Source organism: Meriones unguiculatus, chromosome 12 (assembly GCF_030254825.1).
Source record: "Meriones unguiculatus strain TT.TT164.6M chromosome 12, Bangor_MerUng_6.1, whole genome shotgun sequence".
Taxonomy (NCBI): Eukaryota; Metazoa; Chordata; class Mammalia; order Rodentia; family Muridae; genus Meriones; species Meriones unguiculatus.
In genome coordinates, this window is record NC_083360.1 from 60,245,090 (window position 1) to 60,317,178 (window position 72,089).

A 72,089-nucleotide genomic window follows, 5' to 3' on the forward strand; every position below is an offset into this window, starting at 1 on the left:
TCAGCAAAATAAACACTTTAAATTATTTTATCTTACTTTAGCAAGAAGCAATTCCAGCGAAAATAAATCAAATTATTGATAGCTGGTCCCGTGCCAGCATTTGAAATTTGCTGTTCAAATTTGAAGGCTTGCCTAAGAAACTAACAGCATAGCTTATTAGAAATCTCATTATAAAACCTCCTCAAAACATTCTCCCGTAAATCAGACTTGTGTTGAACTGGGTCCCTGCCAGACACAAAACAACACAAGCATCGCTTTCTTTGCCTTGCATTCACTGGTTCTAAGCTTCTCCTTGAGGTAAAAACACATGACTGGCCTAAACCACCCCTTCCAGTTGCCTTAACGCCACAGGGTTGCAGCCAATAAGCAAAGCTTAGTTCAGCTAGGAAGAAAACTCACTAATATATCGTGCCATCTAATTAGATATGTGTTTGCTACACTTGCAACAAATAACCACAAAACATTAATATTCATTTAAAAATTCTCAGAAATAATCGATTCGATTCTAACAGGATCTGTGCCATTCGCGCTGTCTCCCTCACCCTTCCCAGCGCTGTTAGCCCGCCATCACAGCTGACACATCCTTGAGGGGAGGCAACGAGAGGCAAGAATTGCTGTGGGTGTCGGAGCCTCAGGGAGCAGGTGAGCATGAGAATAGGGCTTCACTGAGCAGCTCATTTGAGTGGGGGGAACAAAGGCTATTTAAACCTTTGGATAGAGGCTTTGGGGGTGAGTGTACATCATTGGCCACAGTTAAACTGCTGGTATGCCTCATTTGCATGAAGAGGAATTCCGGGTGCTTGCTGTATATGGCATTAAAAGAAGAAGGCGAGTTTAAGCTGGCAGCAACTGTGTGACCTCCTGTGTCGTAGGCAAAGCTGGGGGACACAGAAGAGTGTGCACAGGGACATGCAGGCCTGGAACAGGAGAGGGAGTGGACCCACAATACTCTCAAGACGGGATTTCTGGGGTTAGACAGGACTTGACCCCACTCTTGTTCCAGACAGGCTCCTCCCAGTTCCATGGTATCTGGACCCACAGTTCTGAATCAAGTTAAGTCAAATTTCCGTTCTTTATTATTTAGATTATAGGGGAATTTTTAGTTTTTTAACAATTTATTCATTATACATCTCAACTGAAGCTCCTCCCTCAACTCTTCCCAGTCCTACCCTCCCCCCCACCCTCTTCCTCTAGTCCATTGAAATGGGGAGTTCTCCTCCTTTGCCATCTGCCCATAGTTTATCAAGTGTCATCAAGACTGCCTGGATCCTCTTCCTCTGTGGCCTGGCAAGACCGCATCGCCAGGGTCAAGAGATCAAAGAGCAGGCAATGGAGTTCATAACAGAGGCAGCTCCTGCTCTTCTTACTCAGGCACCCACCTGGAGACTGAGCTGCCAATTGGCTACATCTGAGCAGGGAGTCTAGGTCCTCTCTGTGCATGGTCCTTGGTTGGTGCATCAGTCTCTAAAGGATCCCCTGGGCTCAGATATTTTACCTTTGTTGGTCTCCTTGTGGAGACCTGTCCTATAGGGGAATTTTAATCCCGCAACCGCTGGCTACTCTGGACTATAGATGCACTTAGTACACACCTTTAATCCCAAACAATGAAGGTAAAGTTAGTTGGTAGAGGGGAGCAGCCCATGTTTTGAAAATGATATCTAATTGAGAGGCAGACAACATGATGAATCAGAGAAAAATTTGACAGAATAGAATATGCCCAACTCTCACAAAAAAAAGAGAGGAAGGAGAGGTTACTTAAAAGAGAGCATCAAAGGGGGAGAAGGAAAGCAGTTTTATGAGGACAGTTTTATAGTGTTGAAGAAAAAACAGGCTAGACACAGGTGAAGAAAAAAGCAAGCTAGAGAATGAGGAGACCAAAGATTAAAACATATTGCTAGAGTTTGTTTAAGGCCAAGCAGAGCAATTCAGAAACTGAGAGACATCAGACTGAATCAGTCATCTCAGAGAGGAGTTTGAAACAGAACAGCTGAATTGATCCAACAAGGCAGAGAGCAGAAAGAACAAGAAAGGGTGAACTTATTCAGCAGTAAGTCTCAGATGCTGAGAACATTCTAGGCCTAGATTAGATTACACAGTGGTTAAAAGCTTCCAGGACTAGGCTAGGTTAGCAGACAGAGGCAGTAAGCCTCCAAGATGACAATTATATCATGCAAATAAATGATACTTTTACATTAGAAATTTGGTTCACAAACAACAATCATTAGACTTCAAAAATTGAAAAAGTTACTCAGTGTAGTTTCTCTTAACTCCAATCGGGGAGCATAACTACAGCTACATGACTCACACGCCAATGTGAGCAGCTGTGAGGCTTCCAATGTGTCCATTTCTGAGCAGTGTGGGTGTATATTCTACTAAGTGCTCTTTTCTTAGCTTATTTCCTGTTAATTCTATTATTTTTTAGCAGGAGTGCATTAATATTTTTCTTTCAGCATTTCTACTGCTAACTATTAAGAGATTGTTCATCATGGTGAATGTGTTACCTAGTGGCTTGTTGCAATAGGCTTATCCAAATGTTCTAGCTTAAAACTAAATAACAAAACTTAATGTTTACAGAAGAACTCCTATAATGGATTCCTGCAGTGAGCCAGAGGCTAACAGACATAGATTTTACTGTTCATATCTGACACATTATATTATCTGAAGACATTTTGACCTCTCCACATTTAGGTGAAGAGGGACAATGTGCATATTTTTCCTTCATTTTCTTTGCACCAAGTATCTGTAGTAGATTACACCTGTAAGCTGGTGAACACCATGCCCATTTGCAGGATTTCATTCTTTGCAAAGCAGGATCTTGCAATTTTTTTACTTTTCTGTCAGTGATAAGCAAAGCATCCTATTAATGCATTTCAGTCTAAGACAGTCATAGATTTGGCATTAGTTTCAGTATCTTCCACTCATTTTTAAGACACCTATCTTTGATTTATCTCAGTGCTGTTCCCTATTTACCCTAATGCCTACTTTTATTTAAGCTTTATTGATTCTAACAATATATATATATTGCACTCATTTTACAAATGAGGAAATGAGACTCAGCAAAGCAAAAGCTCTTGTTTGCTAAAGGCAGTGTGATGGATTTGATGATTATTACAGCCCTCTTTGCATTCTCAGCCTTGTTTTAGAATTTTGAATGCAAAATCTAGTGGTTGTATAGAGAAAAATATGGAAATTAGACAAAATTGTACAAAAGACACAGTGGCAGTCTTTTTTGTCTTTCAACATAGCAAGATGTATTTATTTTTATCTGTACAGATGACTATATGGGAGAAGAATATGTAGATTTTTAAATATCTGGTTTTTAGAGAAATAATTTTTCTAGGTTTGATTTTAGAACTAGAAAAAAAGTTGCAAAAATAATACAAACTGTCAGCCTATGTGCTTCATGGAATTTCCCCTAATGCTAACACATATTACTTCATAAATATTCTATAAATTCAACTAGAGTTTTCAAAAAAGAAACATATTCAGACATTCTGCACAATTGAGATGCTGAAAGGCAGAAGCAAAGCAATCTCACTGTAGTGAGTTCATTCCACTAATTTTATTTAACAGATAGAAATGTGCATACACTAGAATCTGACAAAAAAATCAATTTTAAAAAGTCAAACCTATCAATAAAAACTGTCTACCTATTATTTTATATCCATCATTTTTCACAATTAATTTTGCTCTGAATGTATAAGAAGTCCGAGCTATTGATGGATGAATATGAGAGCCCACTATCTTTTTAAGTTAAACACTCAAAATTTAAAGACAAATGCTCAGTGTTTCAGAAGCATATAAACCTGCAATATTCAATCTAGAGCCTTACAAAATGAGACAGAATCAATGTTTACAGTAGATGTTCACTAAAGAGCATTGGTTATGACAAAGACAGATCACATGTGATTTGTAGCTAACTAAAATGTTGAATCTATACCCTAAGAAGTGGTGTAAGTGACTTTTACAAGAGAAGTGGCTTTCATAATAGAGTCATAGTTTCAAGCCTCATACTCATTTTCCCCTACTCAATTTGGAATTTATTACTTGGAAAACAATAGTCATTATTTGGAAGAAGTAAAGACATGGATAACCTATTCAGTTATCCATAGTTAACATCTCAAGGTAAATTTCAAAGACTCTGCCTTTACTTTTTTTCACATCCTATCTTTCAGTCATACAGAAACGTAAGGAAATGATCTGAGATGTTTCAGTAATGCAAGAAATCCTAAGTTCACTCCCCAGAACCTACGTGAAAGAACCAGAATGGGGGAGTTCCAAGATAGCAACACCAGTGTGTACTTTATCTAAGGGACAGAGACTGTGAAACCGGTGAGTAAACAAGCTGGTGGAGCCAAAACACTGACTTTGGTGCTTCCTGGAAGAGAGGAGACATCTGAGGAATTGGGGATGATCAGATCTAGACACACACACATACACAGTGACCATCTTCCAGGTCCCAGAGTCACAGACTGTGAGACCCTGCCCTTTCTGCATACTCAAGAGAATGCAGGTCCCTAGGTCCAGGAATCCTCTGCTCCAGGAACCAGACAGTGGATCCCTTCTGCTTCCCTGACAGCAGCAACTGGATTTCTAGGGCATTATTCCAAGCTCAAACCACAGTTTTCCTAGTCTTCCTTTGGAGACTAGGTGGACAATAAAATCATACAGACCCCCAATCCAATAAATCTGAGTGCCAGGAGCACAGTGTCTGGTAGGGCTGTAAGCCACAACTTATCTGCCTTCTGATTCCCAGAAATTGATACCTGAGGGGGTTATCCCCTCACCTCACCACCCACAGCTTCCACCTGAGGTGCCTGTGCCCCCTCAGATGCCACCTGAGAAACCTGTGCCCCACCCTGCAAGGCACCCAAGCCCCTGCCCTGCCCTTCAAGGGACCCTTATCTGTGCCCCTGCCATTCAAGGTACCTGTGCAGTATCAGACTGAAGGGGAGGAGGACCTCCCCTATCACTGGACTGAGGGAGGGGCATAGGAGATGAAGAGGGAAGGATAGTGAGATTGGGAGGGGAGGAGGGAGAGGGGTACAGCTTGGATACAAAGTGAATTAACTGTAATTAATAAAAATAAAAAAATTAAAGATTTAAAAAACAAAAGATTCCAGCTCCAAGGTCCAGAAAATATTTTCAAGTAAATCATAGAAAAAAAATTTTACCCAACCTAAAGAAAGAGATGCTTTTAAACATACAAGAGGCCTAGAGAACACCAACTGGACCAGACCAAAAGAGAAATTCCTCCCACCACATAATAATCAAAACATTAAATCTACAGAATAAAGAAAAATATTAAGAGCAGCAAGGGAAAAAGGCCAAATACCATCTAAAGATAGACCTATCAGAATCACACCTGACTTTTCAAAAAAGACTATGAAAGCCAGAAGGGCCTGAACAGATGTCATACAGGCACTAAGAGACCACAGATGGGAACCCAGACTTTTATACCCGGTAAATTTTCAATCACCATAGATGGAAAAAACAAGATATGATATAACTAAATTTAAACAATATTTATACACCAAACCAGCCCAACAGAAGATACTAGAAGGAAAACTCCAACCCAACAAGCTCAATTACACCAAAGAAAACACAGGATATAGATAACTTTGTAACCACAAAACCAAAAGAAAACAAGCACACAAACACACTATCACTGCCAACTCCATAATAAAAGGAACTAACAATCATTGGTCACTAATATCTATCAACATCAGTGGACTCAACTCCCCAATAAAAAGACACAGAATCATCAGGGAAACAGGATCCAACATTCTGCTGTTTTCAAGAACACACCTCTGCTCAAAGATAGACACTACTTCAGCATAAAGGGCTAGACAAAGGTTTTCCAAACAAATGGACCCAAGAAACAAGCTGGAGTAGCCATCCTAATATCTAATAAAATGTACTTTCAACCAAAATTAATCTAAAGAGATGGGTGGGGAAAAACAATCATTCTCATCAAAGGAAAAAAACCACCAAGAGGACATCACAATCTTAAACATCTATGTCCCAAGTACAAGAGTACCTGCATTCATAAAAGAAACATTATTAAAGCTCAAATCACACATGAATCCCATCACATTAATAGTGGGAGACCCCACTCTCACCAGTGGACAGATCATGGAGACAGAAGCTGAGAGAAATAATGAAACTAACAGAGGTAATGAATCAAATGGGCCTAGTATATTTCTATAAAACTTTTCAACCAAACCAAAAGAATATGCTTTTTCCTCACCACCAAATGAAACCCTCTCCAAAGTTGACCATATAGTCAGTCACAAAGCAAACCTCAACCGATACATGAAAATTGAACTAACCCATTGTTCTGTATCAGATCACCATGGATTAAAGATACCTCAACAACAACAGAAACAACAAAAAACCTACACACGTAAGGAAACTGAACAACTCCCTGCTCAGTGACCACTGGGTGAGGGAAGAAATAAAGAAACAAATTAAAGACTTCCAGAGTTCAGTGAAAATGAGGGCACAACTTTCTCAAATTTATGGGACACAATGAAAGCAATGCTAAGAGGAAAGAACATAGCACTAAGTACCTTCATCGAGAGATCCCATGTTAGCATCTTAACAGATAACCTGAAAGCTTTAGGAAAGAAGAAGAAGGAAAAAAAGAAAAAGAAGAAAAAAAAAAGAAAACACTCCCAAAAAGAATAGACAGCCAGAAATAATCAAACTCGGGGCTGAAATCAACAAATTAGAAACAAAACAATAGAAAGAATCAAAGAAACCAAGAGTTGGTTCTTTGAGAAAATAAGAAAGATAGGCAAACCCCTAGCCAAACTAACTAAAAGATAGAAAACAGTACCCAAATTAACAAAATCAGAAATTAAGAGGGGACATAACACACACTGAGGAAATCCAAATAATCCACTAGGTCTTCAAAAGCTTGTATTCCACAAAATTGGAAAATCTAAAGGAAATGGACAGTTTTCTTGATAGATTTCACCTACCAAAATTAAATCAAGAGCAGGTAAACAGTTTAAACTGCCCTATAACCTCTAAAGAAAAAGAAACAACCATCAGAATCTTCCAGCCAAAGAAAAAAATAAAAATAAATTACATGGCCAGATGGTTTTAGCGTGCAATTCTACCATACTTTCAAAGAAGAGCTAATATCAATATGTCTCAAACTACTCCACAAAATAGAAACAGAAGGAACATTACCAAACTCATTCTATGAAGCCACAGTCACCCTGATACCTAAACCACACAAAGACCCAACAAAGAAAGAAAATTTCAGAAAAATGTCCCTTTTTGAACTTTGATGCAAAAATACTCAATAAGATACTTGCAAACCAAATTCAAGAACACACCAAACACATTATCCACCATAATCAAGTATGCTTTATCCCAGAGATGCAAGGATGGTTCATCATATAAAACTGCATCAATGTAATACACCATATAAACAGACTAAAAAAAAAAATCACATGATCATCTCATTAGAGGCAGAAAACACCTCTGACAAAATCTTATGCCCCTTCATGATAAAAGTCTTGGAGAGATTAGGAATACAAGGCCTGTACCTAAACATAATAAAGGCTATATACAACAAGCCGATAGCCAACATCAAAGTAAATGGAGAAAAATTCAAAGCACTAATATCATGGAGAAAACAAGGTTGACCACTCTCTCCATATCTTTTCAATATAATACTAAAAGTTCTAGCTAGAGCAATAAGACAACTGAAGGCGATCAAAGGGATACAAATCAAAAAGGAAGAAGTTAGTGTTACTATTTGTAGATGATATGATAGAATACATAAGTGACCCCAAAAATTCCACCAGAGAACTCCTTCAGCTGGTAAACTCCTTCAGCAAAGTGAATGGATATAAAGTTAATTCCAAAAAAATTAGTAGCATTCTGTATAGAAATGACAAATGGGCTAAGAAAAAATTAGGAAAACGACACTCTTCACAATAGCCACAAAGAATATAAAGCATCTAGGGGTAACTCTATTCAAGGAAGTCAAAGACCTGTATCACAAGAACTTCAAGTCTCTAAAGAGAGAAACTGAAGAAGATACCAGAATATGGAAAGATCTCCCATGCTCATGTATCGGTAAGATTAACATAATAGCAAAAATGGCCATCTTACCAAAGGCAATCTACAGATTCAATGCAAATACCAACACAATTTTTCACAGACCTTGAAAAAACAATTCTAAACTTCATATGGAAAAACAAAAAAACTAGAAAAGCTAAACCAATCCTATATAATAATATAACTTCTGGAGGCCTCTCCATAACTGACCTCAAATCAAACTATACTACAGAGAAATAGTAATAAAACTGCATGGTACTAGCATAGAAACAGAATGGTGGATCAATGGAAGCAAATAGAAGACCCAGAAATAAACCCACAAAACCTATGCACACCTGATTTTTGACAAAGGAGTCAAATCCATACAATAGACAAAAGATAACATCTTCAACAAATGGTTGAAAATGGTCTAACTGGATGTCTACATGCAGAAAAATGCAAATAGATCTATAATTACTATCCTGCACTGCACTAAAGTCCAATTGGATCAAAGGCCTCAACATAAAACCAGACACACTAAATCTGCTAGAAGAAAAATTGGTTAAGAACACTAACTCACAGGAGACAACTTCCTGAACAGAACACCAATAGCTCAGGCTCTAAGATCTACAGTTAATAAATGGGTCCTCTTAAAACTGAAAAGCTTTTGTAAAACAAATAACACTATCAATAGAACAAAATAGTCTACTGATTGGAAGAAAAAAAAAACTTCACTAATCTTACATTTGACACAGGGCTGATACCCAGAATATATAAACAACTTAAGGAATGTAATACCCACAAACCAAATATCCAATTTAAAAAATGGAATACATAGTTAAACAGGAAATTCTCTTTTTTCTGACTTTTTTTTAGTTACAGTTTATTCACTTTGTATCCCAGATGTAGCCCCCTTCCTCATCCTCTCCTGATTCCACCCTCCCTCCGTCTTCTCCAATGGCCCTCCCCAGTCCAATGACAGGGGAGGTCCTCCTCCCCTTCCACCTGACCATAGTCTATCAGTTCTCATCAGGACTGGCTTCTTTGTCTTACTCTGTGGATTGGTAAGTTTGCTCCCCTCTCAGGAGAAGGTTTCAAAGAGCCAGCCGCTGAGTTCATGTCACAGATGATCCCTGGTCCTACTATTATAGAACCCTCTTGGATACTGAGCTGCCTTGGGCTATTTCTGTGCAGGAGTTCTAGGTTATATCCATGCATGGTCCTTGTTTGGAGTATCAGTCTCAGAAAAGACCCCTGTGCCCAGATTTTTTGGTTCTCTTGCTCCTCTTGTGGAATTTCTGTTCCCTCCAGGTCTATCTCCCCTTTCTTTCATAAGATTTCCTGCATTCTGCCCAAAGTTTGGCTATGAATCTCAGCATATGCTTTGATACCCTGCTGGGTGGAGTCTTTCAGAGGCCCTCTGTGATAGGCTCCTGTCCCATTCCCTGTTTTCTCCCTCTTCTAATGTCTGTCTCTTTTGCCTTTCTGAATGAAGATTGAGCATCTTACCCAGGGTCCTCCTTCCTGATTAGCTTCCTTAGGTATACAGATTTTAGTATGATTATCCTATATGTCTAATATCCACTTATAAGTGAGTATATACCATGTGTGTCTCTCTGCTTCTGGGATACCTCACTCAGGATGATCTTTTCTGGATCCCACCATTTGCCTGCAAATTTCGTGATTTCCTTGTTTTTAATTGCTGAGTAGTATTCCATTGTATAAATGTACCACAAATTCTGTATCCATTCCTCTGTTGAGGGACATCTTGGTTGTTTCCAGCTTCTGGCTATTACAAATATATCTGCTACGAGTATGGTTGAGCAAACATTCTTGTTGTATACTTGAGCATGTTTTGGATATATGCCTAGGAGTGGTATAGCTGGATGTTGAGGAAACACTATTCTTATTTGTCTGAGAAAGTGCCAGATTGACTTCCAAAGTGGTTTTACAAGTTTACATTCCCACCAGCAATGGAATAGGGTTCCTCTTTCTCCACATCCTCTCTAGCATACGTTGTCACTTGAGTTTTTGATCTTAGCCATTCTGAATTCTCTACAGAGGAATCTCCAATTGTGGAGAAACACTTAAAGAAATGTTCAACGTCCTTAGTCATCAGGGAAATGAAAATCAAACCAACTCTGAGATTCCATCTTACACCTGTCAAAATGGCTAACGTAAACTTGTTCAACCACTTTAGAAATCATTCTGGTGCTTTCTCAGAAAACTGGGAATAGCCAGCCTTCAAGACCCAGCTTTACCAATCCTGAGCATAGGCCTGAAAGATGCTCTACCATACAACAAGGATATTTGCTCAACCATGTTCATTGAGGTTTATTCATAATAGCCAGAATCTGGAACAACCTAAATGTCCCTCAACCAAAGAATGGATAAAGAAACTGTAGTACATTTACACAATGGAATACTACGCAGCAATTAAAAACAAGGAGTTAACACACACCCAGAAAGACACACATGGTATACACTCACTTATAAGCAGATTTTTGTCATATAGCACAGGATAGACAACTACAATGCAGAGATCCCAAGAGGATAAGCCCAGTGGGCATCTTAGGCTTCATGTGGATCCACTAGTTAGGGGAGTGGGGGATATCTCTGACATGGACTATGTTGTCTGCTTTTTAATCACTTCCCCCTGATAGGACTTCCTTCCAAGGCCATAAGGGAGGAGGATGAACTCAGTCCTTATGTGAATAGATGGGCTGGAGTGTCTGGGTAAGGGAGCTCCCCTATTCCTGTAGGGGAGAAGGGATGCAGGAGAGAGGGTGGGACGAGAGTAGAGGAGAAAGAGAGAGGCCTATGATTGTGATATAAATTGAAAAAGTTAATAATATTATTTTTTCAAAAAAGAACCAGAATAGTAGTTGGCACTTGTGGTCCAGGTGCTGGGAAAGTGAGAATGAGACAGATGAGTCCCAGGGGCTCACTGACCAGTCAGCCCAGCCTACTCAGTAACTTTCAGACCATTGAGAGACCCTTTCATTAGAAACAAAGTGATCAGCACCCAAGGAATAGCATCTGAGGTTGATCTCTGACTTCCATACGCACACTTGAACCCACAAGAAAAAGCACACACATAGCGAGAAACAGAAACAGACAGAAATATACAGAGACAGAGAGAAATAGAGAAAGGATTACAGAGAGGGAGTGGGGACTAAAGAATCAATCTGAGATTCAGGTTCACCAAAAGACTTCAGTGATGCCCTCAAAAGCAGGCCTCATGCCCAACACAAAATGAACTCAAATTTTATATTTGGAGGACTATTTTGCCTCATATTGCTTTGTTTGGACAGTTTTTTTTTTTTTTTACTTGACTTTTGCTTGTATATTAGTTCTCATTTTGTGATATTTCACCTGCTCTTTCTTTGTTTCTCTTTTTTCTTTCTTTGTTCATTTTGGGTTTTTTTTTGTCTTTTTTTATTTACTTGTTTGTTTTCTTAGAGAAAGAAAAAAAGGGATGGAGTTTGATTGTGTGGAGAAGGGAAGGAAATGAAAGATGAGGCAGGAGAAAACATATTAAGAATATGTTGTATTAAAAAACTCTTCATTTTCAATACAAACAAAATACACACACACAAGCACACATGTACAATAACAATTAGTGAAAAAAAAAGAAGGCATAAACTTGAAGGTGAGCAAAAGGGGCATATGGAAAGATTTGCTGGGAGGGAAGGCGAGAGAGAAAAAGGAGAAATGTAACTAAATTATTATCTCTAAAATAAGATACAGATGATAATGAGGATATTTGATGTTTTGGCCCTTGAGAGATGGCTTATCAATTAAGAGAACTAATTGCTTTTCCAGATGATTCAAATTTGATTCCCCAAACCAAAAGGCCGCTCACAACCATCTGTACCTGCCAGTGTGATGCCCTCTTCTGGCTTCTGCAAGCATTGCATATACACAAACGTACATGCAGACAAACACAGACATATAAAAATATTTTTTAAAAAATCTTTTTCTTTAATGTTTTATGTTTTATGTAGTTCAGAAAATTCCAGAAAGTTCACTAGTCTTTGACCATGTGAGGGTATGTTCCTCCCAAGGGATGTGTGAAATCACACCCTGTAAGGATACTTGTTTCTACTCTGTTATGTTTGTCCTAGTCATTCTTGCTCTATACCTTAGAAACCTCAACATGCTTTTTGTTCTTTTTTTTCCTTCCTTACTAAATCAAAACTTTTCACATTTTCTGTTAAAAGAAACACTTCTATACTCTCTTCAGGGCCCAGGCCTCCAGTATCACTGCTCTTACACAGTGAGACCACTGATAAATACTTACAACTTGTTTGAACCCCAGCATCTCAATATCTCCATCAACAGATGGATAGCCTCTGATATTGCCTCAGCTAGTCAAATATCAGCAGGCTGGGATGTCACTGCGGACGAGCCTCCTTCAAAATCAGCAGCTTATAAAACCAGGAGCTGAAACACTGAACATAGATGAATCGGGTCCAGATGGTTGGTATGAGTTTTCATCATTCCACACAGATGGCACACAGTTTAAACCTTGTGAACTGCTTATATCTAAGATTTTCTGTTTAATATTTTCAGACCAATTGACTAAAAATAATTAAAACCACAGAGAGTAAAGCTGAGGGTAAGGACAAATGATTGGATGTAGAACTGACAAAAGTATTAATGATAAATGTTAACACCTTGAACAATGCTGATGAAAATAGAAAATAATATAAGTACTGTAGAAAGTAATTAATATTCCCAGGCCTCAAGACTAACAATTCCATCGACAGATATTTGCCAAGAAAAAAATTATATACATACATATATACATACATCCATGCATGTGTGTGTGTTCAGCAGAAAACATTTAAAGACTATTTATAGTGGTATTTTTCAGAAGACAAAAAAAAAAAAAAAAAGAAATACAACCCAAAAATCTAACAACTGGAGAATAGGTAAATATTACCTATTATTAAAAGAATATGTCAAACTGTCATAAAAACTATAAAATTTTGCTGTCATATTTCAAGTACTTTTAAGACACCATTAGTGAGGAAAAGTATCTTGTCACTGAAGCCTACTTATACAGAAATGGTCATTCATGAGATTTAAATAGCCTAGAGATACAGAAGAAAAAAGAAATTTGTTCCCTATGTACAGAATAAATCGTCAACAGAAATGTTCTGATTTCCATTTACACATCTACAGGAATTTCCTCGTGTGTGTACACATTAATAGGTTGTATGCATAACTGACTAAAACCTGAGAATAACAAAAGAATGACTTCAGACTTACAGGCACTTGTATCAAACATGGTTTAATACAACCCCAGTTCTAACAGAGAGTGTGACAGGCATACATAAGGGCCTACAAACAGAAGTACATACTCTTATTCTTTTCTACCTTAATTATAGGAATATATATCCTTAGTTGTCTTTTGATTGCTAAACATTTATTTGGTTATTTTATATAGTCTTTGTACACTTCTAGCTTAGCATCAAAAGGCCAGCCAATATTGATCTTGAATTCTGGCAAGCTCTGTATAGTAAAAATGTATCCCAAACTCAGGCTCACATTTGAATCTTGGCTACATATGTATAAGTTTTCAATTTGGAAAGAAAGTATCTCTTTAAGGAAGAATAACCAAAAGCTACAGAGGATATATTTGTGTGATACCTGGCCTTTGTGTGACTGAGAAAAAAGTTCATCTTGTTTCATCCTTTGTGGTATAAATATAAAGAAAAATAAAATCATTACAATGAAAACAAAGGCTCTTCAGTATCTCCTCCAAATCAGTGTGTCTGACCTTTTCTTAAGACTTTAACCATCACAAGGAAACCAGTAGGGAAGGAGTCATGTGCTAAGTAGTAAAGGGCAGAGCTCAGTGATGTGAGAAGGGATTAGTGAGAGCTGGAAGAGAGGACCAGCCCCTCCCAGTGTGGGTGATCCAGTCTGGGATTTACTGTCTGGCAGAAACACACTTGCAATTAACAGCTGGCACCAGAGGAAAGCAGACATCCAAAACTGGCTCTGAAGGAGGTCGGCAGAGAAACCTTCCCAGAGTTGAAGGTACTGGTGGGCAGCTCAGTTGGGGGCGGGGGAGGGGGGATACTATGTGCAAAGCTTTATGAGAATGAAGGAAATTTGCTTGCTATAAACCTGCTCCCGATTCCCCTTTCACATCCATGGTTAAATGTTACTATGGTAGTCACCTGCTAGTGAATGATTTTGGTTTGAGAATAGACTTATTTTCTTTTTAAATTATGTGTGTGCATATGGATATGTGCACATGAGAGCAGGTGCTCATAAAGGGCAGAGGTGAATCCCCGGAGCTGCAGTTACAAGAAGTTGTGAGCTGCCTCATGTGGGTGCAATGCGCTGAACTCAGTTCCTGTGCAAGAGCAGTATACGCTCTTAACCACTGAGCCATCTCCCCAGCCCTAGAATAGTATTCTTATGAGTAGAAGTTTCAAATAAGAAACTCAAATACCAGGAGAGTGAACTCAGTGATCTAGGTATTACGCCTGACAGATATTTAAAAGTGAATAATCGTTTTTATTTTTGTTTAGAAATGACGTTTCACATGGATGGATTCCATTTCTGAAGTGGGTTGGAAGAGTGCTTAAAAGAACTTTTGTGACTGTCTTTTTGTCTTCATTTTTTTCCAGCTGGATTTTGGTCTGAGTACCCCTCTCTCCTCCATACAAAGAACAGCATACTAGACCTGCATCCTGAACTCTTGATTCTAGAAGAATGAGATCTTACACAGTCTTCCCACTGGCCTCTATCTTGCTCTCTCTAATGCTGTTTCATCAAGTCTGGCCTCAGTTTCCACGAGAATGTGCCACTGTTGAGGCTCTGAGAAGTGGGGTGTGTTGCCCAGACTTGTTCCCTTCCTCCGGACCTGGGACTGACCGCTGTGGCTCATCATCAGGAAGGGGCAGGTGTGAGGCTGTAACTGCAGACTCCCGACCCCACAGTCGCCATTACCCCCATGATGGCAAAGATGACCGAGAAAGCTGGCCTCTGCGGTTCTTCAATAGGACATGTCAGTGCAATGGTAATTTCTCAGGACACAACTGTGGGACCTGCCGTCCTGGGTGGAGTGGAGCGGCATGCAACCAGAAAATTCTCACAGGTGAGTGGAAAGATGGGGGCGGAAGTGTCAGTGAGTTAGACTGAACGCAGGATCCTGAATCACTTATGTCAGCAAACACCTGCAAACCTCAGAGCTCAACACTCTTTCCCCAGCTGAGCAAATGGAAGAAGTCAAAGAAATTTGTCTGATTTGAGATTGAAACCTACACTTTTATTCTTTTTGGTTTTTCGAGACAGGGTTTCTCTGTGTAGCCTTGGCGGTCCTGGAATGACTCTGCAGACCAGGCTGGCCCCTAGCTCACAGAGATCCACCTGCCTCTGTCTCCCTGGGATTATAGATGTGCGGCGCCACCAGCGGTGAAAACCACACCTTTTAACTCATAGTATTTCTGGTCTGGAGAGATGGCTCGGTGGGTTGTCAGAGCACTTGCAGCCTCAGCAGGAGAACCTGACTTCAGATCCCCAGTACACACTCAGGAAACTGGGTGGCCGCACGTGACTGTTAAGTGAATCTCTGGACTTTGAAGATCACGGGTCTAACAAAAATTGCCGAACTCCTATGAGAGACACTGTCTCAAGAAAATGAGGTAGAGTGATAAAGGACACTTGACATCCTCCTCGGGTCTTCACACACACGCATTTGTTCCCTCCACACACACAGTATTTTCTTCAAAATACCCAAGCAATATGTTAGGAACTGATTTTTATGACTAGAGGTGTATCTGCTGATCCTTATACATTAGATTCAGAAGCCCAAGCCCATGGATCTGGACCTTTGGCCAGCACAGCATCCCCTCTGAGATCTGGCTGGCTCTAACAAGACAGCCTTTCCTCTCCATGCAGCCCTCATCATGGTGAAGGAAGGCTTGCACTTTAGATGAAGGAGCAGGTGTGGAGTATTAAAGAGTAACAGCAACAGCACTGGCTTGTTTTGCACTTGTCACACACTGACCAAGGGTGTCACAGGTTATCCTTTGAGATTTTGTTATCATCCAAGCCCTAGCATAACCAGTGTACGAGAGTGTGTGTGTGTTTGTGTGTATGTGTGATTGTGTATGTGTAGGTGTGCATGTGTGTGTTTGTATGAGTATGTGTATTCATATGTGTGCGCAAGTTTGTATGTGTGGGCGTGCATGTGTGCATGTTTGTGTATATGTATATGATTATGTGTGTGTTTGTATCTGCATACCTCTGTGTCCTCTTTAATCTTTATGTCTTTGTAAAGTGGGAGTTCTTTTTATCCAAATATCATATACATAAAAGTTGAGAAAATGTGAGAAAAGTTGAGAAAAATTTAAGAAAATGTGCCAGAGCCAGTCCTGATGAGACCTGATAGGCTAGGGTCAGATAGTAGGGGAGGAGGACCTCTGCTATCAGTGGACTAGGGGAGGGGCATGGGAGGAGAAGAAAGACAAAGGGCAGTATTGGAAGAGGATGGGGAAAAGGGCTACAGCTGGGGTACAAAGTGAATAAACTGTAGTTTAAAAAAATTAATTTTAAAAGAAGAAAATGTGCCAGAAAACAAACAAACAAACAAAAATTCTGCTGCTGGTGGCTCACTTTAATCCCAGCACTCAGGAGACAGAGGGAGGAGGATTTCTGAGCAGGCCAGCCTGGTCTACAGAGTGAGTTCCGGGACAGCCAGGCTACACAGAGAAACCCTGTCTTGAAAACTGAAACACAAACAAACAAAGAAGTGGAAAATATTTTAATACGAATAATTAGCAGAAATATGAAAATACGTCACAGAACCATGAATCTGCATGTAATATTAAAGAAAGCTTTTAGAAACACAAGAGTAAATTGCTGAGATAAAGAGGAAAAGGGAAAAAGATCAGTCTAAAAACAGATTTAATTAAGGGTATTCTTAATAACATACAGATTGGGAATCCATAATACAAAAACTCCCATGTTCTCCAAACTCTGAAAATTTGAACCCTAACATAGTATCACAAATGGAAATGTCCATACTGTTAATTTTTGTTTTAAGAACAAAATAGTGAAACTGTGTTTAAAAACTGTCTTCAGGCTATGTGTGTAATGAGGTGTATATGAAACAAATCAATTTTACATTTAGCTTTGGACCCAATCCCTAAAATATATAAGAAAATATTTCAAAATATGTGAACTCTAAAACATGTCTGGTCCCAAGCATCTTGGAAATGATATTTAACCAGCTAAAGCACTCATGAAAGACTTGAACAGGTGAACATGTGGACGTTAATGTGTACAGGAAGCACAGCTTGTTGTAATATGGCTGTGATAACTTTCATGTCTTAATTTTTTCATGCTTAAAGTCAGGAGAAATCTTCTTGACCTAAGTACAGAAGAAAAGAGCCACTTTGTCAGGGCCTTGGATATGGCGAAGCGCACAACTCACCCTCAATTTGTCATTGCCACAAGGAGGTCAGAAGACATACTGGGACCAGATGGCAACACACCACAATTCGAGAACATTTCCATTTACAACTACTTTGTCTGGACACACTATTACTCAGTCAAAAAAACCTTCCTTGGGGCAGGACAGGAAAGCTTTGGTGATGTGGATTTCTCTCATGAAGGACCAGCTTTCCTCACATGGCACAGGTACCATCTTCTGCAGCTGGAGAGAGACATGCAGGTATGCTCAGTCTTTCTTTTCAGGGCCCTACCCATGGTCACTGTAACTCACTTAAGGACAAGGATGAGCCACCATGAAGTGATCACATCATCAGAGTACTTTTGACTTCCAGGGGAGCTCCCTCCCACACAGATGTTTGCTAACTCACCATTGGTCATTTGTGCAGTGAAATGAAAGTAATGTTAGGTGAGGGCAGGAAGTGGAGAGCTGCTTAGGCAAGAGTTAAAAGTTTGGTCATTTTCTAAAGTTTGATAAACAGAACAAAATGACTTAGGAAACAAAAGACATTTCACTTTCCAGGTTTTCTTCTTCTGTGGAAGGTAAGCAGTTGCCTTCTCCTGGAGAATGGTATACCTGCATGGCTCACTCTTCCGTCCATACGAATCCCTCCTCAAAACAGCTGATCGTTCTAGAACTTAAACCTTTCCACTTTTCACTGAACTATATATTTTTTCTTTACCCACAATTTTAGGACTTATAGAAGATCCCCACACAAAAGCATCACATAACAGTAAAAAAAAAAAGAGAGAGATGTTTGATTTCTTGGTGGTAGCAATCATTTCACTGTATGTGTGTATACAAACAAGTGTGTATATATGCTGTGTGTGTATAGTCACACATATATGTTCATATATATCAAAACACCATTTTATGTACCTCCCATATATATATTTTATAAAAGGACCTCAAAATGACATATCTGTAGAAACTAATTTTCATTTAAAGTGAGATATTTTGAAAGGAAACATAAAACAGACCTCAACTCAAGCACAGTAATGTTTGTTTTGTTTTGTTTTGTTTTTAAGCAGATTCACTCAAAATACACTAGTGTATATGGTGGCATAAGCCTTTTCACTAATTGAACTGATTTTTGAGAAAAATAGTCATTCAACAAGTGAGTAGTTTCGATTTTGTGAGTTTAGCTCAATGATAAAGTATTTGTCTAGTAAGCACAAGGCCCTAGGTCCAATACCCAGCTCAATTTTTGTTTGTTTGTTGGCTGGTTGGTTCTCTGTTTTATTTTGTTTTTGTTTTTCAAGACAGGTTTCTTTGTGTAGCTCATAGAACTTACTTTGTAGACCAAGGCTGGCCTTGAACTCAGCGATCTGCCTACTCTCTCCCAAGTGCTGGGATTAAAGGTGTGCACCACTACTGTCCATCAAAAGTTACCTATTATTGGGTTCAATTATAAATTCTATAAACTAAGCTTGTTTCCTATATGAAACAAGAATCATTAGTCTTTATCACAAAGTTAAAGTCTTACAATTAACTAAAATCACCTACAAACAAACAAAACCTGTTCAGACTCATTCATTGTTGAGACCTTTCTGTTCATTTACTGGGTGCTGTGCTAGCATTGCAAGGGAAAATAGTGGTTAGAAGAGACAGAATTGATGCACTACAACACAAAGACAGTTGACAGGACTCTGTCCACATACAGGTTGATGCTGATTAACTGAGTCCATCTAGTCCCCTCAGCATCATATTTTAAAACTCTGGTTACAAGAAAGACATGTAATAGATTATGAGTAGATAAATCTGTCATCTATAACTGACTCTAGATCTTCATTCCCTCAAGGCGTCTTCCCAATGACACACCAAAATTAAAGAGCAGGTGGGAAGTGTCTAAAAGCCTCAGTTCTGCCAGGGTAACCTCCCCCTTGACAACGTACATTTTTCTAGCCCAGAGCACAAGGCATTATCATGTTCCAGGCTTCACGTGATATGCAACACCGTATGAATGTGCCTTAGTGCCAGCTGCCCAGACACAGCTGGTCTTGACTCATAATGAGCCCTTGGAAGTTGTCACTAACTTTCATGAAGAACAAGGACAGTTTTTGTATGCATAATACAAACCCTTGGAGATCAATAACTAGAGGTGCTTTGAAAAGCTTTTGACTCTCGAAAACACCCAAGGATAAGGAGATGCCTGACAGAAGGGAGCTACAGTAAAAGAGCAGAAATTCACCAGGTGTTTGAAAGACACAGAAGGCAAAAGCAGCTCCACACTAAATCTCCCGCTCTGCAAGTAACTCTCCCAGGGCCAAAAAAGGCAAATGAGAAAAGCAGTGTTTTAAGGAATCTAATAAAACAAAGATGTGTCCTTGGCCTCAAGCATTTTCAGAAAGTGTGATTTGGTTTTAAAATGGAAACTAGGTCATTGGTCTTAATAATAATAGGCACAGAATTCATTCTGTTGCTGTTTAGCATTTTGGCTGTGAGCTTCAAGAAGATACCTGTCTTCCTAGTATCCTAGGGTAGTTACTAAACAAAACTCCTTTAGTGCTTTGCAAATAGAATCTGTGTGAGACAAAACATGGGTTCTACCAGCAAACCAGAATCTACCTAACTAAAGTCATTCAGGCCACAATAAAAAACAAAAGCCAAAAAGTTACTTTCCTCAAATCATTTCACAACTGAGATCACATGCTGCTAAGAGTTCATGGTGCTTCAGTTAAAAATAGGAAAGTGGAATAGATAGAAACATCAAGAATTTTGATATAACTAATAGAAATGCAATTATCTGCCAATACTGAAAACAATGTTTCCCCTAAACTATTTGTAAAAATTTCTGCATGAAGTGAGTTTCATTGCTTCAACTAAATTCCAAACTTTGTTCAATAAGGTTCTTGACTTTTCTGGGATCCCAGACAAAAATGATCCACTCACTGGCTCCTTATGTAGAAATAGCTAAAGGAAAAGGACAACAGAGCCAAGCAAGCAAAGAGACAGGATATAAGTAGAAGCAGGGACCACTAATGGATTTCTATCTTCTAGGAAATGCTGCAGGAGCCTTCTTTCTCCCTTCCTTACTGGAATTTTGCAACGGGGAGAAATGTATGTGATGTTTGCAGCGATGACTTGATGGGATCCAGAAGCAACTTCGATTCCACTCTTATAAGCGCCAACTCTGTCTTCTCTCAATGGAGAGTGGTCTGTGAGTCCTTAGAAGAATACGACACCCTGGGAACACTTTGCAACAGTAAGATACAAATGACAGCCACTATTCTGATTATTTATTATATAGAGACATGGTGCCGCCTGCAAGGCCCTTCTTCAGGATGAATTCAGCAATTCGTCTTCAGATAATCAGTGCAGATGCACATTGAGCACCCAGGAGACTCAAAGCAGTCTACAAGGTGCTACCCAGTACCTTTTGTATTTCATTGCTTTTTCTCAGCAATTTTGTTGGTACATTTCTAACTTTATTTTCAAAAAGCCTAGAGTTGATTAATCCTCTTAATACACTCAGAACTGCTTAGGAGTCATGTGTCTTGGGTTGGAATTTTGCTGAAAATGTCTTCCAAGAAAATCTGAAATGTGCAAAAAAAAAAAATGTTGGGAATGCTTTGGACGCAGGACAAGAGGGAGGGAAACAGAGAAGGAAAATTCCATGTTTGTTCAGTCAGAGAACTAAAACCCAAAAAGGATATCCTTCATCGGGATGGGCTTCAGAACAGGAAGATGTACTAACAGCAGTGCCTGCAGACTCCCTGCTCTCGGGGCTCCTAAAGAGAATGGACATGTCTGGCCATTTTACCTCTGCCACAAGGCACTCTGCTTTACACTGGTCTGTTCATGAGCTTTCTGTTTTCTTCCCTGTGCTATCAACACAGTTTTAATTGTTGATATTCTCTGCTTTTTCTTGTTTTTTCTTCTTCAGGCATTTTCAGATTTTTTTAAATATTTAATTTTCCATATAAAATTAGAGTTGTAGCCAGGATCACTGGCGCACACCTGTAGTCCCAGCACCTAGGGAGGCAGAGGCAGGCAGATGTCTGTGAATACGAGGCCAGCCTGGTCTACAAAGTGAGTCCAGGACAGCCAGGGCTACACATAGAAATCATATCTCAACAAAACAAGAAAGAAAGAAAGAAAGAAGGAAGGAAGGAAGGAAGGAAGGAAAAAACGTAGAGCTGTAATGTACTATTATGTGTGTGATCTATTACTCTGCTAGTATTTTAAACATCAACTTTTGCATTGCTTTGGAAGCTTGAAGAGAGAATATGGTCAAAGGAACTAAGTACATTTTCTCGCCATTAGAAAAGCATTTATCTTTGTATTAATACAAGAAACGTGATACTACATGACAGTTTCCTTTAGAAGTCTAACACCTGAGCAGTTGGTTCCACCTTGTGACAGAGGAATGAAATTGAAGGTCAGAGTATCTTCATATGCTAATACATTCATCTTTCTCACCAAGCTGTTATATTTAGGGCTGAGGGATTTTGGACATTTTCTAGCCATACTGATGATTAGATATAACCGTGTGTGTGTGTGTCTGTGTCTGTGTGTGTTCATGATCATAGGTGAATGTGCAGATACACATGTGTAAGCCAGAGGACACCTTCAGTTGTCATTCCTTTGGCTTTGTCTACCAGTTTTCTTTTATTTTTAATGTGGTGCCTCACTGTATAGTTCTGACTGGCCAGCAACTCACTAGGTAGCCAGAGCTGGCTTCTAACTCAGAGCGATCCAACTGCCAGACTACAGCTTCTCTCAAGTGCTGAGAATTAACACTAGGCTCCAGGCTCTAACATTTTGTGGAGGGGGTGGCCAGTCAATATTTCTTACTGCCCCAGAGACTATCAATGGCTCACAATCAAGCCTTCTACCTGCCCCCACTTTCCCAATGCCATTATTGCAAGTGTGCTCCAAAGTACTTCATTTTCTTTTCTGTAGGTTCTTGAGTCAAGCTCAGGTCTCAAGCACTTGACTTTCTATAAGCTCTCTTTCCAGCTTAGAAAGAATGATTTTAAAAGAGTAAATGAAAATATGGCATAAGAGGAAAAAGTAAAAGTGGATTTCATTTTGTCATAGCTTTAACAAGCCTCACAAATTCATGAGAAGTTGAAGAGTACTTATTCTGGGTTAAACACATTTTAAGATTGCCCACTTTGACAATTCAAACTGAAAGAATCAAGCGTCAAATTTATTGAATGTGGTAAAGATAGCTGGCAAGATGGATCAGCAAGTAAAAACTCATGCTGCTAAGACTAATGACCTGAATTCAATTTCTGCGACCCACATGGTGGTCATCTGACCCCAACATATTCATGTGCATGTGTGTGTACACACACACACACACACACACACACACACACACTTTTTTTTGGTTTTTTAAGACAAAGCTTCTCTGTGTAATCTTAGCTGTCCTGGAACACACTCTGTAAACCAGGCTGGCCTTGAATTCACAGAGATACACCTGCCTCAGCCTCCCAAGTGCTGGAATTTAAAGGTGTGTGCCACCACTGCCCAGTACACACACTTGATGTTTAAAATCAAACATAGTAAAACATAAAGAAAAACGGCTGTGTCGATCACATCGTGTGTCTCATAAAGTATAAAAGTCTTACTTTGTCTTGTTCAATTCTCACGGAAAATATTTCTTTCATCTACTTGTCTGAGAAGATTTTATCCATTTCCTCAATTTCATTGACATCTTCAGGAGACTGATCAGTGCATGTCCTTAGATCAAACTTCCCTTGGAGATTCCATACTTAAAACATTGCTATCTTCTTGTTTCACTCCATTCTTTCAACTGTCATAAAAGGGCTGCCACTCATCATCCAAGAAGCACTGGTTCTTTCTCCACAAGATTTCTCAAACCTATTTTTCCCTCGTACATTCTGAACTTCCCATTCATTCTGATGTGGAAATTTTATAGGACTATAAATCATAAGACATTAGTGGCTGAATTGATAGAGATTGTCCGTGTGCAAGCTAATTTTCAAAATCACTGAGCTAAAACTAAAACAACTCAGCTGGTTTTTTGACTAACCGAAATTTTGACAGCTTTTATGACCCAAACTCTTAACCATGAAAATAAACTAGGGTGCAGTTGCTTGCAGCCAAAGTAGACAGAATTTTCCTTCATGGAACTTATTGATAATTCTTCAGACAGTAATCTTCAAAATACTAGTTTAAAGTCAGACAAGATGTAGGCAGGAGTGGTGGCTCACGCCTAGAATCCCAGCACCCAGGGATGCAGAAGCAGGTGAATCTCCATGAGTTCAAGGCCAGCCTGGTCTACAAAGCAATAATACAGGATAGCCAAGGCTACATAGAGAAACCCTGTCTCAGAAAAAAAAAAAAAGTCAGATGAGATCTAGTAATGCCCAAAGGTTTTTGATGATCATCTACAACCCCAAAATGTACATGGGCACTGTAATCCTAATACAGCTCTATATTTTATTGCTATGATATTTAATGGTTGTTAAGTTACTATAGCAGGTAGGCAAAGCTGTGCTAAGAATTCAGTACAGGACATTGGTAAATGAAAAAGAAAGCAAGCTGAAGTTTCAGTGTTGTCCCTTGCAGGCCAATGGATCATTTGCCTTGTCTCTATGGGGCACTTAGAAGTGTATTGATCACTATGGAATACTCAGGAAAAGTGATCATAACCATTCTTACCTGCCCTCTTTACCTAGGACTCCAATTTTCCTCTGCTTCTAATAAAATAGATATAACCTTCTCAGCCTGGCACTAGATTTCTTCACAATATAGCCCTGGTCTAGTTTCCCCTCATCCTGACAGTCTGCTCCTCTCCTTGCAAGCTCTTCCCTAAAGAAATCACGTTTTACAGCAACAGGAAAGTACACAGCAACTCCTTTTCACCAAGAAAACACCAGAAACTGTGCCAGGAATGGTGAGAGAGTTCATGTTCTCCTGAGGCAGACAGAAGGAAACTTAGGATTTTGTGCCATTGCCCCTCTATAGACAATTCATCTTGAAAAATCTCTCTGATTTTAGCTATGGAAATTCTTCTCCAATAATACAGTCATTCAGAATTCCTTGTAAACTTACTCTTTTTTATCTCTCCTTCCCTCTCTCTCTCTCTCTCTCTCTCTCTCTCTCTCTCTCTCTCTCTCTCTTTCTCTCTCTCCCTCAACTCCTTGTTCCCTCCCTCTCTCTCTTCACCTGTTTAATGATGATCTTAATTGACTCTAAAAAATAGAAAATATGTGTTAATTGAAATATACACAATATTAAAGTAGATTTGAGGGTATTTTTTTCTTATATCTCTGAAGACTTGTAACAGATGGCATTTGAATGAATTTTTTATATTTGTGTGAAATACATATTTTGTTTTTTATTTAGTGTATAGGATTATTTTTAAAAAGAAGTAAGTTTCTCATTTTCTTACACCCTTGTGAGAAAGCTTGTTGCAACTCAGCAGCACTCAGACCCATGCCTTTCCGTGTGATAAATTTTTCTTCCAGTGTGTGTATGTATATATATATATATATATATATGTATGTATTAGGTTGTCTCAGAAGTAGGTCAAGATAATTTAGATGTTTTTCACAGTAAGCATGTCTTTTCATATTTCTTCCGGAAAGATCTAGTTTTCAGTGTTTTCACTCTATATAAGAGAACAATGCTCAGACCTGTATACATTCTTTAACTGTCTGCATACCTTCCTTCCCTAGGCACTGAGGGTGGGCCAATCAGGAGGAACCCGGCCGGAAACGTGGGGAGACCAGCAGTGCAGCGGCTTCCGGCACCACAGGATGTCACTCAGTGCTTGGAACTCAGAGTGTTTGACACACCTCCTTTTTATTCAAATTCTACAAACAGTTTTCGAAACACAGTGGAAGGCAAGTAAACAAAATTGGTGTTTGGAACTGATCTAGTTAGGAGGGTAACTGGAGTGCCCCAAATTACATGGCTTTGGGTGTGATATGGATCATGTGGGTTCATATAAGCTGGCTGTTGATTTTGATTCAATCACAATTTCCAGTTCAAAAATAAGGGGAGTATCAGACTCTCTTTGATCATCAGAGAAAAGCCGGGGGGGGGGACTATCAGTTCAAACCTCTTAAATATCTAGAGCCTCTTGAACAGGCAGTTATCAGGCCAGCATGTGTAATAACTCCAAGCTGTAGCACTGACAGGTGACTTTCCTAATTATAAAACTGCTCCATAAAAAAAAAAAAAAAAAAAAAAACCTAAGAATAACAATCCTTTTAAGTCCCAAATACTTGACAGTCTGTAAGGTCTGGTTTGGACAGTTTTATTTAGGTTCCAACACCTGGTAACAAATTTTAAAGATCTATAAGAAATTAAGTAAGTATCTACCAAGTTTTAACTTGATTTTCCTCATTCCATAACAATAAACATATTTTTGAAGTTTAGGGAAAGGACTGTTCAAATAGGGTGCAATGACTTTTCTAAAATAGACAACAATAATATTCAGATACTTAGAAGAAAATAATCATGTCTAACTTAATTTTAAATTTGTTAAAATTGAAATTGACATGGAGTTCCCGCACCGTACTTGGTAGGTGCTCCAGCCCCTTCCACAGGGGATAACCTCTCTCTTTGATCTGAGATATGTAAGACGTAAATCTAGTTGTTAGTTTTAAGACTGCTCTTTTACTACCAAAATTGTATATTCACCTTATGTTTATTTAAATAGTGTTAACTCACTGACAGAAATGATTCAATATTTAGTCCATACAGATGCTAAACTGGAATCTATAAGGCTAAAGTACTGATTTTTTAATGCAATATACTATGTTTCTTGAGTCAAAAAATGAGGGAACAAGAACATGAACTAACGAATGAATGAATGGATGAATGTGTATGCATAGCAGTTCAGCCCAATCAGACACACTTAATTCTATCCCCAATCACAAGCCTCCAACTGCTTTCTGATCTATTTTGCATTTATCTACATATCTAAATATGTAGAGGCATTACAAAAATTCTCTAAATACTTTAACAGTGATCTTTCCAGGTGTTTAAAACTATATAGAAAAAGTAGCAAATACTTTAGTATGCCCACAAAACTAATTTTCTGAAAATATGCTGGCAGTCATTGAAAAGAAGGGTTGTAGAAGTTTCTAGGACGGAGAGAGCAGTGCCCCCAGTGGTGACAGCAGTAACTGGATGATTTCCACTGTTTCCATGTAGAACAATCTGTACCTTGTCAAAACTCAGCATTCGTACATTCGGCCTGTTATCTTTTGCACATCATTATTGTTAACCTAGAAGATGCCTTTGGAAAGCCACACTAACCAGCTCAGAACTAACCTAGTTCTGAGTATATTAAGCAAATGTCATTAGCCATTGCTGCAGATGAGAATATTTAGCCTGGCGACAGAAACAACTGAAAAATTGTTTCCTAGCATAAGCATTGCTGTTGACTATCCTTTTATTTTCATCCTTACTTTTAAATGTAGGTTACAGTGATCCCACGGGAAAATATGACCCTGCTGTTCGAAGCCTTCACAACCTGGCCCACCTCTTCCTGAACGGAACTGGAGGACAAACCCATCTGTCTCCCAATGATCCTATTTTTGTCCTCCTGCATACTTTCACTGATGCCATCTTTGATGAATGGCTAAGGAGGTATAGTGCTGGTGAGACTCTTTAATGTGCTTTTTCCAGGCTTTGCAAAGGGATTATTCTGATGGTGTGGTTATCAATTTATGCTAGCCTTTGACACACATAAAATATGCTCCAAAATAAAGATGCAGTAGCTCTCCCAAGCAGCCATTGCCAAACATTCAAAACCACTTTGGAAACTGCACGAGTTTTTCCATACGTGCAGTTATTCCATCAGATAACACTGTTGGCATTTTTGTCATGAAAAGGTGACTAACATGTGCCCCAGGTTTTTCTCACATATTTTTCCACAAACCTTCTCATTGCTTTTTCATATAAAAAGCAGGTGTTTTCTTGGGTTTCACAAAACATGCCATATCCGTATTCTGCTCTTCTGAGTTATATTACCTTATGGCCTCACAGAAATGGAAATTTGCTCAACTTGAAAAGTTAAAAGTTTTTATATCACACCATAGGACATCTCTTTTAAGTTTCAGTAGATTCTTTAAAATATTGTTTTAGAGACCTCATTTACTGCACTCCTACTCAACTAAGAGAAGTGCATTGTTTGTCCAAACCATGAAATATCTTCCACTGGTTTAAACATCATAAATTTTGATACTTTGCAAATGTTCTGTGTTTTGGTTGCTGTGCCTTTAGCATGCACCTGCGCTAGTGAAGGTTAGCTCTCTACTGCTTTGTCCACCAATGAGGCCACTCACACTTCTTTGTGTGTAACAGAAGTCTCTGTTGCAATCTGCTCCATATATTTAATCTATGTTGGTCAAAATATATTATACTGTCAGAAATCATTTAAGATTTAAGAAACAGTAATTCTCCATGTGTGGTAATGTCTCTAAGTCTGGTATTCAGGAGTTTGAGGCAAGGGATCTAGAGTTTGAGTCCAGCCTGTGCTTTAAAGTGAGGTACTATCTCAAAAAAGAAAATCAGACAGGAAGTTCCCACACAAATACTTGCTTAATTGTCAGTCTTTAATGAATTGGTGTATACAACTCCTGCTTCGTAATTCATGTGTATTTACATACATAGCAACAACCGACAATGAATTACTTAGTTACAGCATTAGTTTCTGTCTTAGTCATTGTTCTATTGCTGTGAAGAGACACTATGACCCAGACAACTGTTATAAAATAAAGCATTTGATTAGGTGCTTACTTAACAGTTTGAGAGATTTAGTCCATTATCATCATGGTGGGAAGCAGGCAAGCATGATGCTGAAGCAGTAGCTGAGAACTTACATCTGATCCATGGGCAGCAGGCAGAGAAATAAAGAAAGACATTGGATTTGAAGTGGGCTTTGGAAACCTCAAAGCCTATCCCAGTGAAACACCTCTCCAATAAGGCCATGCCTCCTAACCCATCCTTCTCCTCCTTCTCAAGCAGCTCTACTCCCTAGTGACTAAGCATTCAGATATATGAGGCTATTGGAGGCCATTCTCATTCAAACCAGAGTTTCTTTAAATTAAAATAAGAAATTAATACATTTTATGATTCAGTCTGGGTACAGTTATCTAAGTTTTTCAGCTTCCCTAATTTGCAACCATGTTCTCCATGCCTTAATCCATATCTTTACTTCAGGCACTTGCTTTTACCAATCCCTCCAGGATTCAACTTAATAACCGTAAGAACAAGGTTGTTCTCTTTACACTAATATTTATAAAACCTTGGGTGTGTTTAACTGTGTTAATTTTATTATAGCACTATATAAGCTGGAATTAATAGGTTGGGAATTAACAAAATCAGCTTTTGTTAAGTATGGTCTTTGGGGAACCAGCCAAAAATATGTACATAACATCTGTGCCTCCATTACCAATGTTGTGGGATGTTAGGGCGTGGAAATAATCTCTTATTAGAAATTTCCAGAAGCTATGAAATTCCACCTTTCATACTCTGGTTTAAAAATAATTAATATGCATTCATATAAATTTGTTAAAAGACTCTTCAGGACTAATATAAGGATTGCTGATCAACCAGAAAGCTGTGCTTTTTCTTACTCTCCCTCAGCCTCTTCTGTTTAAGCTCTGTGTAGTTTAAGAATTCTTAACTACTTAGAAAGCAGTGGATGGATACAGGCCATACATAAACAGTATTCAGCCTGTGACATGAAATATGATCCTAAACTGTGGAAAAAGTCAATGCTGAAATTTTTAATGAAAATGAAAACTGACCAATCAGACACTTTCTCAAATATTCCATTTCTTTCTAAATGTCCATTGGGAAGTCATGAAATAATGAGATCAGCAAGAGTAAGAACTTAGGAAGAATTTTTTAAAAGTTCTACAAAGCAGAAGTCTTTTTGAATGAGTCCAGGAGCAGTGAAGATAGTGTTGTTTTTCTGAACTCTTGTCAAAGGTTTCCAACATATTGAAGGCTCTTCAGAAACCATAATTGTAGAACTTTAAAAACCAGAAGTCAGAATAACAACAGTAAAAAAGCTAAAGCAGGATGTTGCCTTACAGTATGATGGTGCAGAATCTTATTGTTAGATACAATACAATACAGTACAACATATACAAATGCTGAGAATAATTATGGTCACGCCTACTCATTTATTTTGTGAATTTGTTTACTTGTTTATTTGTCCTGAACAGAGTTTCACTATGTAGGCCCAGCCTACAACTACCTATATAACCCACTATGGCTCGAACTCAAAGATCTGCTTGTCCTTGCCTCTCACCACTACTATTGTAAATCTAGGCAACATACAATTCAATATCCCTCTTCTGTTACTTTAGAATTATGTGTTATTTCAAAAACAGTAGCCAAAAATTCCATGTTTTTTTTTAGAAGAAACAGTTTGTGTATTTCCCAAAATGATTACTACTTCTTGAGATAGAAAGGAAATGAAGCAATCATAAATCCATTCACAAACATTCCTTGAGGACTTAATGTTTCCTGGACAGCACACTAAGTATCAGAATTAGCAAGCAGAACTGAGAAATAGTTTCCTCCTGGAATTTTCCCACCTGTTGGTAGAAATTATAGCTGAATGTAAATAAATATAGTGTAGTAGAAAGTGGAAAGTTGCTGTAGGTAAATAAAACCAGAAAAATGGGATTGGGAATGATATGTGGACAAATGGAAGATCATCACAAAACAAAGGAACAGGAAGAAGCCTGCTATGGCTGGAACAGATGGGCATTGGGAAAAGGAGGTGGGAGCAAGTGGGGTCTGCAGGAAAATGGGAAGACACTCAAGGTCACTGCATTACAGCCTTAGAGAAATGGCACTCTTTAGAAGCATCTTGCAGAGAGAAGTTACATGAAATCCAATTGTGGCTGCTGTTTTTGCTATGATTTCTCGGCCCGTTTCAGTGAACTTTATCCTGTAGCTGAAGACAAACTGAATTTAGAGTGATCAAGTCAGGATTCAATGAACAGGTAAAATGGAGAGTTTAAAATCGTAGTTGAATTATGAGCCTCAACATGTAACTTTCACAGGTTACTACTACTACAACAGGATGTGGGGCTTTGAGGACCGGAAGTTGACTTCTTTGTTCAGTGGACCTACACCATGAAATACATTCGAATAAATATTTTATTTCCTATAATATGTGGCAAAGCTAAAGTCACAGAAATACAAATACCATCTCCATTTCTGTGCCTGACTATTTTTCAAAGTAAATGATGAATCATCCTTCCATAACTCCTCCGCAGATAACAAACCTCCCACAAAAGCAAATCCTAAGCCCGGGCTGGCCTCACATGCTCCAGGTTTCCTAAAGAAAGCAGTCAGTTCCCCTCTGTGGCACAGATCCAGCTCTGGTTTTGTGGTATTCTGTGTGGTGTTTAATAGCACTCACATAGTTACAGATTAACAAGAAAAACACAACTCACTTTTGACACAAAGAGCCTATCCTTACTTTCATCCTTGATGACAAAAACCCACTAAAAAGATTAATGCCTTCTTTTTAAATGGCTGATTTTGCAGAAGGAGGAGAGGCAACAGGAAAAAATAGTGTGTTAGAAATCACTATGTGTGTAAAATAGTGTGTAAGAATTTCTTGCTAAAGTTAAAGATGGCCATTAATTTAATACTGATTTCTCTCTGTGTAAACTGAAAAAAAAAATAGAAATATTACATAGATAAATTGAGGTCAAGGACTACCATCTGTTGAGTTTGAATTACAGACCATGATAGAAAAAGGGTAGGTCTGGCTCTTTGTTGAATGAAAAATATGCCTTGTGAATTTATTTAAATTAGCGTGTATAGTTTTAAAACTGAAGAGGTGATGAGACTCTTATATAGAAATGTAACTCAAGTTCATTGACTTTAAACATTCTATCAAGACGAGCGTTGGTGCCACATTCTCCCTGTTCTGGGGTGACACTTGCTTTGTGCCTATATTTAATGTAAACTGTGAAAACACTTTCCATATGCTTCTGCACATTAGCCAATTTCAGAACCTAACAACTACTCTGGTATCAACTTCCTATCATTTTAGATATTTCGACCTTCCCACTGGAAAACGCTCCAATTGGGCATAACAGGCAATATAACATGGTACCATTCTGGCCTCCAGTCACCAACACAGAAATGTTTGTTACTGCTCCGGACAACCTGGGATATGCATATGAAGTTCAATGGCCAGGTCAGTTTTGTCAGTGTATGCTTAGTGTGGCGTTCTTCAAAAGCAAACTTGTCATCTTAAAAGTAAGGTCCACACAGTCATGAGGTAAGTGTGTCATATTAGATACAAGGCTTTCCCATAGATTCTTGGACTAACAGGTGGAAATTTATCACTTACTAAGTACTCACTTCGAACGGTATTGAAATAATTGTGCAACACCCTATCTTATTTAATCTTCATAATCTTTGGAGACAAGTTTTTTTTATTTCTCATTTTGCAAATAAAGAAACTCAAAATTATGAATTAATTCTAACACAAGAAAGGTTATGTTTCCCGTAAAGGAGATAATAAGTTTTAAACTTAGATCCCTATAAATGATGAGGTGATAAGATATTCAAAGCTGATTTTCTGAGGTTTTAAAAGTCAAGACTTACAACTGTACATTTTCCTCAAGAAAAGTAACAGAATATCATGAAAGACCACAGAGTGTAGGACTTGAAAAGACCAGTCTCTACAGCAACTCTTCCTACAGCCTCTCAATTCTTTGAGCTATCATGTTCTTAACTTTAGAATGGCAGTTGATCTCAACATGTCTCACTCACAGAGGGAATTAAGAAATACTTTCAAACAGCAGGTGCTAGGCTCAAGCAATACGGCCAACAAAAACTAAATAGGAGGGTCTTACCTAGAGTGCCTTGAGCAGTGCCTAAATGCAAGCTGTCCGTTTGGTGTGATAATTATTTTAATATGTATTTTACTCTCATCTTCTTTTTCAAATAGGTCAGGAGTTTACTGTGCCTGAAATCATTACCATTGCTGTAGTGGCTGCACTGTTACTTGTCGCTGTCCTTTTTTTGGGTGCTTCTTGTCTGATCCGATCTAGGCGCACCAAAAATGAAGTCAGCAAGCCTCTCCTCACTGATCGCTATCAATGCTATGCTGAAGAATATGAAGAACTACCAAATCCTAATCAGTCCATGGTCTGACAGCCGCCTGCTTGTCCTCTAATGCAGTAAAATGGGAAGCAACCTGATGGAAACACACTTGCCTTTATGCTTCCTTCCTTTCTTTCTTTCTTACATAGATCTGTGATGGAATGAAAGCATTGTTTTTCAGAGCTGAGAATTCAAGAATCTTTTCAATGGGTTCTGATTATTAGTTCTATTTAAGATGGCACATTGTACCAGCTCCATGACATCCAAGAGGAATTTGTGGTGACCTTTGTGGTATTCTAAAGACTGCCTGTATGAATAAACAATGTTTTGATGTAAACATCTCTTCTTCAAATACATGAGTGCCATGTTCTTGTGAACATGCAAGTGCATTGCTATTGTTGATATTGGTCAACAGATATAAAGGCAGCCCTATAGATTAGTTAAAACAAATTACATGATATTGCAAACAAATAGGATCTTGATTAGCTTTCTGAAACCGGTCTCATTTTGGTGTCAGCATACATTATTGAGCTCAGGTGCGAGGCTACAGTGAAGTCACAATCCTTGTCACACTTAGTAAGAACGAAAGCTACTACACATGCTTGCCACCCTTTCCCATGCTTATTTCTCTGGGCAGGAAACTGCCTGTGTCACAGTTCACCTCCTAATACCGGGGTCTTTTAGGTCTGCATAGGTCAAAGGACATGGTGCTCTCTGGATAGTACCAAACACGTTCTTTTACTTCAGCATACTTCATCACTTATCAACCTTCTGTGTGTTTCAAGTAAATACAATAAAGTCTTGTTTCACTGGTTCCAGTTTTTCAAAAGTTCATTCTTTTTTTTTTTCAATATATCTTCAAGAAAAACAAACAAACAAACAAAACTGAAGTCTTAACTCTGTTCTCTCAGATGACCTGTAACTTTCTATCTAGACCAAGCTGGCCTAAAATTCACAGTTTTACCTGCCTCTTCCTCCCTCAATGCTGAGATTAAGAAGGTATACCACTGCTGTCTCTGACATGAACTGAGGGGCTGGCTTTTTGATTACCTCCCCCTGAGGGGAGAGCAGCCTTACCACAGAGGAAGACAATGCAACCAGACCTGATAAGCTAGGGTCAGATGGAAGGGGAGGAGGACCTCCCCTATCAGTTGACTGGGAGAGGGGCATGGGAGGAGATGAGGGAGGGAGGGTAGGATGAGGAGCGAATGAGGGAGGGGCTACAGCTGGGATACAAAATGAATAAACTGTATACATAAAAAATAAAAAATTAATTTTAAAAAAAGATATACCACTATGTGTTGCCTTCACCTTGAATTCTAACATGATATGCACTTTTTCCATTTTATGCTGTTAAATAGTATTTCAGAGATGAGCTAGTCATAACAAATATTCTAATTAAAATGGGTCAAAAGAAATAATAGCAATATAATTCCACAAAACATGGCTGGTTTGATATAACACCTTAACATAAAATAAAATAACACAAAATTAAAGTTTCATTCATGGGCTTTCTTTATTTAAATACTATTAAGGCTATGTAGACAAAATATGCAATGGAACATATCAAATAATATATATAAAAACCAGTACTTTTAAATTTTTCAAGTAGCATGATTCAGTTAATTCTCCTCTACACATCTTAACACGTTGAAATATTATATATTTATAACATTTTAGAGTAAATACTTTTGTTATTACAAAATTTTTAACAAAATATCAATGAAACCAAACAACCCCTTTTCATACTCTGCCTATTTAATATTTATTCAGTTGAAAACATCTATTAGTCATATACCAAGTCTCAGTAATAGTTTGAGGCACTGTAAATTTTTGAAGAAAGGATAGAGAAATTCACAAGATCAAGTTTGACTTCAGCTTGAGGAAGGCCAATGAATTTACCAAATATACAAGTACAGGGGCACTATTTTCAGAATGACAGTGCGAGCAAAAGCACGGAAGTTTGAAAGAGTACAGGCCATCCAAAAATATAAAGTAGGTCAAAGTGGCTACATCCTGGAGAGGAGTAAAAAGATCAATGGAGAATAAAACCACAGAGAGTTCCATATGCAATCCTGAACATTTTGGAACTCATCCTACAGAAAAAAAAGGAAGCTGAGAGGGAGGGTGTCATATGTGATATGCATCTACAAAAATGGCAAAGGTCCAAATATATCTGAGCACAGGGTCTTTTCTGAGACTGTTTATCCAACCAAGGACCATCCATGGATATAACCTACAACCCCTGCTCAGACATAGCCCATGGTAACTCAGTATCCAAGTGGGTTCCCTAGTAAGGGGGACAGGAATTGTTTCTGACATGAACTCATGAGCTTCCCCTCCCCACTGAGGGAGGAGCAGCTTTGCTAGGCCACAGATAAGGACATTGCAACCATCCTGAGGATACCTGATAAGCTAGGGCCAGACAGAAAGAGAGGAGGACACCCACTCTAGTGGACTCAGAAGGGGGCAGGGAGGAGATGAGGGAGGGAGGGGAGGTTTGGGAGGGAAAGAGGGAGAGGGCTACAGCTGGAATACCAGTGAATGTACAAAATTATTTAAAAATAAAAAAATATTAAGAAAAAAAAGAAAATGGCAGCAGTGCTAAAATCTGTAAATAACATTGATGAGAGGAGAGGCTGGAAGAATATATGTGGAGTAGTGAATGGGAGAGAGAAGTCCTGCCCAAAATATAGACATAGATAATAAATAATTTCACTGCAGGGGAGCTACACTCTATCTTAGAAATATAGTCAATGTTCCTGTTTCTTTTTCATGGATGCTTTTATTTATTGTGCAGCTCATGGGGAGGTTTTGTAACTTATCTTGATTAGGTGGCCCTTATTTGTTCTGTAACATGTTACATTTTCCATGACATATGATATTCATCTGCTGTCTTAGAAAACTGGCATTTTTTTTTTTTCTGATTTTTAAGACAGGGTTTCTCTGTGTTGCCCTGGCTGTCCTGGAACTCACGCTGTAGACAAGGCTGGCCTGCATTCAGAAACCTGCCTGCTTCTGCCTCCCTCTCAAGTGCTGAGATTAAAGGCACACCCACCACCACCCGGTGCTGATTGCTGAGAACTGGCACTCTTATCACTCTTTGTGTTCTCTTACAAAGCATAGGGAAGTCATTACACACTCATCAATAAGAAAATTCCACACCACTTAAAACTCACCCATTCCTGCAGCACTGGCTCATTCTCATGGCCCAACAATGGCAGCCTGGCAGGCTAGGAACCATGTGCACCCACACGGCTACATAGTGATAACCTGGTCAACGAGAGAGAGAAGGAGAGAGAGAGAGAATGAGAGAGAGAGAAGCTGTTGAGTTTGTGTGACCCTATCTTTATTCTCAGTATCATATTTCAGAAATAGTGATATATTTTTGTTCACTTTAATTTTTTTTTTCAATACAGTTAATTCAGGAACCATGAACAATCTTCTGACCCTGGGTAAAGCCAGCCCACAGCTTAAATAGCCTCTGGGTAGCCAACCCCAGCATGCCACGTGGGCAATGCAGATAGGTCCACATACACGGAAGCAAGCCAGATCCTCAGCCTTAGCCAAATATGGAGTTGTTTGTGACAGAGAGCACTCACCATCAGGAAGGTGGAAGGCGGAAACCAGCTCCATCTTTAAGGCGCGGCATTACGCAGCTCTCTACAGTTCCCCCTTTTTGTTTTAGACGCATCAGGCAAGAGTAGAGGTCTGATCTCTGATATTAGAAATAAATTGGGACTTTGTACTGATGTTCATTTAGGTGTCATCCACCCAAAGAGCATCAGACCCATCCGATACCTTTTTCTCAGAGGCGGGACCTGGGGCATCAACCCCCATGCAATCAGACATGCTCTTCTCTGGGTCGAAAGCGGCTGACCCTGAGTGCAGTGCTTAGCCTCGCATCCTGAGCGTAACATTTTAGCTCCCATGCTTGGGGAGACTGTCCTGCTTCAATGGCTGTAAAGGCCTGAATGGTCATGGCTGCATTACACTGTTGTGAGATTCTAATCTTGCATATACACCACAGGCAAACCAAGGAGACCAACACCAGAAGGCCTGCTAATGCTCCCATGCCCGCCCATTCCTTCAGGTGATTTATGGCTGCAGCAATCCATGATGATAATCCTGTGGCTAGTCCTGCGTCCACTCTGGTAGAATTTACCGTGACAATGGCCACTCTCAGCTGCTCCATCGTAGTATCGAATTCTCCAGTCCAATTACCTAAAATATAGCTAGACAATTGTTTAGACAGATTTGCAGCACGGGAAAAATTCTCATATTGTATGCTAGTGACACAAAGTCCAGCATACTTCCATTGACAGCCCAGTTGAGCGATTTGCCATAGGGTATCAATTTGCTCCTGCACGAGGTCAATCCTCTGATTGAACACCATCAAGCCTCCTTTTAGTTGACCATTAATTCCTTTTTGTACATCTAAGGCATGAGCTACATTGGCTAAAAGATTATACAGGGTCTGAGCAGTCTGCACAGTTTGACTCATGGCTAATGCCACGGTGGTAGCTCCAACAGCCGCCAATGAGATGACAGTAACAATGGCGGCTGTAATTCCAAGATCCCTTTTCTGTCCGAAGAGAGTCATAGCGTGAGGGGTATCAACGGGCACAGGCACCCAGCGAGGCATACGAGTAACCAGGGCATACCTAAATTCACTAGCATTCCAGCATTGGGCAAAAAAGCAAGTATCATTACCACAATTACTTGGCTCTATCTGGCTAACAATGAATAAAAATGAGGGATATAAACAAACAGGTGTGGGCTTATAGGAAATATTATGAGAAGCCTTAACCCCCTCCTTGGAACATCCTGCATCAGTTCTAGAACTAGCACTGGTAGTGTCCGAGGTCTGAGTAGGTTCAGGAGACAAGATTGGAAATAAGGAGAAAAATTTGAGATCATTAAAATAACCATTCCCTGGTTTGGGCTATGAGATACTTGTTCTGAGTACAGTTCATGACTATTTAGTAATGCTGTGTGTTTTCATCCTTTACTTTGTTCAGAGCAAAACTGTTTTATCAACCAAGCAATAGGATCTGTAGAGAGTATAGGACAGTAGTAGGTGGTACTGGGGGAAGGAGGAGGTGGTGGCTCACTTATAAATAGAGCCTAAGCAGGACCCAAAGCCCAAATTCCAGGTGGGCCAGTGAGTGCTGTGACCTCTTCTTTATGAAGCAAGTGTGTAAAGGTTGCCATAAAGGACAAACAAGTGAAATACTTTATCCATTACAGTGGTTGGAATAAATACTTGGGATGAGTGGGTTCCAGAAAGCAGAGTTCTCAAATACATGGACCAATTAGCAGAAACAGCAAGAACTTCAAAATCCAATCATGAACAATAGGCAGAGGACAGAATGAGGGAGATTGCTCCAGGAAAGAAGACATTTGCTCTGCAACAGAAAAAAAAAAATGTTTAAGTAAAAACAACCAAACAAACAAGCAGAAAACTCCTAGAAATGGAAATGGTGATAGTACCGGTGAGATGCCTCAGTGTCCTAGGAAGAAAGGAGCCCAGGCAGATCCTACAGTTGAAAATGAAGAAACACTCACAGACAGAGTTGAAGTTAAAGATTCCTGAAGAGTTGAAGCTATGGCTTGTGGATGACTGGGATTTGATCACCAGGCAAAAAGCAACCTCTTCTTCTTCTTCTTCTTCTTCTTCTTCTTCTTCTTCTTCTTCTTCTTCTTCTTCTTCTTCTTCTTCTTCTTCCTCTCTCTCTCTCTCTCTCCCTCTCTCTCTTTCAATCTTCCTGCCAAGAAGAATGTGGATTCCATTTTGAGGATTATGCAAATTATAAGAAATCTCGAGGAAATACAGAGTATGCTATGAATGAGGTTGTAGCAGAGATAAAGGGCTTCAATGGAATGTGGGGCACTCAGCTACCCTGCAAATTTGAGAGACCACAGTATGCTGAAATTCTTGCAGATCACCCTGCACACTTCCTGAGATTATTTGTTTAAACTGGAACTACATTGGCCTATACACCCCTAGCTGAGGAAAGCCTTGCTTTATTACTGAACTATCTAGATGATTTCCTCAAGTACCTGAGGAAGAATTCTGCAACCTTGTTCACTCCCAGTGATTACGAGGTGGCTCCTGCTGCAAACCCCAGGAAGGGTGTGTGTTCTGTCACCTGTGCCTGGATCTCTGTAAACAGTTCGGTTCTTAGTCCTTCCCTTGTACAAATGATGTGCTTTGAATGCCATCAGTGTATAACAGAGTCGATGTTGTCTTCTTCATTTAAACAGGAAAAATAAAAGGAGTCACTGCCCCTCTTTTTCTTTCTTTTTTCATTTCAAAGTTTTTACCCCTGTATTCTGTGATGGACAACAGAGAGACGTGCTGTAGAGTGTTTTATTGCGTAGTTGACAAAGTTGCTTTTGAATGCTGGTGGTTCTGTTCCTTTGACAGTGCACACTTTCATAAAATATGTTAGTGCTTTATGAAAAAATGCTCTGATTTCTGATGCCAAAGGTTCACTTCAGTGTGTATAACTGAACACTCATTCATCTATGCCATATATATATATATTTTTGATGGTGTTTAAAGAGCCCATCCTTTGCAAGTAAACAATGTTGTTCCTTAGACATTTTATCCTTTTTTAATTGTTAAAGAATGGTGGCTTGTTTTCATGGCTTTTCTATTTGTATCTAATGCACGTTTTAACATGATAGATGCAATGCATCATATCGCTACAGTTTTATAGAAAAAAGTCAGTCTTTTAGAAGTTGTTTTCAGATCTTCAATAATTTTTTCTTTATATTAAAAAAAGAGACGTAGACTCAAACTGGGCAAAGATCTAATATAAAATACGAAAATATTTAATTTTTTAAAATATTAGCAAAATCACAGTTTTATAAGAAAGAAACGTTAGTAAGAAAAATATATAAAATAGAATAAGTCAAAAACATAAATACAGAGTAGAATATAAGAGTTAACAAGATTCTTTACAGATAGTCAGATGGTTTTAGTGTACTTGGAGTTAAAAGCCATTAGTGTGACATAAAGAAAGGGCAGGGAGTAATATGTAACTCGCAAAATGAGGCACATGATAGCTGTTAGGATTCAGCCATAGAAACAGAAATTTGTTGAGCATAAGTTCCATCTAGAGTACTAATTCAACTTTAAGTATACATTTTAAGAAAAGCATTGACAATTAAAATGTACTACTTCATTTTTATTGTAAAAGATATAATTACCATCCAAAGAGAGAAATGTGAAGGCATCCTTAAATGCTCCTATCTTCTCAATTCTCACATCTAATTAGCAATTTTGTTAATATGCTTGTTAGCTATTAATTATAGTATCCTAAGCACTTAACCCAGTATTTAAGGCTGTGACTCTCTACTGAATGACAATTTTACCCCAGCAGACTTTTGGCAAGATTTAGAGATACCTGTGGCTACTTCACCTGTGACCGCCACCTAGTAGGCAGAGGCCTGTGGATGTCACTAACATTCTGCGATAGGACACAAGCAAAGAGGGGGTAGTGGTCCTCTTGAGAAATCTCAGTGTAAGACCGTAAGGATAAACAAGTTTTGTAGTGTGCTTGGCCTCATTAGTTAATGATTGGACAGATACACACACACATATGTACATCAGTCCATTATGAGCCGACATTTCCTTGCTCCTTCTTCATTCAGCTTTTCCCTCCTAGCAGATTTTTTTTACAGTATGAAGTGCAATCACTACCCTCAGGCACTATGCCGTCTGCTCTATCTCTAGAACTTATTCTTCTTGCAAGAAATTTGTGAACTTTACCACCTCCACGGTTTCTCCCCACAGCCCCTGGTGCTTTCCACTCATTGCCTTGCCTTGTGGGTTGGTTCTTCTAAAGTCTGCAAATAAGTGAGATCAGTATTTTTTTTTTCTGAATCTAAACTAGCTCACTAGGTGGTGTGTTTCAAATGCATTCATATAACAAATGGCAAGGCTTCCTTCCTTTTAAAAGCTAAATATCTCATTGTATGCATACACATTTCTATCTAATCATCTGTCATTGGGTATTTATATTGTTTCCACCCCTCTGCTTTTATGAAATATGTGACAGAAAGCATGAATGTTCAAAGAGCCTGTTGTGAGCCTCATTTCAAATCTTGGCTACATAGGCAGAAGCCAGATTGCTGGTTTTAGGTATCTCTTTTCCCTGCATTGTCACCAACACGTGTTATCTTTTAGTTTCAAAGATCAGTTGAGCAGATGTGAGTTGATGTCTCTTGAGCATTCCTCTGACATTAGTGATACTGAGGAGTTTCACAGACTGTTGGCCTTTCAGATTTTACAGAATGTAGGTTAGATTCTCTGCCCATTTTAATAGTTAGTGAGAGTTCTACCATTGAGTTCTATGCATCCTTAGATATTGTTGCATAAAACCTGTCAAATATATGATTTATAAATATTATCTCCCAATCTGTATAGGTCTCTTTATCCAGTTAATTGTTTTCTTTACTGTGCATGTTTTTGTTGTTGTTGTTGTTTCTTAACATTTCATTTATTTATTTATTTATTTATTTATTTATTTATTTATTATTTGTATGGACAGGTATGCCCATGCCACAGTGCATGAGTCAGTTATCTCCTTCCACCATGAGAGTCCCAGAAATTTAACTCAAGTGATCACACTTATGGAGCAAGCACTTTACACCCTGAACCATTTCCCCAGCCCAGGGTTATTTTGTTAACTTCCTCTTTAAACTATTACATCAGTTTAGTAACTGTGTGTGTACATATGTTTTTGCCTTTGTGTGCTTATAACCTTTGCTGATTTCTGCATGTCCAATCATATCTTCTGCGAGCATAGTAGCTGCTTTTTTCTTTTCCAGTGTAGATGGTTTCTGTTTCCCTCCCTGCACACTCTGGCTGAGATTTCCATTATGCTGACTACAGGTGATGCCTGTTGGCCTCCTTGTCTGGACTGGACCATAGTTTTACTGCTGTCAAGTCACCTGTGAGTCTTTATTTTACCTTCAGCTAAGTTTTTTTGTTTGTTTGTTTTTTGTTTTGTTGTTGTTGTTGTTGTTCTGTGTATAATTGATTGAGTTTGATCTTTGTCAGGTGTTTGTCTGAATCTACTGAAAAGGCCATGTGTTTTTCACTATACATAGTCCTGGAGCTCGCTATGTAGATCAGGCTGGCCGCCAACACAGAAATCTACCTGCTTCTGCCTCTGCCTTCCAACTGCTGGGAATAAAGTCATGTGCTGCCACAGTGAGCTCAGATCCTTTATTTAATACCTCCTATAGTAATTCTATGCATCCATAAATAATGTTGTAATAGGCTGGCCTTTGATCCCAGCACTTGGAAGGCTGAAGCAGGCAGACCTCTGTGAGTTCAGGGCCAGCATGAATATAAAGCAAGTTCCAGAACAGCCAGTGCTATACACAGAGAAACCCTGCCTCAAAAAAAAATTATATATATATATATATATATATATATATATATATATATATATATAAACTCCCTACCCTCTCTAATCTCCATCCCACTCCTTGAAGCCACCCCTCCTCACTTTCAAACATTCATATCTCCAGTTTTGCTTGTTTTTTAATTTGTTTGAGGTTCATGGAGTTTAACCAGGATCATCTGCATGACCACAGGGAGGTTCATCTGTGGGTACACAACTCAAGACAATGACTGCTTCTCCTCCTGAATCCATCAGTAACCAATATTTCAGCAGAAGGTGACAGGGCTCTATGGGCACCTCCCTATCCATGACTTACTACTGCTCAGCAATCACAGCTGATGTGAGATAATGACAGCATTGTCTCCATCATCCCTCAAGGCCCACCCCCAAAGCGACACACCTCCTCCAACAAGGCCACACCTCCAAATAGTATTACTCCTTATGTGCCAAGCATTCAAACACATTAGTCTGGAGGCAGGGAGGGGATACCTATTCAAACCACCACATAGACCCTGACTTCAACCCTTAATATTTGTGTCTAAAATGGAGCACCTGTAAAGGCAAGGGAACTAAACAAAGGCCCTTTGAGTGGAGGATGCCTTAAGGAAGGAGGACTATCAAAGCACAGATGATATGAAAACAGAGTTGGAATTTTGGGGGTGGAAGCAATGGATACGGATGTGAGGTGTGAGAGGAAGTAGATGATTGGTTAACCAAAACCAAGAATGCAGAAAAAATGCCATAAGATGATGTATAACCTCTTTACTACCCCTTAAAGTAACTTAAAAAAATATAAATTGGAGGGCTGGAGAGATGGCTCAGAGGTTAAGAGCACTACTTGTTCTTCCACAGGACCCTGGTTTAATTCCCATCACTTAGCTGGCAGTTCATAGCTGTATCTCCAGTTCCAGGGGACCTGATACCCTTACAAAGATACATGCACATGAAATAAAAATGTATATGAAATAAATGTAAACAAGTTATAAAATATATATATAAATTGAAAGCCAAGTGGAATGGCACAGAACTTTAATCTCAGTATTCATGAAGCAGAGGCAGAAAATTCTCTGAGCTTGAAGCCACTGTGGTCTACAGAAAAAAGTGTGTGTATGTGTGTGTGCCAGAAGTAGTTGATAAAACTCTATTGCTAAAGACATCACACATCTTGTTTTATTTTGTTTTGTTTTTCAAGACAAGGTTTCTCTGTATAGTCTTGGCTGTCCTAGGCTCAGTTTGTAGACCAGGCTAGCCTTAAACTCAGAGATCTGCCTGCCTCTGCCTCCCTAGAACTGGGATTACAGGCATGTGACACTGAGCCCAACACACATCTTAATTGTAATATAGAGAGAAGTCAAGCTGGAATTGAGCTGGAAACTTCCTCGCTGCTGGCTCTAATTTTAGAAAGCACTATCTGGGCCACAAGGGCAAAAGGGTATCCATGAGCTTCAATACCAGCCTTCCATGCAAGATATGCACACCTGCACAATAGTGACATCATTGTTACTGAATAATCAACTTCTCTATGACCATGTGACGTTTGTGCCTCAGTGTAGGTGTGTGCAGCACATGCAAGTAAGTTGTCAGAGGTCAGCGACTCAGAAGAAGGCTCCAGATCCCCCAGGAACTGGAATTACACATAGTTGTTAGCCAACATGTCGGGTGCCAAGAATTGAACCCAGGTTCTCCGCAAGAGCAGTAAGCACTCTAAACCCCTGAGCCATATCTCCAGGCCCTGACTATGTGGTATTTGCCCTTCATTGTTAATGTGTTTATTGCACTGGTTGACTCATGTATGGGGTCAATTAGAATTTTGCATTCCTCAGAGACATGAACCTATGGTTTCTTTCTCTATGGTGTCTTTCTTTCACTTCAGAATCGGGGTAATGCTGGCCTCATTCTATAAAATGACTCAAAAATTTTTCAGACTTCTATGATTTTTTTTAACTTAAGGCTAAATATTGGTTTTAAGTCACCTTGACCCAGAATTTTCTTTAAGTGAAGTATTCATTACTGACTCAGTGTTGCTGGTATACTTAGGGTTTCTATATTTTTTTATTTAATTTTGATAAAGCATATATTTTATCAATTGTTCTTTTGTTAATTGCAGGAGCTCATTTAAATAAAATTCATTAAACAACCATTTATTATAGTTTATCCAATTTGGGGTCAAATAATTTTTCATTAAAATTCATTTCTTTTAATTTCCAGAACATCACAGATACATACTTCTGCTATTCATCAAGGGCTGAGGCACCCACACATTCTTACAGTCTCCCCACACTCAATGAAATGTTTATTTAAATGTTTATAAGTAATTAATTTAGTTGGCATACAAAATAATGAGTTTAATTTTGACAATTTCTATGCATGTATCATTACACTTTGTTCATTTTCTCGATGCCTGTAACTCTCCCTTCACCTCATCCAGCCTCTCACTGGTCCCTTTACTCTCTGCAAATTGCTTCCATGTTATATACACATATATAACATTTAATATATTTATATTTATAAAGCACTTGACTGTAAGCATAAGAATCTATCTTCAGAACCCACATAAAGCCAAACATTCATCTGTAAATCCCCAGAGAGACAGGAAAATTCTCAAAAGCTCTCTGTTAGCTAACCCAGCAAATGCAGTTTGAAAAACAAAGAGACCCAGTTTCAAACAGCGTGGAAGGTTCTGTGACGTCGAAACATGCACTGTGACGTGTGCACGCTATTACTCACTCACATACACACACTCACATACACACAAACATACATGTGTTATATTTACACACTGTCCTAGTTTCATTTCTGTTGCTATGGTAAAATACTCTGATTAAGGACATTTATGAGGGAAAAGGCTTATTTTGGCTCAAAGGCCATAGCCCCGGGTTACAGTCCTTACATGTAAGGTAGTCAAGGCAGGAATCTGAAGCCAGTTCACAGGCAAGAGCAGAGAGATAGAAACATCATGCCTAGTACTCACCAAGCTTTCTATGCTCTTCTGTCATCCAGAACCCAAAATCTGGGAATGATAACACCCACCTTAAGGCTGGGTCTTCCCCTATCAATTCAGTCAATCAATATAATTCTTCATAAATATGGCCACAGGCCAAGCTGACCTAGACAATGTCTCATTAAGACTCACTTTTCAGGTGATTGTGCATTGTGTCAAGCTGATAGCTAAACCATCATTCACACAATATACACACTCACACAGAGTGAAATGAATAAAATAAATCTAGATTCAGTATATGATAGAAAACAAGATCTTTGTGGCTCTGAGTCTTGTTTATCACAAAACATCATGATCTCCATTCAAGTCATTTTCCTTCTAAGATTATGATGTCATTTGTTCCTACCATGTTTTATTAATTTATTTATTTATATATATATTACAGTTTATTCACTTCGTATCCCAGCTGGAGGCCCCTCTCTAAGCCCATCCCAATCTCCCTCTCCCTCCCTCATGTCCTCCCATGCCCCTCTCCAAGTCCACTGATGGGGGTCCTCCTCCCCTTCCATCTGACCCTAGCCTATCAGGTCTCATCAGCACTGGCTGCATTGTCTTCCTCTGTGGCCCGGTAAGGCTGCTCCTGCCTCAGGGGAAAGGTGATCAAAGAGCCAGCCAATGAGTTCATGTCAGAGATGGTCTCTGGTCCTATTATTGTGAAACCCTTTTGGATACTGAGCTGCCTTGGGCTACTTCTGTGCAGGGGTTCTAAGTTATCTCCATGCATGGTCCTTGTTTGGAGTATCAGTCTCAGAAAAGACCCCTGTGCCCAGATTTTTTGGTTCTGTTGCTCCCCTTGTGGAGTTCTGTTCCCTCCAGGTTTTTTTTATCTCCCCCTTCTTTCATAAGATTCCCAGCACTCTGCCCAAAGTTTGGTTATGAGTCTCAGCATATGCTTTGATACCAAGCTGGGTGGAGTCTTTCAGAGGCCCTCTGTGATAGGCTCCTGTCCCATTCCCTGTTTTCTCCCTCTTCTAATGTCTGTCTCTTTTGCCTTTCTGAATGAAGATTGAGCATCTTACTCAGGGTCCTCCTTCTTGATTAGCTTCCTTAGGTATACAGATTTTAGTATGATTATCCTATATGTCTAATATCCATTTATAAGTGAGTATATACCATGTGTGTCTCTCTGCTTCTGGGATACCTCACTCAGGATGATCTTTTCTAGATCCCACCATTTGCCTGCAAATGTCATGATTTCCTTGTTTTTAATTGTTGAGTAGTATTCCATTGTATAAATGTATCACAATTTCTGTATCCATTCTTCACTTGATGGACATCTGGATTGTTTCCAGATTCTGGCTATTACAAACGTAGCTGCTATGAACATGGTTGAGCAAATGTCCTTGTTGTATACTTGAGCATATTTTTGATATATGCCTAGGAGTGCTATAACTGGATCTTAAGGAAGCACTATTCCTAATTGTCTGAGGAAGCATCAGATTCATTTCCAAAGTGGTTGTACAAGTTTACATTCCCACCAGCAATGGAGGAGGCTTCCCCGTTCTCCACAACCTCTCCAGTATGTGTTTGTGTTTGACCTTAGCCATTCTGATGGGTGTAAGGTGAAATCTCAGAGTTGTTTTGATTTGCATTTCCCTGATGACTAAGGATGTTGAGCATTTCTTTAAGTGTTTCTCTGACATTCGATATTCCTCTATTGAGAATTATCTGTTTAGCTCTGTACCCATTTTTTAATTGGATTACTTGATTTTGTTTTCCTTTGTTGCTGTTTTACTTCTTGGGTTCTTTTTATATTCTGGATATTAGCCCTCTGTCAGATGTAGGGTTGGTGAAGATCCTTTCCCAATCTGTAGGCATTCATTTTGTTCTGATGACAGTGTCCTTTGCTTTACAAAAACTTTTCAGTTTCATGAGGTCCTATTTATTGATTGTTGATCTTAGAGCCTGTACTATTGGTGTTCTGTTCAGGAAGTTGTCTCTTGTGCCAACAAATTCAAGACTCTTCCCCACTTTTCTTTCTAAGAAGTTTAGTGTGTCTGGTTTATCACCCTACACAAAACTAAAGTCCAAGCGGATCAAACCAGACATACAGCATTTTTAAGACCAAGTTTTCAGCAACATTATTAAGATGTAATAGCAGAAACCCTGCTTCTGCCTGGCATGGCAATACATGTCTTTAATCTCAGCACTCATAGAGGTAAGCATATCTCAGTAAGTTCAAGGCCAGCCTGCTCCACATAGCAAGTTCCTGGATGGACAGGACTACATAGAACCTGTCTCAAAGAAAGAAAGGAAGAAATAAAGGATGGAAGGAAGTCATACTTCTCTTATGTTTACTTGATTTGCTGTATCCTAACATATAGCTGTGGAGAGTAGATGTGATGTGTAGTTGTCATTAAATTAGAATTCATGTGTGTTTAAATCAAATTCATATATTTTTCAACACAGTGCACTGTCTAGGTTCTTCTGTTGAAACTTCCGAATGAAGGGAAGAATCAGCTGTGTCTCACCAGGCTCCTTCGTAGTATACATGTGAACATACAAATGCCGCTTGACTGCTGAGAATGTAACAAAGACAACAAGGAAAGCTAGAGCCCAGCTCTCCCAGAGGGACTGAAGCATCATCTCAAGCACACACTTTTTGAACCATGTTATTATTCTGACACTGTTAAAACACACACACATACACACACACAATCACATCTCTGCTAGAGAGGACATATCAGATTTTGTAAAGACCATGAGACCAAGAATGTAAAGGCACTAGGCATACAAGAAAGGGTAATTATCCCATGAGTGCAAGAAACGTAACTAGGCTACCTAACCTTTTTGTAACGTAACTAGGCTACCTAACCTAACCTAAAATGTACTGAATGGTTAGCATTTACCATCAGGAAGAATGAACAGCCAGGCTATCAGAAGAATGTAAAGAACTGAAAGATATGTAAATTCTGCCACTGAGATTAAAAAGAGGGAAGGTCAGATTGATATGGTCCTACAGCAAAAGATTCTGTTAACTGAGAGCATAAAATTAACTCAGAAATGATTATCTATTGGAAAGATTTCCTGTAATCAGCCTCAAAAATTTAAGTTGGAGGAGCTAGAGATTTAAATGGCTCAATGGTTTAGAATGTTTGCTGCTCTTAAAAAGGACAAGAGTTCAGTTCCCAGCGTGCATGTTAGACAACTCTTAACTGCCTGTAATTCCAGCTGTAGGGTATCTCACACCCTCCTCTGATCCTGATTGCAGTTGTACACATGTGTACAGGTGTATGCAAAGAAACACACATATGCAAAAAAATAAAATAAAAATAAAGAGTTTAAAATTAAAATTGAAGAATTGGAGAGATGGCTCAGTGGTTAAGGGCTAATACTGTTTGCAGAGGACCTGACCATGGTTCCCAGCACCACATTGGATGACACACCACCTCCTGGAACCCCAGCTCCAACTCTTTAGACACTGGATTCACACATGTGTACACTCCCACACGCATACATACAATTAAAATAACAAAAATACATGACTTTTGAAAAATTTAAGCTGGATTGGCTAGAGAGATGGTACAGTTGTTAAAAGCAGTGGTTGTCCCTCCAAGAGACCTGAGTTCAAGCCCCAGCATCAATACGGTGGCTTAAAACCATCTATAGAAACATGGAGACAAAAAAAAAAGAAAGAAAGAAAGAAAAGAAACGTGGAGACAAACAGCCATGTATTTTGTGTTCATTTTTTGTTTGGTTGTTTGTTTTAATAAATCATGTTACAACCTGAAAGTCCCCTCCCTCCTCCCAGCCTCATCCTCACACCCCTTAGCATCCCCACCCCTACCCCCCCATCTCTGAGGTACCAACCCACTCTTGTATATCAAGTCAGAGAAAGACTAACTGCATCCTTTCCCACTGAGGCCAGACAAACCATCCATTCCAGCTAGGGGAAAAGGATCCAAACACAGGCAACAGAGTCAGAGATAGCCCTGCTTCAGTTGTTGATGACCAAGCTGCACATCTACATATGTGTAGGGGGGCTAGGGCTAGCCCATGTATGCTTTTTGGTTGGCAGTCCAGTCTCTGTGAGGCCCCATGGGCCCAGGTTAGTTTACTTTGTAGATCTTCTAGTGGTGTCCTTGACCCCTCTGGCTCCCTCTATCCTTCCTCCTGCTCTTCCACAGGACTACTGGCTATTGTTTGGCTGTGGGTCTCTGCGTCTGTTTCCATCAGCTGCTGGATGAAGCCTCTCAGAAGACAGCTAGCTATACTGGGCTCCTGTGGGCAAGTAGAGCAGAGCAACATTAATGGTGTGGGTCTGGCTCTCTACCATAGGGTGGGTCTCAAGTTGACCCAGTCACTGGCCACAACGGAAATCTCTGTTCCATCTTTATCCTTACACTTCTTGTAAGCAAGGTAAATTTTGGGTCAAAAGTTTTATGAGTGAGTTGATAACCACGTATTTAAAAGACTACCCTGAATGTTTCCTAAGAACAAAGCAAGTATTATACAATTATTTTCATTTTAATTTATACTACTTTTGGATTACAGTATTAAATATTTGTGTGTTCCTCTACATTTTCTGGTAAATAGCAATTATCTTATGAGACTAATGAAGCCAGAGCTGATACAAAATAATTATGTGGCTCGTTTTAGGAACATGAAGGAGATAACAAAAATTAAAAATTATTTATACATAACACATAAAGCATAATATTTTAAAACAAAAATGTTCTCATTTCTGAAAAATATTCTATGTAATAAAAAAAAATTCAACAATTCCTAAGGCCTGAATGAAGTACTATAATGTTTCTATTTCCAAATATCTCATGCATAAATAAGAAAATTTATTCATGCTTTTTTTTATTTCAAGGAAAGGGACAAACACTCTAGAATTTTCTGTTAAATGCCCATTTTAAATTGATAACTTTTCTCTGTCATATTCTATGGTCATTGCTAATTTACTGAACCTGTTTTATAGCCTGAATGTTTTTGTGAAATTCTAAACCTAACTTCTACAAAGAAGGAAAACTCAAGTCTAAGTAATGTCACTCAAAACGAAAAATTAAAGTATTTTTTTACTTGGAAATGGCAGAACAATAATAAATTTTATGTCACATAAAAGGCATAGAGTGACAGGAAATCATTTTAGTGAGAGTATATATTAAATCTTAAAAGGTTAGTGGAATTCCTGTAAGTTCATAAATGATGAGATAGTTATCAATTCTCAGAAAATAGTTACTGTGTCAGAAAGCATAAAACAAGAGTTCTATGCTAGCATAATTAATACAATGACTTATCAGCAAAAAGTGTAGTGCCACTAGAGAAACAGAAGCAAAGTCACGTGAATGATGCTGATGGCTGGAGCCATAAATTATCTGTTTTCTCAAGTTGCTGATTATAAAAAGGTAAGAAATACAAGTCTAGCTATTCCTGGTGGTACTCATCTTTACTACCAGTACATGGAGGTGAAGTTGGCAGATCTCTGTGAGTTCCAGGCCAGTGAGGCCTACATCATGAACTCTAAGTCTAAACATACTGTTTAGAAACAAAGAGGCAAATCAGAGAATCAACTGCACAAGATGAAAATGCTTGTTCCTGGCAGTGTAACTTACAAGGCTCCATCAGTTTTGACTTAGAGAAAATTCTTAATGAAAGGGGTATTCTGGAAGTGGAAATAAAGTATTACATATTTCAAAATGTAAAACATAACACAGAAGATTATTCTTAATTTTCCCTGTTGTACAAAAAAATAAAATTAAAAAGTTGGGCTTGCAATATAAGGAAGCAAGGGACGCCGAATAAAACACGCCACGCCTGCTGATGGAAATTCAGAACAGTTTTTGTTTCGATTAAATAAATTATGTTTGAAGATACTCTCTGGCCTTCTTTTGTTGTTTAGATTTCAAACCAGAAGCTTATGACGTGTCATCAAATGTACTTCCACGACTTCCATGATGTTGTTTCTTTCTAACCTTCAGATTTGGCCAGATTTTGTCAATAAATCTGCTGAAAATTGAATAGAAATCTCCCACAAGATGGCCCCTTTGAGTGCATTTCACAATTTGAATTATGAGCAGCAAGCGACTCCGGCTGAAATGAACAGTGCTCACAGCTGCTGCTCCTTTTCTGGCTTAAAAATGCTCCTGTGATCCTTGAAAACAGAACAAACAGCTTCTATGTTGACGGAAGAGACATTTGTAATTAATAATCTCCCCATACTGCTAAAATTCCCAGCTAAACAATAATGGCAAACATGTGTCCTTGTTTCTTGTACAATTACGCCCCTTCATCATGGTCACCAGGCTCTTCAGGACACAATGAAAGGTGGGTGGCACAGCATCGAAGCTTCCACAGACAGAGGATTCTGCCAGACGGAAGACACTGATGGTTTGTGACAAAGGAGAAAAGGCTAGGCGGCCGTGGGAAGCAGACCCACTTGGCCCCTGCTAAGCACACAGATATTGAAAGGAATAGCTAATTTGGTAGATAAATATCTGAAGCTTTCAAACAAAAGCTGGCCTATAATCCATGTTTGCCTTTGTTTAGAAAATTCCAATTTGTGGAATGTTTGCAAAAATACAATGAGCCCTCAAATATGTTTCGTTTAGATTTAACAGGTACTGAATTTTGTGTGCATGTGTGCGTGTGTGCATGTGTGTGTGTGTGTATGTGTTTGTGTGTTTCTTGATCAAGGCTAAAAGCCCTTTATTCCTTTGTGAATGTGTTTCTCTTAAGAAACACAATGAAATGGGAAGGAAATTTGACAGAGATCGAATATTCCTTCCTAATATATAGCTCACAAATTTTCCCAGTTACAGCAATGACCTTTAGAGTTTTGTTTTTTGTTTGTTTGTTTGTTTGTTTTTAATAAAGCACTTTTACGGAAAAAACTGTAGAAATGCCACCATCTTAGTTCTGACTGTCCTCGACCTCCTCACTGTGTAGAGCAAGCTGGCCTGGAACCCACAGATAGCCTTTGCCTCCTGACTGTTGAAGTTAAGGCCCCACTAAGCTTGTTTGTCCTCTTGTCACCTTGTCACTGAGCAAGTTCACAACCTGCCTAAGCCAGTGTTTTCTTCTATGTAAAATAAGGGCAGTTTTACAAAACAGAAGTTTTTGTTTGGTTGATTGGTTTCATTTTGTTTTTGTGAAACAGGGTTTCTCTGTGTAACCCTGGCTACCCTAGACTCACTTTGAGATCCTCCAGCCTCTGCCTCTGCTGGGATTACAGGCTTGTGCCACTGCGCTTGGCTCAAAACAAAATTTTTAAACACCCTAAGAAAGAATGAATGTATGGTGAGCATATCGACAGAGATGGTGTATGGGCTACAATTTAACTTAAAAACTTCAATTTTGGTTCTATGTATTCTCATGAAGACTACTTTTTCCAACAACCATCTATATTTAAAAAAAGAAAAAAAGAGAAAAAAAAAAGAAAAGAAAAAAAAAAAGGAAAAAGTTTATGTTCCAAAGTTTGATCTCTAGGTTTTCCATAGCTTGTAGCACGCTGGTTTCCAACTGAATTCTCTCATCCCAGAGCCATCGAGGGCATGTCACAGCTAATTATCTGTCATCACGCCCTGTTGCATAGGCGGTACCTTGCCTGCTGCTGCTGGGACCTCACGCTGTCTGTTGATTCATTTGCATTACCTCCTGAGAGTCTCTGCTGTGCGCGCAGCACACCAAGCGGAGCCCAAGGGCTAACTGGCAGGCGGGTCTGAACTGCGGAACGCTTCTCAGTCCCCTCCTCATTACTTAGTGAGTAATGTGGGGATGTTCGCTGCTTCACGCGCTCTGGCAACGTAAACGGTCATCTGCTGCCTCAGCTGCTTCCCAGCGTCTGGGGTGCAGAACCACGTCGCAGGAGGAACAGCATTTGCACTTATGCAAATCGGGATGGGAGCGCCTGAGCTTGGCAGCCTTCTCTGCAGAAGCCTCCTTTGCGGCTGCACCGTCTGCGTGTTTGGTACTTCAGGGCTTTGAGAGACAACTTCAAAATAGATCTTGCTGGGTTTATTTCCATGCCCCTGTACTAAGAAAAAGCTCCAGCTCTTTCCAACGACCTTAGTGCTCGCGGTTCAGCGTCTCTGACAACCACAATGTTTCAATTTCATCTCCAAAATACACATTTAAGACAGAATAGGCTTATGCATATCTAGCTTTTCAAATTAAAGGAAAGTACTTCCCTAACTGATTCTCCAGATTAAATCTGAAATACATAATTTCCTATAGAGCGTCTACACATAGCACAAGAACCAAACTGTTGAATATAGATACATATTCACAGTCATGTATATAATATATATAGTCCAGATAATAATTTTATCACTGTTCATAGTACATAGTTTTAAAGTAGTAAAACTAATTTGATTCTGGTTTTCATTCAGTATGTTTCAGCTACCCAGCAAAAAATAACGTGGCAGCACGCAGAGCTGACAGAGACACACGACTCCATCTTTTTGTAAATCTTAGTTCACTAATGAGTAGGAATTCTTGTTGTTTTTTTTTTCTTTCTGTTTTCTCTACATTATGCTATGCTTTTTATGACAAAGCATTTCTGTAAAAAAAATGAATTCATAGTCAACTTAGAGAACAAGAGAAAAAACAAAGCATGGTAATAATGATAATAATAAAATTGAAAAAAAAGAAACGGGTCAGGAAAGCATCAGTGCTTAGAGCTGATTTCCTCTAGGTGTCAGTGTAGTTCTAGAATTTACAAACCCTAGCTGTAAAGTGAAAATAAGAGCACAGTAGAATGTTTATTGCCAGTCCGTACTTTGTATGCATTTGAACGGGTTTTTTTCTTTGGAAACTGAACTAAATTTGCAACTATGAATGTTCATGTGAATATGACAGAATAGATTTTGTTCTGGGAGAACAAAACATGGCTAATGTATTTCTACAAACACAAGCTGTTTTCTGCAACTTTTTAGGCATTTTGCAACCCTATCATTCCTCTTAGGATAGTGTAACTGAAGGATATCCTATGATGAGACATTAGTATTTTAAAAGCTCAATACGTTTCATTATCTTAGGTGGTTATTGATATAATTGATGATGACTGAACTCAATTTAATCTGCCCATTGGCATAGAGTCTTGTATTACGCTTTTATCATCATCAAGAGGGTAGTAACAGCAAATACTGGAAGAAAAGCAATATGAAGATCTCAGGTGTGTGGCTGCAATTTATCAAAACATGTGCTCTGTTAAACCCCGAATTCACTGTTATCCAGCCAAGGAAACACTGCTATCATCTTCTCCGATGATAAAATTTTTCTCTCAGGGCTAGTGAATGTATTTAAAAAATTCATCACCCTTCTCTTAGTTTTTCTCCAAACTTTATTTTGAAAACTAAAAAGGCCCCAGGAAGTTAGAAAAGGGAAATAATGATTGCCCACACACGTCTCATCAGGCTCATCAGTTATCGTTCTCTGATGTTTTGTTTTTCTAAATAAATGTTTTGACCTATGATTTGTTTGTTGGTGTTTCAAGACAGGGTTTTAGACTCTGTCCTGGGACTCCCTCTGTAGCCCAGATTGGCCTTGAATTCACAGAGACCCGCCTGCCTCTGCCTCCCAAGTGCTGGGACTAAAGGTGTGTGACACCACTGCTCAGATTTTGACATATAATTTTAATAAAACACAGTTCTGAGGAAGTAATAGAAGTCATTGCTTTTCAACAACCCAGGGCATGGAAATATGCTCCCATGTTTACCATGATGTATGTCCTTCATTGAATTCTTAGTGACATGGAAAAAGCAGTGAATGCTGGTGTAGTTGGAAGCCTGGAACCTCAGTCTGGAAGAGAATCCCACAGGGCAGCAGCAAGTCCTAGTGAGAGGAGACCCAGTCCTTTGAAATCACCATGGCTATTCACTATGGAGCCAGCTCACTCACTGTCTTCTGAACACAGGATGCTCCCAGCCATGTAGCAATAACTACAATAACGACCAGAGGCAGCCACAAACTCCAAGAAAGGATGAATGGATGGTCTGTGGTTGACAGTCTCAAATGTTCTTCATGAAATCATTGGAAAATTCAAATAAGCCATAAAATGTTCTATTGTTGGCATAGACAATGTCCTCAAATTGTGGCAAAATATGAAGTTTTTCCTTATTGTTAAACCCAGAAATAGCTAAGTAGGTAGAACACTGTGGTGAGGGTAATCAAATGTGTATTTACTCATTTCTTAACTTGAAATAGTGACAAACCCTTAGCCTGTCCTGGGCCTCTGGGCTTCTCCATGTGTGTCTTCGCAACTCAGTTGGTCATGTTATCCACAGTTAAGATCAAATCCTCCAAAACATAGACTGCAGCCATGTCACAAATGAGGGTTTATTTCACACTATAAAACAAAAACAAGGGGCTGGAGAGAATGTTCTTCCAGAGGACCCTAGTTCAATTCCCAGCACCCACATGGCAGCTCACAACTGTCTATAATTCCAGTTCAAGAAGATTTGGTACCTTCACATAGACATACATACAAGCAAAACACCAATGTACCTAAAAACAAAGAAATCTATTCAAAAACAAAACAAAACAAAATGAGGTATATTAACCCTAGGCAAGCAGATTGTCTGATCTTGAGACCATCTGGGTCTAAATAGCAAGCTCCAGGCCATCCTGAGATACAGTGAGATGCTGTCCAAAAATTAAAAAAAAACATATTTTTACTTGAATACAGATCTTCAAAATAACATTTTAATAAGTGTCCACAGTGACTATTTTATATGTTTAAAATACTTAGATGGCTATTCTACCCTGTCAACTTGACTACATCTGGAATGAGCTAAAATCCAAAAGACTGCATACACCTGTGAGAAATTCTTTCTTAGTCAATCGTTTAAAATGGGAAGGCCTTTACTATTTGTGGGACCCTGCTGTTGAGGTCGAAGTCTGGCATTGCTGGATAGCCCCTGAACTCCATGCAGAAACGATGGACTCCTTTGTCAGCAGGACTCTCTCTTCTCTGTCTCTTCTGAGCAGCCAGAATCCCCATATCCTTTGCCTGAGGAATGTTATGTAGTCCTTGGGGGAAAAAAACATGTTCAACTCCCTTTCTCCAGGCAGAACTTGTTTAGCAAGTACCTACGGATTCCTGGAAATACCCTCCACTCTATGCTAGTGAAATCTTAGCTTTCAACCATTGAACTTTTTCCATAACTTTAACTGTACCTGGATTTCTTCTCCCAGCCAAAGGAAAATTAAATACTGCATTCCCCTTCTTGTGATAGGACTGTGCTACTGTGCTGCCTTGTTTAAATGAAGTATCCCTGACACCCCTAGTCCTAGTGAATCAAACACATCTACCCCCAAAACTTCTCCCCCTGCCCAAAGTTTATGATGTCCCTGATTCACAAAATAAATGTTCCCTCACTCCAGTCCTCCACCACGACCGTCTGACACCCGTCATTTATTCTGGGGAATGAGGGGCTCCCTTCCTCCCTGAAAAATTTACTGCTGGACTCTGGAGCTTGTCTGGCCACCATAGCTGCCTGCGTTACTGCAGAAGCCTGCCCGACCACCTTGAACTTGGGGCTCATCTTCAGAGGCAAACCACTGACTACCAGTGCAGCCGCCAGACCTTTCGGTCCATCTGTGAACCAACAAGGCACAGGCGTCCACCTCCTGCACCCTCTGCCATTAGCATGGCCGCTTCACGGAAGGGCTGTAACACTGCAATATCATTAACAGCTTTAGAGCACATGAGTTTCCACTGCTGTCTGGTACCTGCAATCTCATCAAGAAGAGCTGATAGTAACACTTCAGAAACTCTTTTCAACACTCCGTGAGATCTAGGAGCCTTGCGCACAGCCTCGCTCTGAGTGCTCCAGCCGTTCTGAGAGAAGCAGAACCTGAGACTCAGGTTCAGAAGCCAGCATCGCCCAGACCAGCCCTGGAGAGGAGCTCGAACTTCTGGCAGCACCATCAGGGAATTCGGAACGACACTTAATCCGGAACTTCTGAGGTGGAAAGGTCTACTTTCAATGTGGCCCACACCGTGTGGTGGCAGCCTATATAAAGGGCGTGAAAGAAAGACGCTTTTGCTCTTTACTTGCTTGCCCTCCTTCTTACTGGCAAGTCTCTGCCTCCACTAGCATTAGAGCCTGCTTCTTCAGGATTTCAGCATAGACTGAAGACCAGCTGAGATTTCAGGCCTCGTAGACTGAACAACTACAGGATTCTTGGACTTTCTGTTGGTAGACAGCCATTGCTGGCCTGGCTGGACCACAGCCTGTAAACTACTCTAAGAAATCCTGTGTATAAACATAAATCTCTCAACTTCCAAGTAGTTTTGCTGAGTTGAGCTGAGCCCAGCATTTACTCAGGACCACCCTTCCTGTCAAGGCTAGGGCAAAATCCTCCTTGCTCTTGTTGGTTTCTAGAGTGTCATTGCTTTCCTTCCTTGGCTCCTGTGCCTTCCCACAAATAAACCCAAGGCCTGCACCTCCCGATTTTAACTTGCTGCTGTCACAAGGCCTTCTTTGCTTCTATTTATTGAATCTTTGCTTGCCTCCACCATTTTTGTGAGAAGGCTGTGATTGTATTTCAGACCCTCCAAGGGAATCCAGGATAATCTCCTCACCCTGAGATCTCAATCACATCTGCAAAGTCCACTTTATCCTAAGAGGTAACACTCCCAGATTCCATGGATTAGGGCCTACAAATAGTACAAAGCGTAGTATTTTTCAGGCACTTTCAGCCCTTCACAAACAGTTCCTTTATGAGAAACTGGCTCAGCTATTACCAGAAGCCCTTTCCAGATTCTTCATCTTTCTTTGGAAAATTCTCATGAAAAGTTTATCCTTAACTCTCTTCTGGCGATGACTGAGGGCAATAAATCAAGACTATAAAGCTGACTGAAGGATTCTAAGTCACTCTCATAAATCCCAAACGGTGTTTCCTGTTCTTCAGTATTTCCCTCCTACCCACACAAGTCCACTGGAGGCATGTTTCTCCTGCTGTATACTCTTTGGGCTCATTCTTCACATAGCTTGAAATTCTTCCTCATAAATCCAGTTTGCTCTTACCTCTTCTCTTACACTCGCATAATTAAAATCTTTACAGTACCCAAACATTCAATACAAGTCCACATTTTTTTTTTCTGTAAACAACGGGCACAGGCCTTCAATCCCAGCACTCAGAAAACAGAAGCAAGAAGACCTCTGGGTTTGAGGCCAGAGTGGGCAGCACAAGCCTGATCTACATAGTGAGCCAGGACTACACTGCAAAACCTTTTTTAGAAGGGGAGGAGCTTTATTCACAGAATAGAGAAAAACAAATTTAAATTCACAGGGCAGCTCAAGAAATCCCAAATAGCCAAATAAATCTTGAACAAAGCACGCAAAGCTGGAGTTGTCATCTCCCCAATTTCAAGACATACTCTTAAAAAGAGAAATAGAGAGAAAGACACCTGTTTCTACTACAGCACAATATCCAATAGCCAAGATGTGAAATTAACCTATGTGCCTGTCAACAGGTGGGTAAAGAAAATTTGGTACACGTAGTATAATATTTTTCAGCCATGAATAGAGTGAAATTCTTTCATTTGCAACAGGACTGATGAAAGAAGAAAACATTGTCTAGTGAAATAAGCCCCATACAAAAAGAAAACGACCCCTTGCTTTCCCTCATAAGCAAAAAGCCGAGAGTTCTCAACCTGTATGTAAGGTAGTGATTACTGGAATTGGAGAGATGGCTTTTGCAGAAATACCAGGTTTAGTTTCTCGCACCCACGCCAAGGCTCTCAGCCACCTGTTAGCTCTAGATCCTGGAGGCATGACACACTCTACTTGTCTCTGAAGGGACCAGGCATGCTAGTGCTATGCATACATTTGAAGTAAATTATACAAATAAATAATTTTTAAGGAGCAATTCCTAAGGTTCAGTGACCTTAAAAATATGGCTCACCTCTCTTCTTTTTCTCAAATCTTTCAGTAGGCCATCCCAGCATTCACTTCTTTTCAGATTGTTCTGTTTCCCCCCATTGGTTTTGGAGTTTGGGGGTGGGCGATTGTTTGTTTGTTTGAGTAGCTGGGGTTTTGTGTGTGTGTGTGTGTGTGTGTGTGTGTGTGTGTGTGTGTGTGTGTTTGGTGTGTTTTTTGTTGTTGCTGCTGTTGTTGTGTGTGAGAGAGTATGTATGACAGACTCTCAGGTAGTCCAGGCTTGCCCCACTATAGAGTTTATAAAAGGCTTATGACATTTTCTTCTGTGAAGCTTTAAGGATGTTAACACATGAGGGAAAAAATGTCAGAGCAGTTGTACAAAATGCGTATTAAGTGCTTAAGTTGAAAGGTTTTTTCAATACAAATACAATTGTATTTTATTTCTTAGTAGTGGTTGGTCCTTTCTCTCTTTTTATTTCCTTCTTTGTGATTCTGTTTCTGCATGTGCCTGCTTCTGAGGATTCCACCAGCAGAAGTCACCCACTCCAGACAGCCTTCCCCAGTGCCCAGCAAGGTGTGGTCCTCGTGGGACACAGCCCTCCCTACATGAACCGGCCCTGGCTGTGGGTCTTCTCTTCACTCTAACTTACCCAGGGCATATTCTTGGCTGTTTCCACGCTTATATATCAGCAAGAGTGTGATTTTGTGGTGGAAACGTACATCCTGCAGATTACCCAGCAGAGAGTAATGTCTTCTGCACTTAAACATTTGTCGGAATCTAACTACAGTGACTTTTCAGAGCCGTTACTTCCGTAATATATCGCATCTTCCACCAGGGAGCACTACGTCATTCTCTAAAGGGATCTTGTCAAAAAAAAAAAAAAAAAAGGAACCCATGCAAGCACATGGGCACAGGGGTGCCCATGAACTGTCTAAAGCGGGCTCACCACCAGGTGTGGGGCGAGGGCGGGGGCGGGGGCAGGGTCATTAGGAATTAGGCAACTTCTGGCAGGCAAGCAGAAAGAGGGGCCTCAAATAGAGGTGGAAAACATGGGACTTTTTCCTCATACTCCTAACAAGGCTGCCAACCACTGCGTCCTACCCAAGCACTGCTGGAGAGTTCAAGCCCTGATCCAGGCATCTTTACCCCAAAGCTGTAGGCCTATCAGTCTCCCTGTGTTTGTTCAAACCCACCAACCATAAATTAGGTAAGGATCCTTAAAAAACCCCAGCTAGCACAGAGATCAGACGTAGGGGTCTGCTCTACTTTGTAGACCTTTCTGCGTCCCTTGTTGTGTATGTGTGCAATCGTATTTCCTCGCTCCTAATGAAATTCTTTCTTCCCTGGCTGACACTGGTTGCTGGATTTGAGACTGTCCCTGCAGTCATCTGCTGTGTTTCCTTTTCATTCTTTGACTAGCAGGAAAAAATGAACCCCATCCGGATTTGTGCACAGTGGGCCCCTTCTCACAGCTACCCATTTCTGAGTGCAAAATGCAAGCGGTCATGTTGGTGTATTATTTATTTATGCTTTTTATCAAAAACAAAAGAAAAATATTAACTAGTGGATAACTACTATACCCAAACTTCCTAAATAAAAAGGGCATAGCGTGTTTGTTTGTTGTTTGGTCACACTGCTATCACACACACACACATACACACACACACCAAATACACAAATTTACATTCTGGAGAAATGGAACAGGGGGACTTAGAGTCTGATTGGCAAAGCCCCTGCCCTGTACAATTTTAACCTCTGACACTGGTAGTCTCAATCTACTCCTACTTACCTTTAAGCTGTGATGTAAAGGATTAGACATCATGCTGTCCGAAGTGTGTGCAAAAGACTGAGTAAAGGGAGAAAGGAGGGGAGCTTTGGAGAAAGGGTAAAGCAAGAGGTGTTAAAGAAAGCGTGCTTAGAAAGGAGAAAGAGAGAAGAAGCAGGAAATGCAGAATTTTGTTAAAGAATAAGGATTCTTCCTATCTCTTTAGCACGGCTTGAGAAGAACTTGCCTTTCTGGGACGTTGGCTCTAGGCCAAGATGGAACCAGCCCATCTTGAATGACAGGATTCCACCCGGTCAGAGACTCTGCATCCAATCCAGCAGCTTTTTTTTATTTTATTTATTTATTTTGACTCTAACAAAAAAAAAAAAAAAAACTACCGAGCCAGAAGCTTTGGTTGTTTTGTTGTTTTGTTTTCTTGTTCTGTTTCTTCATCTAGGCCAGCCTCAAACCTACAGTAGTCCTCCGGTCTCAGCTTTTCATGTGCTGGCTGGGATTACAGTCGTGAGCCACCATACATGGCTTCCAAAACTTTTTGGTTGAAATAAGCCATTAAACCTAATTTTCCAAGCTACGGAACTGGTTTTTCCTGGCTCGCTTTTTGCTGGGAGAGTCACCTTCTACAGTCTGATAGGCAAAGTGGTGACAGCAGGACAAAGCTAAAAGTTGAAACATGGGGTAGGCATAAACTAAATGAAAAAAATGAAAGCATCCCAGGAGAATACACAGGAAAAAAAGGGGGTTGGAGGGAGGAGAAGGAAGCTAATTTAAAATCTTTAGCATTCAGGTATTTATTTGACAGATTAACCAGAAGGCTTCAGACTGCTTGCAGCTCCAAGACACCAAAGAACACGGGACTGAGCAAGGAGTGTCTACTTCAAGAAGTAGCTAATTCCTAAAATACCAGAGCTACACATTCTTTCTCCTGCCTTACAGCCTTTGACCTCGGGTAAACACGTGCTGGGCAGGTGACTCTTGAAGTCTTATCAGACATTTCATCTAAATAATACTGATGTTATCAGGACCCATCCCTTTAAGCAGAGTTTGAAAAGAGAATTGGGAAAAAGGGTCCCTAAAAGCTGGAGGGCACGGAGGAGGCTCTTCAGAGGGCAGTAGCTGTGTGGTTTGATGCACAGCCTCTCTCAGCCTTACTGAAGTTCATATTGTGATGTATTTGTTTCCATTTGTGAATACAATGAAATAGAAATAAGAAAAGCACCAGGGTAGCAGAGCTTTTATTCAGATGAGATTCTGTTCCAGCCAATTGCTCAGATAATGAAGACAAAGAAGATTAACGTTATTAATGGCCACCCCTGCTCCAGCAAAAAAAAACACTCAAGTTTGAGAACTTAGTCAAAGCAGCAACCTCAAATCTCCAGTTCTTACCTATATGTCTGATCCTTCTCTCTGGTCATTTCACACATATTAATCCATGTAGATAAATCTGCAGAACATGTTTTAAATTCATTTGCCGGCAGCCACGGTGTCGCTGAAGATGTCTTGAACAGGTGTTACTCCATCAGCTCGTCTGTCTTTGCAACCAAAGTTCTCTTCCTTGTTGTCCCAGCCATTTTCTGCCTTCAGTGAAAGACTCTCAAGTGCTGAGATGCTATAGAGAAACCTAAAAGCAGTATTAAACTGCCTTCCTTTCATTTATATTTAATTTCCAGATTAGTACAATAAATTAGATTTTGCTATAAAAATAAAATAGATTAATAAGAAAATTAAAAATGAATTATATTTCTGTTTTAGAACTAGATATAGAAGCCAATGCTGACCCCATCACTATTTCCAAATTTTACCGCCACAGCCTGATGTAACTACAAGCATTTTGCACAAAGAATGCAACTTCAGAACCCTCCTGAGGTCACAGGAACTGCAATCTTGGTCTTGTTGGACAGATGCTAAAACACAGTTCTAGCAATAAAAAGAAAAAAGCAAATACATCAAGATTCTTTGTAAACATGTATTTTTTGGAAATGCAATGACAGGCTAGCTTTCATAAATCCCCTTTAAAACCTAGAACTTCTGGTAAATTCCACAATGATAAAAGGCCTCTTTAGAAATTGTTTCATGGTTTGTCTGTAGTAAAAACCTTAGTTGTCTCTAAATGTGGCTGGCATCAACTTTTTTTTCAGACTGATCAAATTAACTATTAAAAAATTTTTTTTACAACAAAGAATATATAGGCTGTATCAAGAGACCAGTGCTTGTTTCATTCCTACCATACATAAGCAACTATAATTTCACAGGAGATGAATTCACAGAAAGCATGGGCCTGGGCTCCAGGAATCGTAACATAGAAAAGCTACATAAGCAAAGCTGTGATGTAGCAAATTCATAAGCAAATGCTGCAATTCTAGTTCTAGCAAGCCTCTGTGGGAGTCAAGTTCAAGAGTCAGGTAGTATTAGAAACAAGACTGCCCCAGGAAACACATGCCATGGTCCTTTCTGGAGTCTGCAGCACAGCCAAGCTGCTTGTAAAAACCAAGTCAGTGTAGAAAGGAAAAGGAGCTCGGCTTTTTCCCATCCCAGTGTCACTGGCAGGATCCACGACAGAAAAGAGGGAATAATAAAAGAAAACTGTAAACAACAAAGTAGAATCAAAGAACATCAGGACATCGTAAAATTGGTTAAATATTTAATCGAAGAAGAATTCCTAGGAAAGGGAAGACATGAGTAAATGGGTACAGTAGAGCTTCTGTGTTCAGACTGCTAAAGAAGAAGCAGCATAGGAAAATGTGACTGAGTAAAAGCATGACAAACTGGAGGAAACACAGCAAGGTGTTATTTCATTCCTCTTGGTGTACCCCTCCCAGAAGATAAGACGTGCCTTTCCTGTCTCCAAGAACAGAAAGGGCTTCTTTCCTAAGAGTCTGTGGCCTGCCTCAGGGAAAGTTAGAGAGACCTTCCCGTTTCTCCTGAGGCCATGCTTATTCTTCCAGAACATAGAAGCATCTGCACAGTATACGCTCGCTCACTTGGGTGCTTAGCCTGGGAATGATGGTGTGGTCCTATCCAACCAGTTTCGGCATGGCAAGCATCCTTATCTATGAATTTGCAACCCAAAGAACAAGTTAGACAGTTTGTCCCAAGAAGGGCTCAGTCCCAAAGTCTTAGCTGGGTGATCTCACCCAGAAACCCAGAAAGAGACCAGAAGCCACGTACATCTATTCACCATCACAGAAGGTAGCCTACCAGCTTTCCCTGAATGATTCAGCTTAATTAAATAAACTACGCTACTCACCTACTTTCAATTCCTGCAGAACTTAGAGGAAACCATCCCCTGAATTCTGTGCAAAGGCACATACACAGCCTTTCCAGAATAGATGGATATGCTGTTTGACATGCTAAAGTAGCTTACCCTCTGTAAGCACCCAGAATCTTCAGAGAATATTACAGTTTGGAAGATGTAGAATAAATAGATACATTTCTGAACATACATAATCTTTCAAAACCCAGCCATGAATCAATGGAAAACTTAAACCAATAAAAAGTAATAAGATTAAGACATCAATAACATAATGAGTCTCTATTAAAAAAAAAAAAAAAGCAGAATCAATGGACTTCATTGCTGAATTCTATCAAGTTGTCCAAAGCCAGATAATACCAATTATGCTCAAACTATTCTAAACAGCTGAAACTCTTTAACTTTATTTCATAATACCAGCCTTACCCTGACACCAATCAGAGAAGATACAACAAAACAAACCAAAATCACTGATAAATAGCTACAAATCCTCTCAAAAGAACACTATCTAAACCTGTTATATAAACAAGTTATATATCAGAAGTAAGTGGAAGTTATGTAAAAACACAAGGATAATTCAAGATGCACAGTTCCAAAAATATAATTCTCACATTAGCAGAATAAAGCACAAGATCTATGTTCATTTAGAGATAGAACAAAAGCATTCAATAAAAGTTAATACTATGAGGGTTGAGAACTGTCAAGAAATTAGATACAGAATGAACATATCTCAAATAACAAGAGCAATAGATGACAAACTCAGAGCTGACCTCATGGAGAGGGGGATGAAATTGTTTTCTCTAAGACATGGAATGATGAGAACCCCACTAGCACCACCATTTTCAATTATTCAATTAACTGAATATTGGAAAGAACTGAGAAAGTAATAACTGCAGAGAAACAAAAATGGAACCTGGCCTTTGTTTACAGATGGCAATGTATGACTCTGTAATGTACCACAAAGCACAGTAATCAAAACAGCCCTGTGTTTGTTGGCCTAAGCCAGCTTGTAGGTTACTTACTGCAACTGAAGATAAAACCTGGAAATAAATCCAGACTGTTAGTATAATATAAAAATGATGCCATACACAAAATAGATATTATATGAAGGAGATTTATTGGATGGAGATGGAGAGATAGAGAAGAAAGGAAAGAGAGAGACATGGTGGAGGTCCTTCACAAAATAAAACAAAGTGGATAGAGCAAGAGAGGAGAGTAAGAGAGAGACAAAGTGGCGGGATGGTGCTTTTATAGCTTGGGCATGCACAGCTGAACCATGCCTGCCACACACCTGGTGAATGACACATGATGACATCCTAGGTTACTAGGCAACCCAGAAGCAGGCTGCCTATACGCTTAACATTCCTCCCTTTTTCTATAATTAAAAAAGAACAAAATAAATAAAAAATGATGTTGGACTGCTCCTCATGTAAGGCAAGTTAAAGTATGTAAATATAGGTTCATTGGAAGCAGCCCTTGGTCACAGGGAAGGGATAAGAGAGAGAGAGGAAGAAAGTAAGAGCTCAAAAATATCCAGGGTCCATGGTGAGGAAGAGGGGAAGTCCCTGCCCTGGAAAGTTCAGGGTAGAAGTAGAGTTGCCAGCCATACCCAGCAGCAGATAAGGACTGAGCAATGCTGGGAGAGCTTGGAGCTATTGGGCCTGGGACTGAAGCACACCACATATACTTACAGACAACTGTTCTTTGTGTCAAAACCTCAATATAAGACATAAGAACATGAAACCACTAAAAGCAAACACTGAAAGAACTTAGAGACACAGGTATGAGAAATCACTGAGGCAGTGAAATAAAAAGACCTGGAAGGTACAGGAGCTCCACAAGGAGAGCAACAGTCTGGGCACAGGGGTCCTTTCTGAGACTGACATTCCAACCAAGGACCATACACGGAGATGATCTAGAACCCCTGCTCAGTTGTAGCCCATGGCAGCTCAATGTCCAAGTGGGTTCCCTAGTGATGGGAACAGGGACTGTCTCTGACACGAACTCAGTGGCTGGCTCTTTGACTGCCTCCCTCGGATGGGGGAGCAGCCTTGCCAGGCCACAGAGGAGGATAATGCAGCCACTCCTGATGAGACCCGGATAAGCTAGGGTCAGATGTAAGGGGAGGAGGACCTCCCCTATCAGTGAACTTGGAGAGGGGCATAGGAGATGAGGTAGGGAGGGGAATCAGCATTGGAAGGGAATGAGGGAGGGGACTACAGCTGGGATACAAAGTGAATAAACTGTAGTTAATATAAAATTTTTTAATCTTAAAAAAAGTAAACAACTTATATTCTCAAACCAAGAAGCTTCAGCAAAGGAATGCTCAAGAAAGTGGAGAGATCATGTAACACATGGTATTAGAATTTTTGGAGCTGTGTTTCTTCAATCAGTCTTGTATTTTAATTAATTTCATTGTGTTTTGGAATAAACAACACTTATGACATATAAACTTTGGATATGCTGAGTTTTCTTTTTTTTGTTGTTTTTTGGTTTTTTTTTTGAGACAGGGTTTCTCTGTGTAACCATCCTGGCTATCCTGGACATGCTTTGTAGACCAGCCTGGCCTCAAACTCACAAGAGATCCACCTGCCTTTGCCTCTCCAGTGCTGGGATCAAAGGCATGCACCACCATACTCAGCTCCATTGCTCCCCTGAGTTGTTTTAGAGAACAGTTGGGCAAATTATCAGATAGGCATTTTGAAAAGAAGATAAACAATATACTATGTAGGCAGGTGAGGCAGCAGATGTCTTTAATTCCAGCATTCTGAAGGAAGAAGCAGAGACTAGAATATCAGTGAGTTCAAGGTCAGCTTGGTCTGCATATTGAGTTCTAAGCAAGTCAGAGAAAAAAAAAAGTCAAGTAGTATATAAAAAATAAAAATTCAACATCACTAAACATGCTGACAGTGTAAATCAAAATCATGATGGCAAAGAGACATCATCACACCTTCAACTCAAACGGTCCAAATCATTCACATGCTAAACACTCTGATTTGCTCACCCCACATGAGTACATGCCTTACTTTACCACACCATACCCACAAATATGTACGGTTGTCGTACATCCATAAAAACTGCAAGACTTGCTTTTATGGAAAGGCTAGATTAAATTAGCTTTAAAAAATATAAAAATGGGTAAAGAAATATATATATATATATATATATATATATATATATATATCCTTAAGGTATTAAACCTACTTGCATATAAATTAAGAGCAAAGCAGAAAACGACAATTGTGGGATGTAAGCGTGAATGAAAAACGTATCCCTCCTGCTCCCGCCCAGGGTTCTGCAGTGCTCTCTACTGCCTAGCCCCCAAAGACTTGCACCTAGAATCTTTCCTCTTACCACATCCAGGCCGTGGAGTAGCCCACAGGGAGTCTCCTACGTACACACGTTCCGGCACAGCAGTCAGACTGCCCTGCAGGCTCGTGTGTGTCTCTGTGTCTTCATGTGTGTCTTTTCCAACAGTTTGTAAGCTGCTTGAAGAAGGGTCTTAGTTTTCCTACTCTAGCACCCGGGCTTTGCATGGAACTTGGAAAGTAACACATAATAAATGAATGTTTACTGAATCAATGGCATCTACATTAATCATTATTAATTAGCAAATCATTTTTTTTAATTTAATGTTGGAGAGTCTGACCTCTTCCTTTCTGGAGGCCTTGTCTGTGAACATAATGTTTGTACACTATATTTTACTTGCTACGCCTATGTTCTGAACTGTTTTAGTTTCCTTTTCAAGAGACATGGCTTCTCCCTATTTCCACTCATATTGTATACCCCCACTGTGACGCTGACCCTCAATGCGGAGGCAGGAAGGTGGTGCAGTTTGCAGGATGGCATCACCTCAGTTTCCTCTTTTTACCCATTTTGTTTTGGAAGCACCCAGACCAGCAGAAGCAAGCCTTTTACAAGAAACAGGCTCTGTTTCAGAGTCACACAGAGAATGTGGTAGGTGAATAATTCCTCCAAAATAAATTCTAACCTAAGGAACCTAGAATGCTACCCTATTTGGTAAAAAGACTTTTCCCCCCTTGGTGTAACTTAGATTTGGCCCAGAATGCTGTGTCAAGTGGTTTGTTGTTGCTGTTTGCTTGGTTTGGTTTGTTTGCAGCACTAGGGACAGAGCCCAGGCACTGGCACTCAGCCTGAGCCACAGCCCCAGTCCCTTTTGAGATTTGAATTTGAGACTGGCTTTTATTATGTAACCTAGGTTAGCCTTAAAGCTCAGCTCAACCCACATCTGCCCCAGCCTGCCAAGTACTCCAGTATATGGGGCTGTGGATTGACAGGCGGTTACTTTGTTTCTTATTTTATTGGTATCTATTAACTGTACAAACAATAGGCTTCATTATGGCGTCTTCATACAGGTACATTGTGCCTTTATCTCTCATTACTCTCTCTTGACCCCATTTTTCCTTCTCTCACCTCCTTCTCCTCCCCCAAATAGTTCCCTTAGTTTCCTGTCATTTTACTTTAAGTAGTCTGCCTGGTGAGTGCTTGGCTGTTTGCTTGCTGCTTTCTGGGACAAGCAAGACCTCACTCTGAAGCCCCAGGTGGCCTGGAACTTGGGGTGATCCTTTGGCTTCCATTTTCTAGAAATTGAGATTACAGACATTATCATCATGCCTGAATTTTGACAAGTGACTTTTATCACAGGAACCAGAGGGTAGTTAGACATATGTATAGAGGAGAAGGCCATGTGAAGACAGAGGCAGAGTAAGGCTGAGGCCATGGATATCTGCAGCTGGAAGAGAGTGAAGATGGCATAGAACAGGTCACTCCAGAGCCTGCCAAAGGAGCATAGCTTCATGCACAACTGTCTTTTTCACTCTGGCTTCCCTCCCTCCTGAAGTTTGTCCTGTTTTAAGTCCTAAAGTTTTTGGCAGCAAAGTCATGTAGGAATGGACAAGAGACAAGCAAGCCACCAATGCTTATTACAACTACTGAAATTGCTGCCATCCCTGTATTTTTATTACATAAAACACACTGTTTTTTTTTCTATTCTGATCTCTCCTCTCCTCTCCTCTCTTCTCTCCCCTCTCCTATCTTCTCTCCCCTCTCCTCTCCTCTCCTCTCCCCTCTCCTCTCCTCTCCTCTCCCCTCCCCTCTCCCCTCCTCTCCCTTCCCCTCCCCTCCCCTCCCCTCCCCTCCCCTCCCCTCCCCTCCCCTCCCCTCCCCTCCCCTCCCCTCCCCTCCCCTCCCCTCCCCTCTCCTCTCCTCTCCTCTTCTTTTTTCCTACTTCATTCCTGATAGTTCTCAATTCCATTTTCTTCTAGTTTGTGTAATTACCTGGTAATTTCAGTTTGCCTTTTTTCCTTATGTAATTAGTTCTACAGGGTTGGTCATTTAATCATTTCTATGTTGGGGTAATTTCTATCCTAAGCCACCACTTCATTCTTTTCCAATTCATAATCCCCAAACAGTGAAAACAATTGGCCTATTACATCATGGGTTATTTCACATGAAATCACTAACTTCATAGTACAATATAGCTGACCACAGCTGGTCCCATCAGTGAATCTTTCTTCAGATATGACTGTAGCAATGATATAGATCCTATATCATGTAGACTTTTCATGCTTCTCATGTTCAGAAAGTATGCATCAGATATACTGAGAGAAGAATAATCCAGGCCCTGTTAGCAGCCTTACACCATCACAAGGAAAGTTATTTTCCTTCACCCTTAGGAAAAAATTGCACAAGTCATCCTTCACTTCATTTTAACAGTGAAATATCAATGCTTTGTGTAGTCTATCATGAAAAACTTCTGATTGTCCAGAAGAAAAAAATGGAAGTAACTGGTTGGTTTACAAATAGACTTAAGTGTCTTCAGGAAAGGTTCAAACTCACTGAAAGTGATATTGCTGTCTCTAGCCACATATATTTAGTCATGGCTCTACATTCTTAAGCTTTCTTGAGGTTATTTTATTAGATTGAACGGCCACAAAGTTTTCTGGGCCACAACAGGATAAAGGGAACTAAGATTCTTCCTTCCCTAACATTTCCCAAGTAAAATTACATCCAGGATGCAGGAAGTAACAAAAATACTTTTAGGGGATTTCCTGAAGGTGATTTTTAAAAATCAGCTTAAAATCAAAAGGCAGCTGCGTTTGGCACAGGAGGGCTGGAGCCACAGGGTACAGGGCTGCACACAAAAGATGAAGCCAATATGGGTTAGGAACAATGGCAATTGTTCTACCTTTCCATCTGCTCCTCCTTAAAAGGTAACTGGAAATGCATTATGCACAACACCTTTCGGCCCTGAAACGAAGACAATGGAGTAGAAAGGAAACAAGATTACTTAAATTTCAATTGGCCTGATGTGTTAGATCATTCTTGTGTATGATCGATGTCCAAATTCTGGGTGTTCCTTTAATCACATTGTCTTGTGCTCTTTCTTTTATTATTCCTTAATTTTTAATAAATAAATGGGGTTTCAAAAATGTATAGCTTGGATGGTAAATCTCTATCAATATAATGCACAATGAGAAATTATATCCAAATAATCAAATTATTGTGACAAAATACATTCACATTTCTTTCCAAAAACTTTACTGTTACCTTTTATATGTATCCTGGTAGTGTATGAGATATTAGATCACTGAATTGTTTTTATTTCATTGCTAAAATAATATTAGTTATTATTTTTATTAGTAACTAGTTATCGAGGTATTGGAAGGGGTGGACCTGCGAGTTCATTGCCCATGAAGGCCAGAACAATCTGTTGGGTCCCATGAAGCCTCCCGCTGTAGCTGCTGGTAGCTATACGTCTACCTCCCCCAAACTCCCCCAGGCTCCTTGTATGTCTAGAAAGTTGAAACTAAAAATGGGAGTTTTTTTACTAGAACTTTCCACATCCACTTCTCACTCATTTTTCTTTTTCCCTTTCTTTTTTTTAAGTTTAATTATATGTATATCCATGTTTTCCTTGCATGTTTGTCTGTGTTCCATGTGTCATCTAATCCCCAAGAACTTGAGTTATAGAGGGTTGTGAGTCAACATGGAAGTGCTAGGAATTGAACCTGGATGTCTGGAAGGGAAGCCAGGGCTTTTAACTGCAGAGCCATCCCTTCAGCTCAAATACAATCATTTTTCTGTGTGTGTGTGTGTGTGTGTATGTGTGTGTGTGTGCGCGCGTGTGTGCATGTACATGTGCATTTGCGTGTGCGTGTGTGTGTGTGTGTGTGTGTGTGTGTGTGTGTGTGTGTTGGGGAGGGTGGGATGGAGTGAACAACTTTTAACAGAGGCCTGTCCTTGGAAAACCAACTTGCCCTGAAAATCAACTAAAACAGAAAGAATTTTGTAAATTGTATGTGCTTCTTTAGAAATCCTTATTTTATGAAACTAGATTTAAATCTAGTAGACTGAATAGGGGTCCATTTGGACTTGAAGATTCTTACATTCCTATTGAAAACTGACTCTAGTTCAACTTTGTAACAGAAATCTATGAAAACATTAAATGCCCCACTGTTTATATGTTGTTAAATCTACTGTGTTCCGTAATGTCCAATAGGAGTGCCTGGGGAAGCCAGGTCAAGTATTCTGTTTGTTGCCACTGGCACCAGGCATCCAGTTTTATGCTGCCTCAGGAGTGTTCAAGAGAACTGTGAGAAGAAGGCTTGGTGGCAGTGTGTGCTTCTGAGCATATTTTATAACTCAGCACAACTTCCTGATTACTTCTCTGGAGTTTTACTACCTCTGCTTACCAACCAGTTTTCTTACATTGCCATTTTCATGCTATTATGTAGCTTGTTACATATTTCTTTAACTACCAATAGAGAATAAATACTTGATACAATGAGATTATAGATTGGAAGTAGGACAGGGGTAAATTAGACAGAGCATGAGTGTACTAACCACTCCTCGGTCAGCCGTTTGGAATCTGGATCTTAGTTATCTAAAGGAAATATCTAACTCCATTTTGAAAGGATGGTGTCAAGGGGAAGCAGGATGTTGGAAGACATGTTGACTCCACAGGACAGGACAATGCTACTCACTTGGTATCTGTATGACTTCATGAAGATTTTAAAGTTCTAACTCCCTACTTCCTTTTCATGAAATAAAACTATAAAGCCAAGTCATTTTAACAATTTTTAAATTATTATTTTTAATTACTTAAAAAAACATTATGTTTTATGTGTGTGAGTGTTTTGCCTATATGTTTATAAGTGTAT

The 72,089-nt window shown here is 39.6% G+C and overlaps 1 protein-coding gene across 1 annotated transcript; it reads left to right on the forward strand.

The window, feature by feature from the left end:
- Positions 1-13,992: 13,992 nt before the first annotated feature.
- On the forward strand, positions 13,993-33,829 carry Tyrp1 (tyrosinase related protein 1). The gene is made up of 8 exons (XM_060365236.1): positions 13,993-14,109; positions 14,709-15,178; positions 17,436-17,758; positions 20,537-20,741; positions 25,192-25,359; positions 26,947-27,126; positions 31,557-31,703; positions 32,463-33,829. Exons 2-8 carry the CDS (start codon positions 14,794-14,796, stop codon positions 32,666-32,668), a joined length of 1,614 nt encoding a protein of 537 aa, XP_060221219.1. The 5' UTR covers positions 13,993-14,109; positions 14,709-14,793; the 3' UTR covers positions 32,669-33,829.
- Positions 33,830-72,089: the final 38,260 nt, after the last annotated feature.

Excerpts from the sequence above, each read along its gene's own strand:
- Tyrp1 (XM_060365236.1), top strand. The coding sequence starts at position 14,794 with ATGAGATCTTACACAGTCTTCCCACTGGCCTCTATCTTGCTCTCTCTA. Across the intron at positions 20,742-25,191 it reads CCTGGGAACACTTTGCAACA|GCACTGAGGGTGGGCCAATC; the intron begins GTAAGATACAAA and ends TTCCTTCCCTAG. Across the intron at positions 31,704-32,462 it reads ATATGAAGTTCAATGGCCAG|GTCAGGAGTTTACTGTGCCT; the intron begins GTCAGTTTTGTC and ends TTTTTCAAATAG.